Genomic DNA, 52606 nt, shown 5'->3' with positions numbered 1-52606 from the left:
TTATAAGAATACATTGGCACAATTTTTTTTATTAGCATTTGAAGTTCAAATTTCGACAAAAGTTCGTTAAAATTATGAATATTTGCAAATTATTTTGTAGGTATAATTCATAAAAATGTTTGTATAGGTAGCTGAGAGTTGAAAATTTAATACAAGATTTTTCATAAGTTTAGCTTACAATAATTATAAAAGAACTTAAATGTTGGTGTATTCAGGCCATTAAAACATAAACCACCTTTTTCACCAACCACTGGAAATCATATCCTAGGCTGACAAATCATCTTCGTTCAGAATCGTTTTTCGTATACAACGATACCTATCATTGCATTCAAATTTAACCTACCCTAGTCCGAGGTCAACCCCACCCCCTAATGTACAGCAGAACGGTACCCACTAGCCCGCTTTTTTTTTTTGTTTTTTTTTTTTTTTGTGTCTGTGTACAGCATAACTAGTCGAAATAATGCTCCAATTTCAAACTATGGGGGTGGTTTCCGATGTAAAATTGAATATCCTTGGTGCATTATAAAGTTAAAAAATTAACATTTTCCAACAGTTTTCAAAAAAATCGAGAAAAACAAAAAAAAAAATGACGGAAAAACGGCAATTTTTACGCAAAACCAGTTTTCGACCAAATCGATTTTTTTTATGGTTGTAATTCAAAAACTAATCACTAAAAATACTTGAAATTTTGACCAAATGTTAATGTCAGTGGTATCTGTATATAGTTAAATTTTCAAATAATATTGACTTTTTTTGAGTTATTTATAGCCCACTGAAATTTTCAATTTTTATGCGAATTTTTTTTTGAAATGTCGGTAAAAAAATTTTGGATGACCAAAAAAACTTTAAAATTTAATACAAGGTTCCTTATGAGTTGTTTTTATAGTAGCTAAAAAAAATTAAAAATCGTTAGTCATAATTTTTTTATATAAGCGTTTATAGTTCAAATCTTTACGAAATCTGTCGAAAACGCGAAAATTTGCAAGTAATTTTGAAGTTGAAAAATCATAAAATTTTTTATGTTCATAACTAAGGATTAAAATTTTAACACTAACTTTTCCATAAGTTTTCCTTCAAGTAGCTATAGAGAAAACTCATAACATCATTATAGGAAAAATTTTATGTGCGTTTGAATTTTAAATTTTTACGAAATAGCGTAACGATAACGATTTATCCTCGAACGATTTTAAATATTTGTTATTATTCAAAAAGTACAAGTAGTATATACTTGAAAATTTTACCAGTTATTTAGATTGGCATTTTCCTTATATGATTTAATTTTCAAAATATTTTGAGTTTTTTGAGCTATTTATAGACAACTGAAATTTTAAATTTTTCTGAAAAAATTTTTTTGAAGTGTCGATAACATTTTTTTGGCCATATTAAAATACTTGTAAATTTTATACAAAGTTTCTCATATGTTATTCTTATAGTGATTAAAAAATTATAAGAATACATTGGCACAATTTTTTTTTATTAGCATTTGAAGTTCAAATTTTGACAAAAATTCGACAAAATCATGAATATTTGCAAATTATTTTGTAGTTCAAAATTCATAAAATTGTTTGTATTTATATCTAACGTTAAAAAATTCAATACTAAGTTTTCCATAAGTTTTGCTTCAAAAAGCTATAAAGAAAATTTTAAGCGTCTTTATAGGAAAAATGTTTTGGGCGTTTGAGTTTTAAATTTTTATGAAATCGGAATATTTGTTTCAAAATAGAATATGATAATATTTAATTATAATATATTCTAGACTGACAAATCATCTCCGTTCAGAATCGTTTTTCGTATACAATGATACCTATCATTGCATTCAAATTTAATCTACCCTAGTCCGAGGTCCACCCCACCCCCTAATGTACAGCAGAGCGGTACCCACTTGCCGACTTTTTAAATAACATATTTTGTCTGATTTATTGTTTTTTAGGATTCAAGTTATACCATTGTACCTTGTAGTAATCAAAATGAATTACTTTTTAATACAACAAAAACTCAACAAAATTCAACACAAGTACTTACTTCTAACCAAGAAACATTTTATACAAACTTAAAACCATCTACATCTGTAACTTCTACTCATGGTAATAGTTTTCCATCAGTTGAATTAAATCTACCTAGTTCCATTATAAGCCAAGAAGATAGTACAAATTACACAAATGTACTACCAAGTTCTTCTTTTCAATCAGTACCAGTATTTGCTGATAACCAAGAAAAATCGTATACAAATCTGAATGTTCAATCTTTAACTACACCAAACTCAATACAAATTCAAGACTCAAGTATGATGCAACCATTAGCATATTATGAATCATCATACACAGAATCACAGGTATAGTTTAAAAAAATGTAAACTTAGTTCAAACAATTTACCTCTTAGATACATTCAATATTTCATAAAAACGTATAGAACTGACTAGGAACCTAAATTAACTGTTTAATATTCATTATTTTGTTTGACAGGTTAATCTTTTCGATATTCAAAATCGAAATGTAGTTGGGATGAATGTAGATGGTTGTCGATTTCACTTGACTCAAGCATAGCATCGACAAATTCAATATCTAGGGCTAATTGCCGAGTATAAAAATAAGTGTAATATTGATATGTGGTTAAGCCATACCTTTGGTTTATTATTTTTGAATCCCAGTGAAGTAATCAGTTGTTTTATGGAAGATTTCATGTCATAGTGTCCATCTGATAATCGCGTTCTAGCGTATTCACAATATTTATTGAACAATTACATTTTAAACACAAGTACGTTCCCCCCTAAGTTATGGGCAGAAGCAATTTCTGCATTAACAAGAACCACAAATGCTTGTGAATCGTTTCATTCTGACTTCAATCAATCGTTTTATAAAAATTCACCTTCAATATTTACGTGGGTGCAGAACTTGATTAATGAAGTACAAACCAGTGTATATTGTAAAATGATAAGTGTGAATCAACCAAAAACTCCACGAAATATAATTCATTTAAGACAAATACAAAATGAAGAATACATTAAAAAATACATTCATGGGCACTTAACTAGGTTCGAGTTTATCAAAAAATCTCTTTTTCGTATACTAAATAATTAAATGTGTACATTTTATATTATTTTAATTTTTATAATAATTGTGTATTATTTTATTATTTGGACGACAAGCATGTGATATTATTAAAAATTCTCTTTTTTGTATAGTAAATATTAAATATGTATTTTATTTTATAATAATAATGTATTATTTGGACAAAAAACTAGTGATGTTTAACATGTGATATTTATACTTATACTGTTTTTACGTACAGCTCGTATATAATAGCGTATACTTGGGAAAATACAGTGTGTATACTTAAACAGGTGAATAATAATAATAAGATAAGATATAGATAATAGTTGATGATCAATATATGTTTGAGGTGACGCGCGTGTGTGATTCAAGGAGGCGCGTACATCGAATCATTACTAATTGATGGATTCAGTTCAGGGGTTCTCAAAAAAATATATTAATTTTTTTGGCGAAGATCGAAATACAACCTTTGGCGAAAAACGACCATGGTGATAACGGGCTAGGATCAATTTGGCGAAAAACGGTTACGCCCATCTACTTTGTATAGAGGCGAGACCGTTTTCGACCAAAACCGTACCTTTCCCTTTTCGGCCGGTTCAATTTTCGACCAATTTAAAAAAAAAACCGATTCCCTTTTTGACTAGAAACAAATTTTTTTGGAAAATTATTAAAAGTATAAGTCGCATAAAATATTAAAGATTATTTAAAATTGAAGACTATATCAACATTATTTTTATATTTATATGTCACAATACCTATGTATAATATATTTTTTTTATCATAAAAAATAATAATAATAATAAAGGTAATTTGAATTCGATTTGCAAAACCTTCAAAATTTTAGTGAGTGTGTATATTAATATCGTTTTGTAAATAATTTCACCGCGTATTATATTTTTACAAATAATAATTCTCCAAAAGCAATTGCAAGATAAAATTGAAAAACCTAAAATTAAATTAAAGTGACCGTATTAAACCAATCTACAGATAAGTCACATAGATGAGCACCAAACTGAAGTTGCTATGCAGATGGTACTTTCAAAATGGCGCCATCACTTTTTTCTCAAATTTATGGAATATTGGCAAAATATATGAACGGTGTACATCCTTTGCTTTATGTGCTTTTACTAGACAAAAAAAAACAAACATATGAACAGCTATTACAATTAATAATTATAAACTTAATACCGATTTCAATAGCATGCGACTTCGAACCAGCGGCTATTAAAGCTTTTCAAAATATATTTTCCGGGGTTAATATATAATATTTTATCAAGATTATTACAATCGCAACACGCTTATTTTTTTAAGGGAAATATCTCAAATTCTAAGTTGTTACTAAATTCTTTAATTTTTTTTTTTTTTATATATATGAACTAAACTATCAGTCAATTTATTTTTTATTTATATACATTTATATTTGTGCGCTTTCGGCTGCACAAGTATAGCCGGCATGACGGCGTACGTGGTACGTGCGTGTGTGCGCGCGCGCGAACGGCGTTCGACACGCAACTCGTCGTATGTTTGACTGTTTTTTATGTTGTTCCTGTAAACCTTTAGGAAAGAGTGGACTGTATAAAGAAGGGTAACGATGATGAGTGTGAGATTACCCTAACAAGCTGTAAAAACAACCTGACTTAATAAAATACACCGAAAAAATGACGAATGGTGATCAAAACAATTATACAAGGTGTACGTAGGAAATTATGACAAATAATTATACAAAATAACACGTCGAATAAATGACGATCAGTTAGGGGTCAGTGTATCAGCTGAGGCCACATTAAGAAAAATTATAATGTTTTATTTTTGTTTTTTGTACTCGGCTGGACTAATTGGAATAAAATTATACAGTCTGATATAGAATTTAACCGTTTTTAAATCCATGCACTAGTTTATTGTAATGGGCTTTAAATTTTTTTTATTTAATTTTTTTTTTTTTTGTGAAAAACAATCATATCAAACATCATTTCTGGCCACCGAAACACCACTTCTCGCCACAATTTTGTACCAGTTGTGGACATAATAATAAAAACTGTGTTCATTTAGTTTTTATGATTTAATTCTTAGGTTTTTAAAGTTAGACCAGTTCTATATACTTATACTTTATTGACTGTTAGTATTGCATAGATTATATTAGTTAGTACCTAATAAAGTAAATTATAATTTAATATTTCAACACTCCCTCTTAAATTCTAATTCAGTTATACAATTAAGAATTATTATTCTGTATCCCTAACTTTTTTCTGAGGTATTCAAATTGTCTCCTTGGAATTGGTTTCGTCATGATGTCTGCTAGTTGATTTTCACTTCTCACGTACTCCAACATGAACTTTCCTTTTGCATACTGTTCCCTAACATAATGATATCTTACATCGATATGTTTTGATCTTTTATGAAATTCAGGATTTTTTACAAGACGTATAGCACTCTGATTATCTGCATATATAATAGGTTTTACTTCCTGTGTTTCCAGAAGATCACCCATTAATAGCATTAACCAGGTAAGCTCCTGTACTGCTTGGCTTAGTGCAATATACTCTGACTCTGTAGTAGAAAGTGACACTGATTTCTGTCTCTGTGAACTCCATGCAACTAATCCCTTGCCAACTTCAAAATAATTTAATATTTCAACACTAATTAAATAAATAAAAAAAGAACTGTAAATACTACAACGTGCTCTGATACTTATATTAAATATAATATATAAATAACTACATACTGTAGAAAACAATAACCACAACACTAGGGGCATAACAAACAACATCCTTATAATTATGCTAAGGGTGAGCAGCCAAGCAAGTAATGATCGAGTATAATAAACTAGGACCTAAAAACAAAAGGTAAAAACCAATCAAAAGTATCATCACCCGTATGCTTTCTACCCGCTAGAAAATAATGACAAATAATCATAATGACTATAGGATTGCTATCCGGTGACATATTGTGGATACGTAATTACCACCCGGTAGAATATACTAGGTGCGTAATCACTCACCCGGTAGAATATTATAGACACATTATTGACGCACGGCGTCACGCGGATAACGCAAGGCGTGGGTAGAAGCGGATGCACGTGCAGATGACCATCAGGGACCTGAAGGTACCGCGGGAGTCCCTGGATGATATACAAGGGGGCCCAGATTAGGCACATTTTATACATGATCCACCAGAGTTAAATCGAGCACCTTCACGTCACTCAGTTCAATTTTTATGTCTCCTGGACTTAGAATATTTTTCTAATAAAAAACACTTAGAAAATATTTCACCAGTCTTCATTTTTTACAATTATTCCATTCGATACTACATCGTCCAATTGCTGGTACGTGGCACGTTACAATACATGACTTTTAATTTTAATTTCTTTAGGAATGTTCACTTTACAATTCCTTTAGGTAACACTATCACAGACTTCTAAAGCAGACTTTTTATTTCAATCTTAAGATAACTATTAAATGTATTAAAAAATTAAATAAAAACAACAACAAGTACTTAAAACATAATTAAACATAAAACAGATTAACTAAATTAATTAAAATTAATCAGACTTTTGAATTTAATTGACTAGGTTTACTTTACCTAAAATTTTAATAAAAATAATGTATAATATATTTAAATGAATAACAATATTAAAAGCTAATAAAAATATTATAAAAGTTATACTATCATTTCCTGTATTTTGATATTTCAGGCACTAAGCAAATACCTTTTGAATTATATACCTCTGGAGGTTTAATGGGTTGCATTACATCATTAAATTTATACCAAATCTCATCATCTTCATTTGGCCATTTCCATCCACTTCCACTCATAGTCATGACACTTACTAAGGCTGATGTTAAATTGGTGTCATTGACGACACCAGGGAAATATTCTCCTTCATATTGTACAATTACAAAGTATTCTATTCTTTATAGTTCTTCCAAGTCGTAATCATCATAAATATTGTTATTTTTAAGTTCATTTGTAATGTCATCTTCATCAAGATCAGTATCTGAACCTGAAGAACTAAAAATTATTTTCTTTCGACATTTCTTTGTGGGCAATTTTTTTTAATTTTCCTTTGATTTTTCCAGAACTTTTTTTACTCTTTTAACATATTTCTTATTTTTTTCTTCATCTTGAGCTCTTATATCTAACTACTTTTGTGATCTTACAGCTGTTGGCAACTTCACTCTACAATATTTCCTGGTATTATTTAGTACTGGTTCTAGCCACTTAATAACATCAGCCATAACATCCTCAAATGACTTATTTGATGAACTAGGTGTGGAGATATTGGAACTTACATTTGTGTTTATGTAATTAGATTGGGGGCTCATATTGTTTGATGCTATTATTTGTAGTTGGATTGTAGAACCATTTGGAGTGTTAATATTTTGTAGTTGGCTTGCAGAATCATTTGGGATGTTAATTGTTCGCAATTCATTTGCCTCACAATCAATAGAAGATTGCAATATATTTTGATTCTGATCAAACAACATTTTATTCCATACATCACATAAATCTGAGACAGTCATAGAACCTTCCCAATCAGTGTTCCTATCTTTATTCAAATAAAACTCTTTGTAGTGAGCCGGTCTTGGTGAAGATGGCTCAGCACGATTTAACGACGAAGTCCACTTTGTCGTATGTCTTCTTCAGAGAGTGTAGGAAGTTTGAAGTTAATAAACAACTCGTTTGAATTAAAAGTTATTTATTCACTGAGACAATGTATATAATAAAAGCTAGCCGATGTGTTGTTAAGTATAGAACTCGTATAGTCGTATGGTATATTTAAAATGACTTCATTTAATAAACTTTTATTTAACAAATAACAATTTATTTATTTATACAAATAGTTATAAATAGTTTAATAACTTGATACACATCAAATATGTCAGTGAGTTTTATATATTATCTGTGGTTATATGATAATAACAATAGTATGAACTATATGTATTATTCTTGTCTTTGGTATTCCCCCAAGAAAGAATAAAATAACATAATAAAAGTATTAATAGGTATAATATTGAATATTTGAATTTTCACAAAAAGACAAGAACCAATGAAAATTATGAAATTATCGTATTTTCGTGTACGATAGTAATTATAAATCGTACATCGTACAATTTATCAAAATTATCGTACCATTGGCAACGCTGGTCTACTTATATAATAAAACGTGAAGCGGTTCTTCTTTCCGCCAGCGATGCGCCACCCGTATTATAGACAATTACCAATCAGAAAATTCCGTTCCGCCGCGCTCTTTTCGAAAACGTCGTCCGCCGCCGCCGCTCCGTTTCGATACGTATTTTTCCAAAGTTTTTCCGTTTCTCGACCTTTTCCCGCGTATAATACGTATATTATTATTATAGCTCGACAGTGAGCGTCTTTAAAACGTTCTCGAGAGCGATAATAATATTATCTTAATGCTATTGTCTTGTTGCGTGTCAGTATCAGATTTAAATCCAGATGGTTATTTTGAACGAAAGTTAAACTCAATAGCGAAATATGTCTTTATTGCGTATAAATGAAATACATGTAATACATATTTATTTATTTCATTTCTTTCTTTCTTTCTGACCTATTATTTTTTCATATTATGTATTCTCATCAATTTCTCATTGAATAAAAACTGTACACTTTTATATTTTATGCATTTGCCATGTGACAACTATATTATGTATTTTTGTAATGCTGTATGTATTATATCTGTATTGCCATTTAGCCATTTAACTATTGCTCCATTTTTAATTATTTTTTTATTGTTAATATTATTTATTCTCATATTGAGTATCTCGTGTACAATATATATTTATATCTATTACCCTAACTTTCTATTATTATTTCATAAGGTTCCTCTATGCTTAATGTTATTATTATTGTATTTTTTATTCAGACTCTACCGATGTGTCCACAAGACACCACGCGGTTCGGTCTATGGGTCATCACCTAAGTGTTCCCCTTATGTGATGGGTGGTAAGTAAGCCCCTAAAAAGGCTGAACGCTCACAAGCTTTACAAAATCTCTACTGAGTTACCATTTATTTTTTATAGAATTACATATCCGTCTAGCATATAAGTTTATACACACACACATATACACTATTGCGTGCCAGTATCAGATTTAAATCCAGATGGTTATTTTGAACGAAAGTTAAACTCAATAACGAAATATGTCTTTATTGCATATAAATTAAATACATGTAACAAACAAAATAAGTGGATGAGTGGCGTGAAAGTGATCAGTTGTTGATAGCTTTGGTACATCTGTCGTTGCTGGTCTTAGGGCTCCCTTATATATTGTGGTGCGTCTCTTGTTTACGTCGAGTTGTCGCCTTCTAGGTGAAACCAGGTGTCCTTGTAGTTGTTGCAAATTCGGACACGAATTTGAGAATGTGCAATAACATCTCAAATGCACCATTAGTGCACTATAATTATTGGTGCGCTTACTATCCCGACACGTGTCATGGTCATAGTAGCATCCGCATTACCCTCGACACGAGGCATGGTCATACTAACTTAGCCTTGATATCTCGTAGATATCTTATAGATATCTCATAGCCCATAACACCTCCCTACAAAAAAAGGTTTATGTCTGCAACACAGAAATCTTTACAATTTTTTCTTAAATGCACTATGTTACACTTACAATTTCAGTTTTACATTGGTAACTTAATAATAATGTTAGTTATATCAAATTTAAATCAATTAAGAATACAATATAAAGTATATTAGTATAGTATATATTATTTATATATATATATATTTTAAATCTCCTTCACCTTGATTAATAAAATTAAAATAATCAAATAAATTCGTGAATAATTAAGTAATATTACACACGAATGTTACGTTCTACCACATTACCAAATTAAATAACTGAATAACTAAACTTACTCATAGGATAAAATAATATTTATACTTTAAAATGCTTTATTAATTTTTCATATCGTTGTTTTTTTTTTTATCATAATATGATTAAATATATTATGTTTAGTAAATTCTACATCCATTCTTAGATCATGAAATTGTTTTAGTGTAGTACTTTCTTTTCTTCCGTATACTCTACGTTTTTGCAGTTTAAATTTATGCAAACTATAATTTTGATTTTAGTCTCACGAAATATGTTACGTAACATTGACCTTATTTTTTTACATTCTAACTCGTCATTCATACCTAATATATTCATAACTATTTATTTAATTCTTTTTTTATTCATAAACCTTTCTTAAATTTATTCATTAATACTATAATCTTATATTTAATTAATCGTTTGCTTTATCATTATAGTACCGTTTTACATTATTTTTATGTACGGAAATGCATCGTCGGACACGTTGTATAACTTTGTTTTCATCTCCTATTACTTCAATTACTTCATATGGTCTTAACCATAGTGAATTAAGTTTGTTTTTATGTGCGTTATCTTTTAAAAATGCTAAATCTTTCACGTGTATATGTACAGGATTCTCATTTTTGTCATACCGCTCCTTACTCTTTACTTTGTGTTCAATTAACTTCTCTCTCGCTAATTTATGCGATACTTGCATACTCTGTTTCAAATCATATAAATAATCATCATAATTATATTGCGGCTCTGGTTCGGATTTTAATTTAATCGGTATTTCTAACGTACGCCCGTACACTAACGCGTATGGTTGAAAATTAGTTGATGTATGTACCGTTGAATTATATACAAAAAATGCATATGGTAACAAATGATCCCAATTATTTAAATTCTTATCCACATAATGTCTTAAGTACTCTGCCAAAGTTCTATGTGATCTTTCGAGACCTCCATTTGTCTGTGGTCTAAAAGGACTAGTATTAACTTTATTTATTTTTAACAGTTTGCAAACTTCCGTAAATGTTTTGCTAAGGAAATCCGTTCCCTGATCTGTCAATATCGTTCCCGGTATTCCATGTACACACACGAAATGTATAACAAAAGCTTCCGCGACCGTGTTTGCCTGATGATTAGGTATTGGTACTCCTAGAGTGTATTTAGATAAGTCATCTTGCATTGTTAAAATATAATTATTACTAGACAAGGTTGTTGGTAATGGACCTACAATATCTAAAAATATTTTTTCAGATGGTTTTGTACTTGTTGATGTAATAGCCATTGGTTGCTTTCTTAGATCATATACAATGGATGGAGTCATAGCATACTACTCGTATAAAATGAGTTGATGCCAACATTACTATAGGACCTGTGACATCTGCGCATGCGCGACTGCTTATCATAATATATCAATCTGTTTTCCCGCTTAAAATTGAATTTAGGTAATCTGAATTTTCAAAACATTGTTATTAAAAATGTTTATTAATTTATATTTGTTAATATCTTTATATTTATAAACGTATAAATAATAAACCATTTGAATAAACAAATATTTAATTAATAATATTATAATAATGCCGACTAAAAATGCGTGTGTGTTATGTCTACGGTCTGTTCATAAAAATCCAGGATTATCTTTATTTGGGTAAGTCTAGTGTTTTTAGTTTTAAACAATGTACAAAAACTATCATGATGTAATTAAATACATTTTAATTAGATTTCCTAAAGACCCAAAACGTCTTAAGATATGGCTTATGAAATGCGGATTGATCGAAGACGATGTTCAGGCAAACTGAAAGTTATGTTCATTTCACTTTGCAGAAACTGATTTTCGTAAATGTGTTAAGAAGAGGTTTTTAAAATATGATGCAATACCAACAATTTTTGATGAGGATCACCTATGTCATGAGACTCCATCTACATCTTTTGAAGAAAATGTATCTAAAGGTTTAAATTGTATTTCATATAATTGTTTATCAAATATTACAAATGTAATTAATATAACAAGTATGTACTATGTATACTTTACAAATAGACTTACAACAGATTGACTTGCCTGAAATTTGTTTAACAGAAGATAAAGAAATATCTATTATGTCAAAAGGTTAGTGGTTACTAACCATATTTTATAGTAACTTAACATAATATATGTTTTAAAAAAAAAAAATATTGTAACCCAGAAATTTAATAATTATTATTTAAATTAAATAGGTTTAACCAGTTTTTGATTTTGTCAAAACATATTGTAAAATATTTTTATATTTTTAATTTATTTATAGTTTTTCAATAATAATTTATGTATTTATTTATTATAGAACCTTGTGAAGTAAATAATATTAATCAAGCTAATACACCAACAAAACTTGGATATAGTGATGTTATGTCAGTATTAGGTAACATTCAATTTCTATATGACTAATTTATTTTTATTCAGAAGATACTACACTACCTATGTTATTTAATATTATTTTAGAAACTCCAAAAAGTTTGAAAAGAAAATTTTATGTTGGAAATATTAAGTCACCTGATTTAGCAACTCCCAAGAGAGCAAAAAGATCTTTTAATAAAGCCAGATTATAAATTATTTCCCAAAGGAAAAAAATTATTAAACTTCATCAAACTGTTAGGAGATTAAGAAAAAAATTGACATCATTGGAAAAATTAATTGAACACCTTAAGAGTATTAAGCTGATTAGCGAACAGGCTCATGAAGATATTTTGGTAGGTATTTATATGTGAAATATGACCATTGTTGTGCACGTATATATATTTATTTGTTAATTATAAACCAAAAGTTTTGAACATATTTTTGTAGAAAGTGGTTTAGTAATTGTATAATTATTTTTATAATATGTAATAGATTTTGTATAAGTATATTTTTGTAACCCATAACAACAATAAATATTATAACTAACAATTATTTAAGAAAGGTTACTCATTATTGATTAATATCATAGGCAGGAATAAATGGATTTAGTTGGACAGCTATATTTTTTATATAACAGTAAATGTATTAAAATAAATTGTAAATATAAATATGATATAACATGAAAATTATTGGGATATTTGTATATTTTGTGAAACTAATGATTTCCGCCTATGATTTGTATGTTTGTAAAATGTTTATACATTTTGTATGTATTTTTGTTAGGTTATGCTTAATTAGTTAGTAGGCCATGGTGACATTCTAGTATGTTATATATGTGATAAAATATGACTATTGTTATACATGCATAGTTTCATTTTTGTCTGGTAATAATTTTTTTTTTTTAAATCATTCCTAGTATTATATTTGATTGAAAATTTTATATTTTAGAACAATACCTCTGAGTCAATTAAAGAAGTGCTTAATAGAAGTTTTAAATCGAACAATGCAAAATATTCACTCGCGATTAGATCATTTGCATTAACTCTCCAATTTTATTCAGCTAAGGCCTATAATTATGTAAGAAAAACGTTTAAGAGAACCAGGATTCACATTTGAAGCGTTTGAAGCAATTAGGAAAAAAGTCAATGAAACACAGGGTTCAGTAATTTGTAATATTACAATTGATAAAATGGCTATAAGAAAGCAGACTATTTTTCTTAATGGTAAATTTTATGGAGGTATAGATTTGGGAACAGGCCAAGATCAAAATGACTCAGATAATTCTCAACAAGCAACAAATGCATTAGTGTTTCTTGCAGTTTGCATAAATGGGCATTGGAAGGTTCCATTACGATATTTTTTAGTACACAGTTTTACAGGCAATGAAAAAGCAAATTTATTGACAAAGTGTCTTGGATTGTTTGCTGATACAGGAGCCAAATGCTTTTCAATAACATTTGATGGGGCTCCAACAAACATGGCAATGTGTAAATCACTGTTAGCTAATTTTGATTACTCCTCTGAACATTTTCAACCTTGGTTTTATAACCCAGCATATCAAATTTCAGAGAAAAAGAAAATATTTATATTTTGGGATGCTTGCCACATGTTGAAGCTGGTTAGAAATACAATAGGTGATAAGAAAGAGTTACTAAATAAAAATGGAGGGACTATTAAATGGGATCATTTAAAGAGCTTACAAAATATTCAAGAAACAAAAGGACTTCATGCAGCCAATAAATTAAAAAAAATTCATATCAATTATTTTGAAAACAAAATGAATGTTAGATTGGCTGCACAGACTCTTAGTTCAAGTGTAAGCTCTGCTCTTGTGTTTTGTGAAGAATTAAGATTGATATCAGGATGTAAAGCTACAGCTGAGTTCTGTAAAATTTTCAATGATGCCTTTGATATCTTGAACTGCGGAAACAAATTGGCTAAAGGCGATTATAGTATACCTATAAATAACAATAATATTAATAAAATAAAAACATTTTTGGATGCATTCAAATTATACGTTGATAACCTTAGATTTCAACCAACACAACAATATCCAGAAGGAGAACAAATATTAAAGAGTCAGAGAAAAACAGGTTTTCTTGGATTCATTATTTTTCTTACAAATTTGCTTGAGTTGTATGAACAAATACAAATAGATATGAATTATTTGCTTTCTTATAAATTGAGTCAAGATCATGTAGAGGTTTTCTTTAGTGCAATGAGGAGCAGGGGAGGTTTTAACAATAATCCTAATGCCATACAATTTCGTTCTGCATACAAACGTCTTTTGGTAAGGCATCAAGTAGATGGCTCAATGTATGGAAATTGTTCACCTCTTGACAGTGCAAGTATCCTTTTTGTTAGCTCTAATAAACGTCAAGACGCTGATGCAATTTGTAATTATGAAAATATTGATGAGGAAAAAAATGTATTATTTAACGAGTTTGAACATGATTATGACGAAACAACCCGTATGCCAGAATTAGAGGAGTTTGTTATAGATATTGTTAAATACACTGGAGGATTTATTATAAGAAAAATAAAAAAAAAGCAACGTGTGGAATTTGTGATTCATTTTTAACTGAAAAAGATGATGTCAATGAATCATTGCTGTTAAAATTAAAAACAAAAGGAAAATTAATTAATATATCATCTGATGTTCACAAAATATGTTAGGCATCAGAGTATATCATAAGATTTTACTCCGATGAGCTACTTAAAATGAAGAACGTAAAGATGCATTTAACAATTAAGACACTGAACGAAATAAGCACAGATAATACAATATTCAACAGTTACGAAATGAAACAACACATATTAAATCAAGATCCTTTTAATAACCATCGAAGACAATTAATACAATTTATCGTTGAGCCATATATAACATTAAGATTAAATCATATAGCCCAGTGGTGCGCAACCTTTTTTGGTCTACGACCCCCAAAATTATTTATTTTGATAATACGACCCCCACCCCTACCTACCAACATTATGTAAAATTATAATATATATTTACTCAATAGTATTAATGTATACATTTAATACAAACATATTATTCATATAAATTAAATCGTTAATTTTAATATTTCTAAATTAAAATATAGAAATAAAATATATGTATAAAATAATATACATACTATATAATACGAGTACCTATATAACTTTTCCATTTGGTGTAAAATTTTTGACGACCCTTTAGGGGTCGCGACCCCCACGTTGCGCACCACTGATATAGCCAAAATGCATTCGCTTTCAATGACAGGCAAGAATGTACGACATAAATGCACCAAAATAATTTTATTTAAAAATCAGTAGGTAATAGATATTTAGAACCTATTGTCACATTCTATCATTCCGTATATTACCTTTTGAGTTATATTACACTAGTTTCTAGTACACTTGTTATTATTATTTTATATTTATGACTATGCATAAGTACATAATGTTAGTTGTTAATAGTTAATCTTAATACATTAAAGTAATACATTTTATATAATACATAATAGTATTATGTAGGTATTATAACAAAAAAGAAATAAGAATTAAAGAAACTTAAGAAACATATTTTATTATTTTATAGTTATTACTTGTTAATCTAACCTTGCGCCAAACGTTAATGATAAGAGACCACGCGCATGCACATATGACCGAAGTCCTACAGTGATGTTAGCTTCACAAATAGTTCGTATGGCTCTATCCATTGTATATGATCTAAGGTTGCTTTACATGCCGATTTAAACTTTTATTTACTTGACACGATGTACAATTTCTTACGTAGGTACTTTTTAACATCATCTTTCATACCTTTCCATCTAAATTGCTTCTGTATGCGTTTAATAGTTTTATTAACACCTAAATGACCTCCTAGTTTAAAATCGTGAAACTGTTTTACGTTCAATATCGCCTTATAATATATTTTCGTATGTTGACTTCTGACAATTACTATTTTTTTTTATGTTACTAGAAATATTATATATAGATTGCTCTGTATTACATACGGCGTATTACCTTTTACTTTACTAATCGGTAAAAACAAATTAATTCCTAACTAACGTTTTATTTCGTATTTTATTCCTTATGTTAAATTATATTGTTTTGTAATTTTTGTCACTATATAATACTCTTTTAATGCTTCTAAAAGTGTGCCTATAGTTTCTTTTACATTACCCTCGAATAAAACCATATTCCCAAAATTTTTATTAACCTAATTCATAATTATATTCTACTCTATTATTTATTATTTATATTTATTATTAACTTATCGTAAAGTCCTGTACTATTGTTTCTACTTTATTACAGGTGTTCTATATTTGATCAACCTCCTTGGTATATATTATCTGATTGAAAATTACTGATATGATAATTCGTGTTATAATTTCTTGTGTTATTTGTACGTTGAAAATTATTATTGTTTAGTCGTGAAAAATTATAATTATCTCCATTATTAGAAAAATCGTTCCTGTACCTATAATTTTCTCTTTCTGAATTATATTTTACTTTTTCTGCTTTTGCCAAATGCTTACTACCTCTAATGTTTTAGGGTTTCGTGCCTTTACAATTGTTCTTATAGGACTTATTAATCCTTTTATAAAAATATTCAGTGTTTGTTCTTTTAAAGTTTCGTGAATTACTTTTGCTTCTGATTCCTCTTTATTAAGTGTACACGCAGTACATAATTTATAATACAATTTTCTACTCTATGGCAATAATCATTGACGTCCTCATCATGACGCATTTTAATGGAATTTAATTGTATCTGCAAACTTGAAGCGGTTGTCGTATCTTCAAAAGCATCCGATAAATAACTCTTAATGTATACCCATTTAGCAACATTTTTATATTTTATCATTTCTAATGCTCTACCGGATAACCTAGTTGTTATATATTTAACTAAAGTCGGTGCGAATTTTTCTTCAACCAAATTCACTGCCATATCACATGCATTTATGAACGGATAGATATCGTCTTCTCCCGTACACATAGGTATAAGCTTAAATGCTTCCTCTAATTTTATGGTAACCATTTTCTTTACACGCGGTTTTCTCCCGAACGTTAACTCAGTATGTTCAAAATCGTCCGTAACCTTGCTACGTGTAACATTTTTATTGTCTAAACTTAAACTTCTCTCTAAGCTGTGTTTTATTTTCGCGCTCTGGCGTTCACTTGGGTTTCTAAATAGACTAGGGCGTTCTTTCGGGCTTCCAATAGGGCTAGGGCTTTTACTAGGGCTAGGGCTCCTACTAGGGCTTCCCAAATTAATCAACTGTTGGGTTTTATTTAATACTTCTAAACTCAAATCTGGAGTTTCTAAAGACGTCTTATTCGATGGATTAGCTACTTCCAAAGGAGATGTACCTGTGTTCTCCATAAATTGCTTTCACACTCATTTGATACGTTTTATAATCAATTATAATAATATAACTCAATAATATATGCCCTTTAATAATTCTCAATAATAATCTCAATAATTCAACAATATGCCCTCAATAATAATTCTCAATAACAATCTCAATAATTCACAATATACACTCAATCATAATATAATAATTCAATAATAACTCAAATAACTCAATATAACCTCAATAATAATATAATAACTCAATATTTCTCAATAATAATTCAAATAAATCAATTGCCCTTTAATAATCAAAAATAAAAATTCCTAAATAGTTTTTTTTACGACCTACTTAAATATATTCAGTTACTTAAATGATACTTCTTAGGTTTTATACCTTTGTAACAGATATCTGTGTAATAATTGAATTGACTATTAACTCACAATAATGCGATGTTCGTTGATGTTGTCATCCTGACTGATACTTTCTGCAACGTTGAATTGATTGGTCTTCTATTCTGGAGTTATCAGCGAGGAAGAGTGCAAAATCTTCCTTGTTGATGGTAGCCTTTGACGGTTTGCCTCCTTGAAAAGTGAATCCTACCGACTGCGCCAAATTGTTGCGTGGCAGTATCAGATTTAAATCCAGATGGTTATTTTGAACGAAAGTTAAACTCAATAACGAAATATGTCTTTATTGCATATAAATTAAATACATGTAACAAACAAAATAAGTGGATGAGTGTCGTGAAAGTGCTCAGTTGTTGATAGCTTTGGTACATCTGTCGTTGCTGGTCTTAGGGCTCCCTTATATATTGTGGTGCGTCTCTTGTTTACGTCGAGTTGTCGCCTTCTAGGTGAAACCAGGTGTCCTTGTAGTTGTTGCAAATTCGGACACGAATTTGATAATGAGTAATAACATCTCAAATGCATCATTAGTGCACTATAATTATTGGTGTGCTTACTATCCCGACACGTATCATGGTCATAGTAGCATCTGCATCACCCTCGACACGAGGCATGGTCATAGTAGCATCTGCATCACTCTCGACACGAGGCATGGTCATACTAACTTAGCCTAGATATTTCGTAGCCCATAGCATTCTTATGTATTGGTCTATAACGACGCGCTCGTAATATAATACGGAGCTCAACGGACTTGATGTAATACGGAGACTTCTCATGTACGCGCCCATATATCATAACGCGTTTCGGTTTCCGCGACGTAAACGTTATTGGTCTTTACGACGGGCGTTTGTGTTTGATTTTCGAACCAAGAGAGGTCGACGTACCCGTCTATTAAATCGTCGTCGTACGCACGATAACGACGGCGATTCTTCTTTTATAATCGTTACGGACGGATACTAGATGACGTGAGAACGTTTTTATATTATCCGACGAGTTTTCTTTACGCGAGAATCATAAGTATTTGACATTTTAACCGGTAAATCGAAGCGATTAATGCGGTGTTCTCAGCGGTCCGGAAACGGCTTAAGAGCTCGACGTTCGACACGGTTTTCCATCTCAAACTGTAGTCGATAGGTTTAGGCGTTAGGTCCTCTTGCTAGGGTAGTCAGTTTCGAATACCGCTCCGGCGACGCTTTGAAACGCACGGCCACCCAGGCGCTCTCGATTTTTTGCATTTTTTTCCGTTTTTTTCATTTGATTGTCGAGAGTTAAAGCTCTAATATAATTAACTATTACTACCGTTTAAAAATATACCTATTATACATACTAACGTATACTACTGGAATATTATATATTTTATAGTTTCTCATATATTTACTATACTGCAACGTGCTCTGATACTTATATATAAATTACTATATACCATGGTTGGTGGTAACCCCTAACGTTGTCGGTATAACAAACATTTCTATAAATGAGCCTAGTAATACATCAACGGCGGAGAGACGTGAGAACATAATTATAACACTATAATTTAATAAATCAAAAGCAGATCATCGCATGTACGCCTGTCACAATTACCACCCGGTAGAATATGATAGTCATATTAATCACGCACGGTATCGCGCGGATGACGCAATGCGTGGGCAGAAGCGGATGCACGTGCAGGAGATCATCAGGGATCTGAAGGTACCGCGGGAGTCCCTGGATGATATATAAGGGGGCCCAGATTAGGCACATTTCAGACGTGATCCACCAGAGTTAGAGCAAGCACCTTCACGTCACACAGATCAATAGTTTTGTCATTTGGACATAGAATATTTTTCACAAGTTCAATTAATTGGACTTAGAATAATTTTAAATAAAAAACACTTAGAATAATTTCAAGAGTCTTCATTTATTTTACAACAACCTTTCCGATACGACATCATTCAACTGATTGTACGTGGCACGTTACAAATTTGGCGCAGTCGGTAGGATTCTTTCAAATAAGAATTCTTTGGTCGAACAATTTTATTTTTCGAACTTTGAGAATTTTCGGGAAAAATATTTTTTCTTTCCATTTCGAAAATTTTTCAAAAAAATTAAAATATATCAACTTCAAAGAGTTCACGGAGGCACATTCGACAACGAATCACTGTTGAAGAAGACAACTGCAGAACGTCAACTTCAGCGACTCCGAAAGAAGAAAGAGTCAACAAGTAACACCACTGCTCAGCAATCAAGAAGAATGGAAGCATCGACTCAAACCATCGTTGTGTAAGCATAATTTTTTTTTCTTAATGTAAAATAATTTTGAGCGTCTAACTCTGTTTGCGTCTCCTTTGGAATTAAAAACTCCATCGTATAAGTTACTTTTAATTGTGAAGGTGTATATATATATATATTTCCCGTAAAACATTGAATAAAATAATTTAAATTAAATTAAATAAATAATTTAAGTAAAAAATTAAATAAGCAAGATTTAAATAAAAATAAAAATAAAAAAAACAAAAAAATGCAACGAATAAATAATTTTAATATTTTAATATTACACTTAGAATATTTTTACGCATAAAAAAAAAAAATTATTAATAATAATATAATGCAACTTTTATTTTAGTTATAAAATATATAAATATTTTAAATATAATTAATTTTTCGAGAAACAATTAAATAAATAAGAATTTTTTTTTATTTATTTTAAAATAAAATAAAATAAAAAGACATAAGTAATTTTTCAGGAAAAATTAATAAATTAAAAATCTTAAGAAACAAAAATATTTCATTCTTTTAAAAAATAAAACATAGTAGTAGTAACATAGTATAAGTATAGTATAGTATAAGTAACATAAAGAATTTTTCAGGAAAAAAATAATAATAAAAATATTTTATTTTTTTAAATTAATAAAATATTTTGACATAAATAATTTTTCACGAAAAAATAATAATTTAGAAGTTTTAAAATAAAATTTTATTTTATTATTTTATTTATAAAATATAATAGCAGAAAAATAAAATTTTTATAAAAAAAATATAAATTATATTTTTAATATAAAAGAGAAGAAAAATTATTTTAATTACTTTAAATTTTTTTTTAAAATACAGAAATTAAATTATTTTATTAAAATTAAATATTTTTACAAGAAAATTATTTTTTTTTTATGCGGAAAAATTATTTAAGATAAATATAGTAAGAATAGTATAAAAAAATTTTATTTTAAAAATAATACAAAAAAAAAAAGAGAATATATTATTAAATAAAAAAAAAAGAATTATAATTAAGGGGAAATATTTTATTTAGAGAGAATTATACGTGAGGAATACGGAAATATATATTTATAAAAAAAAAATTATTAGTGAGTTATACGTCAAGGAACACGGGAGAAAAAATTATTTTGTGAATTAAAGAGAATATTAATTGAGAATTTTATTGAAGGCAGTTAAGACCTTATTTATTGAGTTATTGGGAAGGCAAGTAATAAGTCCTTATATATTGAATTATTTTAGGCTGAAAAAATGCCATATTTTAATAGTTGATGAAAGGAATTATTTCGGGGCGGATTTGAGCCATATATATTGTGAATTAAATAAGTATTGAATTTTATTGGGCCGAAAAGAGCCGTATATTGAAAAGAAAATAATTGTGAACTTATTTAGGCTGAGAAGAGCCGTGTTTAGCGATTTTTATAATCGGGGATTTTATTAGGCAGAAATAAGCCGTGTTATAATTGAGAAATAATTGTGAGTTTTATAGGCGAGGAAGTCCTATCGTATTCAAAAATTACTTGACGTATATTGTGAATTTTAGAGAGGATAAAAAAAAAAATCCTAAGTAAAAAAAAAAAAATATAATAGTAGAAATAATTGGGGGAATAAAATAAAATTATGGACAATTTTATAATAAAATAATATTGATAAATATAATTTAGAGAAATTAATGTTAAACTAATAATTGAGAAAAATAATAAGTTGTGTAAAACAAAATAATAATTGAAAAAAAATAATAAATAATTTATTTTAATAAATAAAACATATTTAATTTAAGTTATAATAAATGAATATAAAAATAAACGTATGAATAAGGAAAAAGAAGGTTACTAGTAGTAGTAGTATGTTACTAGTAACATTTATTAACACTAGGATTACTGGTAAAGCGTTAGAAGTATGTAGATATAGGGAAACTAGCGATTGGGAAACTATTAAAAAGATATTACGGGGAGCTTTTGAACAGCAATTGTCACCACAAACACTGCAGATAGGATTAAGTTCTGTTCGTATGAAAAATGACGAAGATGTAATAACTTATACGGGTCGCGTAGTACAATTATATTATAATTTATGTAATGCAACGTTAGCAAATAAAACACCAGAAGAATCGAGAATTTTGAGTCAAATTTTAAAAGATCAGGCTTTAGCAATTTATATAAATGGGTAAAAAATGGATCTACAAACAATATTACGAGCTAGGAACCCAGAAACGTTAGAACTGGCAATGCAAATGGCTAGGCAGTTGGAAATCGAATTTAGCTTTAACAAAGAATTACAAAATAATGAAAATAAAGTAAATCAGAACGGAAATAAAAATAATAACGGAAATCGTTGGTCAAATAATTATCAGGGAAATATCCAAATGGACAAAAATTCGGTTATAAGCAAAATTATAATCGCGGTCAGAATAGACAAGGTCCTAATAATTATAATAATGTTAATCGTAATAATAATTTTAATAAATTTGGTCGCAATAATAATAATAATAGTAATAACTATCCGCGTAATAATAACGGTCAATGTAATAATAATAATCGGAGACAGCAAAACAATCCCGGATGTTATATTTGCGGCAGAACTAATCATGTCGCTCGCGATTGTCGTGGTAATGTTACACAGATTGCGCGTCGAAATAATAATAATAATGCGCAACCGCAAAATAATAACGCACGACAAAATACTAATAATAATTTTAACAATAATTCGGCACCAATAACTTGTTGTTATTGCAACAAGATAGGACACGATAGTGTTAGCTGTTATAGTAAGCAACGGGATGAGCAGGGTTGCCACACTTTAAAATCGAATACTCGTATCAAAAAATTAAAATACTCGTACATGTCATATAAATTCTCGTACATGATAATATCATGTATAATACTATATTGTGATATCATTATCAATAATATCAGTGTCTAATCATCGAGATATAGCATAAAATGAGGAAAAAGTAATAGTCCTTATCTAGATTGTTCTAAAATGCAATAAATGATAAATTTACTTAGGATGGTTTGCAAGTTTTAATAAACTAGTAACTACAGTTTAAGATACATTTTAGTCAATAAAATCGTATATTTAAGGTGATGGATAAAAACACAATAAAATACAGTCAATAACCTATAAGTATTAAATAATAATGTCTTCTGTGAAGTCATTAGTAATATTTGTATCAGAAGATGTGTACAATGTATTGTGTGCCATTTTTTGGTACATACATTTAGTAGGTTCAAAGTTGACACAATTGAAATCAGATTCTCTACCACCTTTAACGCATTGCTTAGTATGTAGTAGACCACTAACGGTTTCAGTAAGCAGTCGGGATCTTAACTTGGTTTTTATGCAGTTGACACTTGAAAAAATACGCTCACAATCTGCATTAGAATGAGGTAAGGTAAGCTAATGTTCAGTGCAAAGTCACAAAGTTCTGTGAAACATTCTGCTTCATTATCTAATCCTTTTTTTTTAATCTTCCACCTGTTATAAAAACATAAAATTTTTAACTTCAAGTACTAAGTAACATGTTTTAAGTACAATATACCAAAAAACATCAATTTCTTTTTCATCCTCAATATTCTCTGGTAGTTGTGCAATACTTAATGGCAATCGCCTCCACTGATCATCAATTAATTGAATTTTTTTAACATCATTTGTTGGTATTATACACGGCAGTAACTTAATTAATGGGACCAGGGAAGTTCCTTTGACATTCTCCCTAAAGCTCATTGATAACGCATTACTTGGTTTGAGAACCTGGAGTTTGGAAAAAATTGGATCTGCCATGTTATATCTTTTCTTCAATTCTATTGTTGATGTTTGTAGAAATTTACAACATCTGAAACAGGTATAAGTTTAAACATTCTTATTATTTTATTTTATTTTTGTAGTACCTATCTAAAGTATTCCTATAAAAATATTAATTTAACCTGTCAAAAAATTCTTTTCTCCTAGCGGATAGTGCAACAATACATGGATCATCAATATGTTCTATAACTTGAGCACCAAGATATAACTGTCTATCAGTTAATAACTTTTCTCCGTTTTTTGGATTAATTTGATCCAATGGTGTTTGCATTACATAGTCTCTTTTTAAAAAGCATAAAAGAATATCTTGGTATAAAATAATTATTTTATCATGCAAATCGGTGATGACTACTAGTTGGGTTTGAAAATATTGATTGAATCTGCAAGTCATAAATAATTAATACATTTGTATCTACCATCAATAATAATATTAATTGATTATTAGTTTCAATATAGTTTACCTTGTAAATTTAGGAAGTGCCCAATCTAAAAAGTAATAATATAATTTTACAAATGGATCGTGAAGGGCAAGATAAATATGTTCTGATGATATTAAGCGATCACTAAGATATGTTTCGTTGAAGTATAATTTTAGAGCATCCCACTGCTCTAGTAATCGTTCAACAACAGAATTTAATGAAAGCCATCTAGTTTGAGATGGATGCAATATCTTATGGGGCTTAAGGTTCAAATATGTTTGAAACATTTGTAGGTTACATTGTCTTTTTGAACTTGATTTTAAAAAGTTATAAATGTTTCTAGCCATGTCTTCACAAGACTTTGGAAGTTCTTTGCATGCTTCACTCGCACATAAATGTGCGGAATGACATACACATGTAATCACGTAAATGCCTTACATAATTAAATAAAATAAAAAAATATAAACAAATAATTTTAAATATGTAATAAATTTAATTTACCTGGGCAGTTGATTTTAAATCGTGAAGCAACAGAATTATTTTCACCCATCATCACATTGCATCCATCAGACCCAAATCCAATTATATTATTTTTTGGTACATCAAATGATATCAAGGAATTCATTAAGCCATTATATAAGTGTTCATCAGTGGCATTTCCTGGATTAGATGAATCATATATTTTGTTTAAACTGCCGCCTTATCCTATCTGGAGTTTACCATCAGTGCGCGCGATAATGCACGATAACACGGCGAGTCTCGAACTTTGGACTCCTTCCCCACCCATGCCCACGACCTGGACTGTTTGGACGTCGTCTCCGTGCCGCCAGTCTGTCTGCGTTCCAACGGTGCTGATACACAGCGGCCCGTGCGTCTAGCTATTGTGATATTCGTGTGTGTGGAGTGTGCCGTGGCATTTTTGTTGCTGTGTTGTACGTTGTTGAACTTGGGACAACACTAGTTGTGCGTGGTAGCTGTCGTCGTGTGTTTGATCGCTGTTCGGAGGATTTGGTACGTTCGTGCAGTGGTACCTAGTGTGAGTTAATCCGACAACCGCGTGGGCGACATAATCATTGCTCACGGAGAGACATAAATTGACGGTGTAAACTCCATCGTTTGTTGTGCATCGTGCCTATTTAATCGGGTCATCGAATGCGCATACCCTGTCGGGCTTGATAATTGTAATTTGAGCGTTGTCGCGTTGTCCGTTAAACTTTGAGCAATTATTCGTCAGTGTCGCCGCCGCCGCCGTGAGGTCATTGACCATTGTGCCGCCGCCGCCGCCGTCAACAGCTGATGTCGCGGCGTTATCACCTACCACCGCCGCCGACGTTGTCATATTTGTAATATCTCGACGAGTATCATCGCCATCACCGCTGTGGTATCGTACTATCGTTATTATTGTTTTATGTTTTTATCCTTGTCCATGGGACATATTGTTTTTTTTTGTAAAATTATAATCATTATTCGCTGACCGACAAAGAGACGTCTTTGACGGCAGCAACTCTGTACAATAGTTATTCACGTGCATTGTTATTATTTCATCTATACTATATATTATATATTATTATTGTAAACCAACTATTGTGTTAGTATTTACTATCAAGAACTCAGCGTCACCTCACCCCCATACCAGCGCGAGTCGTCGTAGCTAACCGCCATATATCGTAGGAGTTACGTCGGCGTAGAACATATTTTATGCAAATCCCAAAAAACACTTTCAACGTGACCAGATTTCTCATCAAAATATCTATAAACACATTAAGTAAATTTGTTACAATATTAAATAAGTGAATAAGCATCATACCTAGTCAAATTGTATATTTATATGACTTATAACTAGAACTTGAGTGAAATAATACACTTGTAAATATTTATTTTCTGAAATATCTGTTATATGAATTAACTATATACTAAATACTTGTAATAAACAATAACCAACCTTATAACAACACATGCAGTTTAAACTGTCCCAATATCTGTTGATTCGTCGGTGAGAACACTAAATTAGTTTTCCTTAGTGTCAAAGCTAATGATTCTTTGTGTGACAATCCTATCACATTTTTAATTATGGCTGTGATTTTGTTCTTTTCATTGCTAAATTTTTTTGCAATATTTGAGTCAGGAAAACATTCTTTGAGCATTTCTGTTAGATGGTCTGTGGCTAAGAACGATATATTATGTTCCGCCACAAATGATGCTATTTTAATTTCTGCTCTTGACACTTGCAGCTTTAAATCGGAACTTATGTTTTTTGTAATGAATGTTGAAATTGATTTTTGGGTCTTGGTACCGGAAGTTAAGGAAGCTAATAAACTTTTGTGTTTCTTACCGTTGCCATGCCCTCTTATGTTTGATAATTACGCCACGAATTGTACATTACAATATTTACATCTAGCTTTATAAACGTCATTCTTATCAGGTAAAATCCAATCTCTTAGTTCGTCATCTTTACACCATTCAAGACGGAATTTTTGACTGCGGTGTTTACGAGAATTTCTTGCCTGGACAATAGTATCCAAATCATCCATGTCTTCATTACCTCGTTTTGATTGATTTGATGATGACGCCATAATTTATAATGATATAATAACTCACAGAAAACACGTACCTCAATTTAATAACAATTAAAATCGTTAATGGAAAATGATACAGAGACACTATCACGGCAGTCACACTGAGGTCAGAGACACACAATAAAATACTAAATTAAATTATTATAACTACAGTAACAGTACTACACAGTGACAGTACACACTAAAAAGTAACAAGTAACTAGACAACTAGTAACAATAACTGAATACCAATAACAACTTATTAATAAAACACGTTCAAAACCATTTTTTTCAATAACTAAAGAAAACCTCATTTAGTTTATTTTTAGATATTATGTATTTTCTACCATGATATAAATGAACCATCAGTTGTCACTTTATCAGTATATTTATTTATCATGAGCACAGATATATCTGTGTTCATGAGGATAAATATATTATTTTTTTTTTTTTTTTTGTAGAATTTGTTTGTTAGTTTTTTTTCGAGAAATATCATTTTACCCGTATATATTTTTGAAATACAGTCATAATTAATTAATTCTCCTACAAAAGTGTACGAGAATAAATTCGTCCTCGTACCTCGTACAAATTCTATGTATTAACGTACGAGTACGAGAATTCTCGTACCAATGGCAACCCTGGGGATGAGCGTAATAATGCAAACCGGACGGGAAACGGTCAAGTATCGAACGGGAACGGCGTCCGTTCGATCAACCAAATAACGGCCGCAACGGAGGAATTATCACTCAACAACGTTTCACCATCGTATCAGTAATTAATGAAAATCATGTTACATTTCAATCACCTAATTTTAAAACAAATACAGCAAACCTTCTTTTAGATACCGGTAGTGAAATCAATTTAATAAAAATGAATAAATTAACAGGCGAAACATTAGTAAACGAAAAAGAAAAAAGAAATTTAAAAGACATTAATGATAAAATAGTAACTACCATAGTGTCAAAATTACAATAATATTAATATTAAATAATAATAAAATAAAAACGGAATTTCCAATACCACGAGATGGAATTCTAGGTCACCACTTCTTGTTACAAACTAACGCGATAATAGATGTTGCGAAAAATATATTAACAATAAATGATAACACTCCGCGCGAATTAAATAAAGATAAAATGTGTTACACATTAAAACCACGAACGGAAACAACAATATCTATACCAATAGCTGATCCGATAATGGAAAATATAAATATATTAATACAGAAACAAGAATTAATACAGGACGTATATTGCGCTAGTATAATAAACACGGTAAAAAACGGAAACACGGTGATAAGCATACTGAATATTTCTGAATTACCACAAAACATTTATGAGGATCAATTTAATAAAATATTATACGACAATGACATGGAATATAAATTACACGAAATAACTGTAGTAAATGACAATAACGATCGCGTAAATAAAATAAAAAGTTTAGTACGCAGTGACCATTTAAATAACGAGGAACGTAAAACAATATTAGAAACATGCGAACATTTTTCTGATGTATTTCATTTGGAAAACGATTATTTAATATTTACTAACGCCGCGGAACACGTAATAAGATTACTCGCCAATCAGCCACCGATATATAGAAGACATATAGATTGCCACAGGCACAACAAAAGGAAATTGAACAATAATTAGTTAAAATGGAACAAAATATATCATAGAACGATTGTTATGGGCTACGAGATATCTATAAGATATCTACGAGACTACAAGGCTAAGTTAGTATGACCATGCCTCGTGTCAAGGGTAATGCGGATGCTACTATGACCATGACACGTGTCGGGATAGTAAGCGCACCAATAATTACAGTGCACTAATGATGCATTTGAGATGTTATTGCACATTTTCAAATTCGTGTCCGAATTTGCAACAAAAACAACAAGGACACCTGGTTTTACCCAGAAGGCGAAAACACGACGTAAACAAGAGACGCACCACAATATATAAGGGAGCCCGAAGACCAGCAACGGCAGATGTACCAAAGCTATCAACAACTGAGCACTTTCACGTCACTCAGCCACTTATTTAATTTGTTAAATGTATTTTGTTTGTATGCAATAAAACATATTACGTTATTAAGTTTAACTTTCATTCAAATTAACCATTTGGATTCAAATCTGATACTGGCACGCAACACGATCTATGTCATCTTTTAATGCACCTTTGTTGTTAGTAAAAAAGAAATCAGATTCATCTGGTAAAGATAAATTTCGAATAGTAATTGATTTTAGGGCACTCAATGAAGTAACTTTAAATGAATTTCATCCGTTACCTAATATTACGGAAATATTAGATCAATTGGGACAATGTCAGCTTTTTTACCATTTAGATTTAGCAAATGGTTTTTATCAAATACCTTTAGCGAAGGAATCTCGCGAAATGACAGCGTTTTCGACCGGTCAAGGTCATTACCATTTTAAACGTATGACTATGGGAATGAAAACAAGTTCCGCTACATTTCAGCGATTAATGAATAACGTATTGTCGGGGATAATAGGAATTAAATGTTTAGTTTATTTAGACGATATTATTATTTATGCGAACAATTTGAGTGATCACAACAATAAGCTGATAGACGTATTCGAACGTCTACGTACCCATCATTTAAAAATACAACCAGATAAATGCGAATTTTTAAAACACGAATGTTTATATTTGGACCACATAATTTCGAAACACGGAATAAAACCAAATCCGAAAAAGATAACATCAGTGTTAGAATTTCCGGTGCCTAAAACTGTAAAGCAAATAAAATCATTTTTAGGTTTATCGGAGTATTATAGGAAACTTATACAGGGATATAGTATGTTAGCAAAACAAATGACCCACCTATTAAAAAAGGATGTTAAATTTAATTGGGACGAAACTTTTCGGGCAGCTTTCGATAAATTAAAAAACGCACTCTGTGCAGAACCAATTTTACAATATCCAGATTTTACGAAACAATATATACTTACAACCGACGCTAGTGGTAAGGCTCTAGGAGCTATACTATCCCAAGGAACGATAGGTAGCGACCTACCAATAGCGTACGCATCTAGAACTTTGAATAAAAGTGAAATGAATTACTCAACTACTGAACTAGAATGTTTAGCGATCGTATACGGGGTTAAACAATTTAGCCCTTATCTCTACGGTGGAAAATTCGTAATACTCACTGACCATAGACCATTGTCTTGGTTATTTAACTTATCAAAGTTTATCAAAGTTAGCTAGATGGCGCATACAGCTTGAGGAATACGATTACGAAATAAAATATAAACCGGGAGTACAAAATTCGAACGTAGATGCTTTAAGTAGAATGTATAGTATAAAAGAAATTAAGGACGAAATTTATACGAGCTTTCTAGAAAAATCGGAACAACAATAATAACGAATAGTAATGTAAAAGAGGTGAACGGTGAATTACTAGAGTCACCCGCAGAATATCATATTGTATCAAAAATAGAAAAATATTATAACTTTAAATCGGGAATAAACTACGAATTAAAACGGAAATTCGGAACGAATGCTAGAATCGAATAAACAAATAGGCGACGTAGTATATTTTAATTACGAAGAAAGATACATAATATTTTTGATAACTAAAAGTAAAGAAAAACAATTAACCACTAGTGAAAATATGCATTTTGCATTAAAAATTCCTTGAAAAAATTAGCTATGAACCAGTTAGGAAAGAAAGACGGGTTGGACTGGACAAAAACAAGATCAATGATTAGGTATATATTTCGAAATACAGATATAGAAATAATAATCTGTACTAGATTAGAATACACTAATGAGGAAAAATTAATTATTTTCAAGCAATTTCATGGCTCATTACTAGGGGGTCATGCTGGATTAAATAGAACGGTTAAGAAAATTAAACGACAATTCAGATGGCCATGGTTAAAACAAGAAGTAAGGGAATATATAAAAAACTGTCCGTCGTGTCAAACGAATAAAACAACAAATTAGACATCACCGTAGTCCGATGATTATAACTACGACAAGTTCTAGACCGTTTGAAAAAATATTTATGGATATAGTAGGACCTCTAATACCTACTGCACTAAGAAATACATATATATTGACTATGCACGACGATCTAACGAAATATTCATTAGGTGTTCCGTTACCAGATCATACGGCAAACACTATCGCCCAGGCGTTTGTAGTGAATTTTGTATGTGTTAATTATATAAGTCCATTATGTAAAGGACCTTTTGAAATTTTAGAAGTTTTGGATACCGAAAATGTAGTAATACAGAGAGGTAGAAGGAAGGTGACTGTACATAAAAATGATGTAAAAAGATACTATGAAAAAGACAAATTAGAAAAGGATGATTAGAATTCTAATGTAACATATAAGTCATAAATACGAAAGTTTAGGTAGAAATTAAATATAATTAAATAGGTATAAATTAAATAAGGTAGATAAGACTTAGAGTGAAGTTTAAGATTAAGTAGTTATTTTTAAGGAGAAGAAAAGTGAATTTATAGGTTATCTATACAACATGATCAAACTAGAAAAACATAACGTTACTTCTTTCTTAAGAAGGGACGAAGCACCTAGTTGCTTAAAGTCGCATATGGAAAATGTTAATAAGAAATTGAGCGAACCATATTCGAAATCGGAGTTTTTTATGAAGTACAGAATAGTCATGTTGAACTTCAACGAACGACTTGGAGAACATCGGAACGTATAACTTTAGCTTTGAATGATGAGAACAACACACGGGTACATATGAACCTAGGGTGTATATTCTCCATAAAACCTACGACTATTGTATTGAACAACACTTTAACAAAAATTACTATTGAAAAAATGTGTGAGATAACATTGAAAACGATAGGATTAGACAATGAAAAATTCATACCATTTCCGAAAAATGTTAGACACCTAAGTGTCATACACTCAGAATTACTACATAAAACCTATCATGACAATTGAGCATGACTATAACTTGACTACACTGAATAATTTCGAGTATAACAATAGTACAAATAATACCAATTACGAAATAATATCGCAAATAATTAATGCAAACTTAACAACGGTAGGGTACAAATGTAACAAATGTAGTAAATGAGTTTGACTATGACGATATCACGTTAGATACCACAGAAGGAATAGAGGACAGAACAAATATAACTAGTAAAAAAATTATTAATAACACTAACACAAAATTCGTAACGAATCTAGAAAATCCTAAATTTAAGACACATTATTATAATTTTATAATATGTGTAGGAGTAAGCATTCTAATAATGACCATTGTACTAATAATTATTAGTATACACCATAATTTTAGATGTGTGAACAGATACAGATGCAGATATGTAGTGAACTTAATACACGAACAAGGAACAGAGTTAAACATGATGAGGGAAACTAGTATATAAAAAAATATATAAAAAATATAAAAAATAATAAAAAAAAAACATAAACAAAATAAAGATAGTAAATCAAATGTATTTTAGTATTAAGATACAAATGTAGTTAGTTTTAAATTGTACACTATTAAACAAAAAGTACTATAAGAGTTAAACTATATTATAGGATCCGACAAATTGAAGTAATTTATCTGACAACGGAGGGGCATAGGCACATAGTGCCATTGGTGGAAAATGCAAGGTTAAACGTAGTTCCTGAATTCGGGTTAGAAACAAAAAAAACAGCAGGAGGACGTCTGGTGACTCTCCGGTTAAATAGGGGAGATGAAATGTTGGGGGAAATGCAGTTGTACAAGTATCTGGGGTGCATGGTGTTTGAAAAAAACTCTATATACTCGCACATATTTGGTGCACATAACGAAATCTGCTGGAATTGGCATGAACCACAGTGAACGCTGACAGAGGAATCGGTACTCTGCAAATGTCTTTTGGACGAATTCCGGAGGGAAGGAAACCGAAGGATACATTTGACAACTATAACGTATGAAAGGCCGCACATGTGGCTACCCACCATGAACTTGTTGGGAAGTGTGAGCTTTTTTGCTGGTAGAGATCACTACACCAGATGGAGTTTAAAAATCAGATTCCTTATAAATGTGGGCAGAAAAATAAAACACCAAAGACACTCATTCGTAGTGGGGGACAGGGGGATCCCCGCCTGCTTTGACCACCATATGCACTCAGCGGCAGCACTTATGCCTTACCCGATGAGTCCTAAGGTAATAGAGCAATCCATTGCAATTGAGATCAGATCTATTGAGAATCATACAAAGCGATGAGCCCTATACAAGCCCTATGTGCTGGATCATGAAAAGAGAAATTCTGAGGACAACGTCGTAAGTTGAGTGGTAAGTTTAATTTTATTTCTACTAGTTGCGCTGCAAGTTCTCGCGGTGTTACTAAGCTTGGGTGTAAAACACCTGTCCTAGCCGCAGTTATTATGGCGCTTAAAGCTTGGGTTTCGTAAGAGTATTGTGTCATTAACGCTGTGAATATACTAAACATTCTATTTGAAAGTAACAAGGTTTCTAAAGTATAAGTATTGTTTATTAGAGCTTTTATGTTTGTTTCTAGACTTAGTTGTTTTTGTTTTAATTTGTCATACAACCGGTTTAGTTCAGTTGAAGCACCGTTTATTCCTACTATTGAAGATTTGACTACAGTGGTCTGGTCTTTTATAACATGTATCATGCGTTCGTTGGTACCTTCGACTTTATCTATGTTTCGTAAAGTTTCCTCCGCACATTCCTCATCACAAACTCCGAATAAATTTTTCATTGCCGAACCTATTATATTTAGGGGTGGGTACAGTTATCCCAAAAGTGATAAGGAAAATATTTTGTTACCAACATTGAATATCAAAAAAAAATCCAGATGGGAATTCAAGTGGGCTCATGGTGAGATACTGTACGAATATTATATTATCCATTGTAAGTTTATAAATAGCCAATACGTACTTATAAATATTATCATGACAAATTAATAATAACATCAGAAATCAGATTATATATTATTATTATTATTATTAATTTAATATTATCCGTGCTCATTATCAAGGTATATCGATACAATATTACAATCATCGTGATCATTATAATTTATAGTTATTTTGTATAAATCTGTTTATCAGAAGACCAAAATAACCAAATATATTTTCCAAGTGGCGATAACGAGTTATTTGAGTAGTTTTAATTTACACAGTACCTACACACTACCCAGCGACCATACCTATGGAGGAAACTTTTCATAATGCACAGTCGTCTGTCGATACAAACCCAGGTAATTTATTTATCATATAATATATTAATACATATTTTTATAATATAATTTTAAAATAAAACCTTTTTAAAGAACTCTTTTAATAAAAGATTTAAAAAATTATTATAATAAACAAAAAACAATCTAAAATCTTTGTTTTTAATGTCGTGATTTCAAGTTAAAGCATAATATTATAATAGCAGCCAGCAGGTATATTATAAAATGTAAATTACGCTTTTATACACATATAGGTATCGTTGTAAAATTAGTACATTCATCGTTCTGCTTAGAATCTAAAATTGTTAATCAATCAACAGGAAATAAATAATAATTATTCAAGCAATACATAAATAAATAATAAAACCACAATTACAAATAATCATATATAAAAAAGGTAGAGATTATCACATCTTGTCACAAAATATAAAGTATATTATAGTCTATAGTAAAATTTTTGTTTGTTCCACAAAAACTGTCTTTTAAGCATCCGATTTATAGTTAAATGTTGTCATCCTGTAAAAATGTTAATAGAAAAAATTTATTGGCTATAAACTATTTTATATCTATTCACTTGTCAAATATTATCTTACAGGAAATGGACCAATCTGTCCTTGGACATATCCATCATTTTGATGGCCTGTCCTTCTGAGGAACATTAATATATCCCCATCAACATTTAACGTTTGTACTTGTTGACGAATACTCTGAGTTTTTATAAACCTTTCCTGTCTTGAAGTATTGTCTCTAATCTGTAAATAAAATTTCAATATAAATCATAAATTAAACTATATCCCATGATTTACCTAGGAATGTTATTACTTATTAGTTTAACTAATAATTACTAGTATTACATTATAATATGTTTATTAAATACTAAATTTAAAATAAGTACCTACCGTATAGTTTTGTCGTGCTTGATGTAGTTCTACGAAACACTGATTTTCAATCAGTATCAATTTCTCTATAATAAGTAAAATATGACAATGATTAAACAAAAACGATAGGTATTGATTATGTAGAGGAAAAATGTATACACCGTTATGGTATATTACATAATATTACAATTATAAAAAATCTCACGTATGAAATCCCATATATTTGGGTGTTTTGACATTTGTGTCAAAAGTGGAGTGAAACGATTCCAAATAGTTATTGGTCCTGTATTCACACCCAAAGATACTCAAAATTCTAGGTCCGACCTGAGTCAACCAGTATCCATCAACATATCCAACGAGAAAAGTTCTCAACTGTTCCTCAATATCTGGAAACTGTTGAACATAATTAATGATAGCCCTGAAACCATCATTAATATCATGCTAAGGACAATCAGGATGGCCTCTGTGTGCAGGTAAATGTGGTAGAGCTAATACATAAAATTGTGAAATAAAATACAACAAAATTACTATAATGCTCTACTACTATAATGCTTATACAACCATTCTCAAAATTCTGGCTGCAATAGGGCTACTTTAATTTCCGCTTACTGTATCTTATGACTGCCTGTGAAATAAAGTTCATATACATTGGAAGATTGTATTGACAATGATATTTAAAGTTTGTACTCTTTTTACTTATATAAGCATACTTGGCAAAAATGAAACCAGCACCCCATCAATTTACTTTCAGGCATTACAGTTTGAACTGCATTCATTAATGGCATTTCAAAATCAGTTATTATGCATAGTTGTTCATATGTAATGGCAGCAAATTACGTACAACATTTAAAAGGAGCTTGGTACTTTCTTGATTCATTAAAATGAGGAATGCATATACCATTGGGAATGACTGCAAAGTACAAGGTATACATTTACATGATAAACTATTTAAACCTTTAGCTGTGTCTACAAAATGTATTATTCAATTGTATGCTAAAATATTATTTTATACATTTTTTAAATAATTAATTTTTATAACAAATATTATTATTATTATTATAATTATAATTATTTATAGTAAATTTACTTACTACAACTCTTGTACACTATCTGGAATTGGACAAAAGCACCCTTTTTAAGTTCTGTGGACTTTTAGGAACTGTTTTGATGTACCATCAATCCCAGCTACAACAACAGTGCCCATTCTGCTCGATACCTCTCTATTGTTTCCATATTGGCAAATACAACACCTACTTGATTCCCATTAACTATCAAAGCCATCACTTCTGAAAAATCTGTGGTTTATAAATGTTTAATATACTTCATCATGTAAGTGATTGATTTGTTGTGAAATACTATGATTAACTATTTGCTTTTATTATTAAACTACTAGCTGACCCGACACGGCGTTGCCCGTGTGTTACTTTCTTTTTTTGCATTTTCGTATGCCGTGTGTTAATTTTTAATTTAATCTTATTGATAGTGCTAATATTACGTCGAATTCACGACGAAAGATTTGTAATGTGGCAGTTTTTGTGCCTACGTATTTTAAAAAATTCTCCTGAACAGAACCGTCACCCTGGTGATAGGGCGTTGTGAATAAAAAATAATTAAATAAAACATATATAATGATTTAAAAGTAAGTAGTTATAGTTTTAACTGTTATAGTTTTATTTAATTATTTTTTATTCACAACGCCCTATCACCAGGGTGACGGTTCTGTCATGATTTAAAAGTAAGTAATCGCTTTATTGTTAATCATGTGAATCATAATTATTATTATTATCATTGTAGTACTTTGTGGTATACGATGTTTCTTGTTTGATTACCTGGCGCATAGATAAACAAATCTGATGGTTTTCCAACACGGGAACAGGCAACATACAATTGACCATGTGAGAAACATGGGTTTTCTAGATTAATACCACAAACACTTAATGATTGCCCCTGTGACTTGTTTATAGTCATAGCAAAAGCAAGACGCACTGGAAACTGTAGTCGTTTAAACTCAAATGGCACATCAGTCGGAATCATTGGGATGCGCGGTATGAGAACATCTTCTCCTTTATACTTCCTTTGAGTATAGTTGCTTCTATCACATTGTTTAGTAATTTTTTTATCGCTAACCGTGTACCGTTGCAAAGACGCGGTTGGTTGATATTTCGCAACATTATAACCACCGATCCAACCTTTAATTGAAGATTGTGAGGTGGCAATCCTGGCAAATCCAGCGAGTTTAAAAATTCCGGTGGATAGTTGACTACATCATCTTGATTAGTAGCCGAATCAACTGATTTATATATCATCAATTCGCCTGTAATTTGTTCTTGAATTTTGAAATTTAATTCATTTACATCTATGTTTTTTGCAGCCAGTATAGCTCGTTCGCTCAACCAATCATGGTTTCTGTAATTTTGAGAAACATCTGGAAACACCTTCTGAATAAGTTCATCTTTTGATCGAGTTAACTGACAAAAATTAGAGGAAAGTTAATGCAGCCAGTCAACATGTCTATAGGAAATTTGCCATTACCAATGTCAATGAGTTGTTTAGAGAATATGTTTCCAGATTGGTCATTTTGCAACTCGACTCGACACGCATATTCTTGCTTAAATGAAGTACTTTGACATGTTTCCACAAACTGGAGGACTTTAGACATGCATTGAGTTCATCAGCTGGCGTTGATCGTGGAATCACCGGCAATGTTTGACGAAAATCTCCTGCTAATAAAATCATTGCACCACCAAATCGGTTATTATTGCTCCGTAGATCTTTTAAGGTTCTGTCCAAAGCCTCCAAAGATTTTTTATGTGCCATCGTGCATTCATCCCAAACAATCAATTTACATTGCTGCAAAACCTTTGCCATTGCAGAGTTCTTCGAAACGTTGCAGGTTGGAGTTTCATTGCTATGCATATTTAATGGCAATTTTAGTGCTGAATGGGCTGTTCGACCACCTTCAAGCAAAGTTGCTGCGATTCCCGACGAAGCGAGTGCAAGTGCAATTTTATTTTGTGAGCGAATTGTTGCTAATATTAATGAAATCAAAAAAGTTTTTCCTGTACCACCAGGTGCATCTAAGAAGTAAATCCCTCCAGTTTCATCATTTGTTACTTTCATAAGAGTTTCAAATACATACTTCTGTTGTTCATTTAACAGTGGAAGATTTGTTTGAATTAATTCTTTCAAATCGTTGAGATCATACAGTCTTTCTCGATGCAACTCTTGGTTAAAAGCGTCATGCATTGGACGATTGGGCGCGGTCAGGCCTAATTGAATTAATAGTTTGTTTGACATTATCAAGCACATGTCCTCAATTGAAATCAATGCTTCATTGTAAATTTCTTCACTGATTTGTATATTTGGATTTCCCATTCTATTCTGTATTTGATACAAAATATCATCACACATATAATCTTTGTACTTGATCCACAAATCAATTGGGTTTGATGGGAAGCATGTAGATATGATTATAGAAAACAATGTTCGTATTTGATGAGCGTGTGATGATATTACAGCATCATTGAGAGTTTGATCCCAATGAGCGTCATTTTCAAGCAATTGCAAACGTTGACAGGCTTCTCTGTAGGATACACACAATTCACCATCAACAGTTCGTAACTGTTGGAATGATGTTGGGCCACGTACATTGACTAATAGCAGTCGTAAGTAAAAACATTCATCATTGCTTGGATGTACTGAATAAATCCGGCCAATCGCATCGGTGGAATATACATCTGTATATCCTGGAACTGGTTTTCCTTGTTTCCGTCGTATAAATCTCCTTGAGGATTGATTCCAGGTATAATATTTTGGCATTTCAGAATATAGCAATGTTTGTGCGAAATCATCGTTTTGGCATGTCTCAAAAAAACTGGTTAATGTAGTAGATGGTGGCTGAGCAGCTCTTTGTACTGCGTTCTGTGCTGTAAAATACACTCTTTGTCCATTTTCTAAATGCACAGCTAAGTGAACAACAGAAGGGTGTCTCTCATGAATAGGAAAAGAAAATATTCGCCAAACTGCTTCATTACTACTGACATAGCGGCCCATTTGGTATTGGGTAACTTCATCATTGGAATTCTCTGCACCAATTCCAATCACACAGCCATATCACTCCCTTTGGCTACATATTTGCAAATGTATTTAATAGATTTCACTGAATGGCAAGATTCAACGTTGATGTGTGCTTTGAATGTCTTTGATAAAATGGGTGAATATGGAACAATCCAACGATTATCTATTTCAATATCTTGTTGATTTAATTTGACAATTGTTGATTTTCCATTGTCTGCTGTCGATCTGCGACGATACAATGGATAACCGTCATTACCAGTAATTGTTTCCGATATTAATGTCCGTGGATATCGTTTTGAACATTTACCATCCATCATACACGGTGAATTTTGATTAAGAGTTCCACAGGGACCATGTATCATGTTTTTGATAACTACCTCATGCAATCCAGGATCTACTTGTACATTAGGGATTTCAGCTGATATCACTGCATCAACTTCATTTGGCCTTATATTTTCAACCAACCAAATCAAAATGTGTGCATGTGGCAATCCTCGTTTCTGCCACTCCACAGAATACATCCAGCAGCGTGTCTCACCAAACACATTATGTTTTACGATGAAATCCATTAAAGATTTCAACTTTTGTCTAAAGACTCTGGCTGTAATATCATGACGATCAATGGGTGATTGCCCAGAGAATAACTCCTGATTGATTTCTATCCATTGCGGATTGCATGTAAATGTGATGAACAAATCTGCTGTACCATAATGACGAACATACGACATGGCATCTTGAGCATATTCGTGCATATGCCGAGGGCTTCCGATGTATGTTGCTGGAAGAATAGTCATCCGACCGACATTCTGTGCATTTCCATCAGTATTAATCGCATCTCGAAGGTGAATATACTCTTCAGATCGGAGTTTGGTTTGATTCAACCTGATGAATGTTAATCTTTCCGTTTCAATTTTAACATACATGTCAACAACATATTTGTGATATAATCGCCGACATTTCAATATGTGATTATCTTCATTTTCCCGAATCATTAGGCGGTATGAATAATAGTTCATTGAACTGACTTTTTTGTTGGTTTCAGAACCTGTAAATAGATTTTGTTTTAATAACATTCAAATATAAAATTAAAATACATAATATAATGACTGAGATATTATCGCCATAGCTAAACTAATATTTTAGTTACCTGCAATGGGATTTATCATTTTTATTGAGAAATCGTAGCCATCTTCACCTTGCCAAAATATAATGGGATATTGCAGTGCATCATATGAGCGGTGTGTTTCCTTTATACGTTGTAATTGATCATTCCGACGACGTAAAACAATATCACGGGATTCCAAGTTTTCTCCAACTACAACGATAGCAACTTCATCAATAGTTGGTGCATTAAAACGTCTTGTATGTTGACCTGCAGGTGTTTTATCAGCTCTGATTACAATTTTGTGATTATCGGATGGCATCAGATCCAGGGCAGTTTTAAACAATATAATCAATTGATTGTGCTGATGAAATAAAGTTTGTAATTGTTCTACAATAGACCTCTTTACTAAATTGTTATGTGCACAACGCAGATCAATTTCTTGTGGTGAATTGCCCATAAAATAAATTTGCAGGAATTTGTTGTCGCTATCTGACACTGGTAACAGTGAACCTGCTCTGTGATATATTTGCCCTTGTATCTGTAAATAAAAAAATATTATGGTGTGGTATAAATTAATGGATTGTCGGTGATCAAACTTAAATAATATTTGATCTTAAAAAGTATATATTTAGTTTTAACTAATATCTATCAAATAAAAATATAATAAAAGTGTCACTGAAACTGAAACACACCATATAATATGATGACTAAGTGATATATTTCGTAATGATTAAGAAATTGAAGATTAGTGACACATCTTAACTTTGGTGACAGAAAATTTTGTTCGCTAAAATAATTATGAGTAACTGCTATAATACATACCTTGAAAGTTGGCATAAAATTTTCCCGAACTACATTTGTTGCCCCAAATGAAGTCATTTGAAAGCAATTGTTATATTGTTGGATATTTGTCAAAAAGTGTATAGAATCTGTTCCTATTCCTGAAACCAATGAGTACAATGGTTCTGGTGGTGGATCCAATGGTATCAATTTCACTTTACCATTTGCGCAACACAATCCATTGGCTTCGTTTTTGTATTTTAATGCCTTACAGTGTGAGCAAACCGAGTTCATAGAACCAATAACAACACATTGGTAGTTACTGTAGTCAATTGACACATCGTAACTAAAAGCAGCTCGATTCAAACTTGCTCGCGCTTCACGCGTTTGTGAATTAGATCGGTAATTAGCTTGGTTTGTAGCATTTCTGGTTCTTCTACCTAAATTGCTTCGTCTTATAGGAGGCATATCAAATATAAATTATTTTTTCACTAATCACGAACTAAACAAACACTAACTAACTAAACACTCTGCACAAAACACGATTGTTGGTTGCCATGGATACGATCAGTATTATATTATAAATATTTAGGAAGGGCTATTTTAAAAAGAAAAGGGCTATTTTTAGGGTTTTTCCAGCAATAATTCTAATTTTTCTAGCCGTAAAAACCATCCTTGGACTTCAACGAACATTTGCGAACATTTGCGTGTTTGTATGTCTATTTGCATGCATTTTTAAAAACATTTTAAATAAATGATTTATTTTATTTAAATGGTTGCCATTGACTACCAAAAATAATTTAGTTGACTATTTGCTGGATAGATGGCGCCTCTGTAATTTCATCACCACCTCGTCATATTTCTCTAATCCGATAACTTTCTCAAATTTTTCGTCCGTAAGAACCTTCTCCTGACAATTACGACCCAAACAAAAAAAGAATGAGCGAAATCGGTCCAGGCGTTGTTGAGTTATGCGCTTACCAAATTTTGCGATTCATTTTTATATATAAGATTATTATTTTTATTTTTTTACCTGTTGGAGGTCTGCGAATTGTGTGACTGTACTTTCCATGGATGGGATCAATTTAATTTTGTACTAAATGATCCATTGGAGTTAGGAGAGGAGGTCGCCTACAACGTCGCTGTCTTTTGACTCTATGTTCCATCTGAAGACAGGTATAGTTTTCTGCTGCTTCGGGGTGACTACAATTTCAATTTTTAAGAACAATGAAATGTATTATAGTTTCATGGTTATACTTACTTGACAATTTCCTGATTATACACAAGTCTAACAGAAGAGGATAAATTTCCAGGTGAAAGAATTTTATTAGAAACTGCTTCTCTAAAAAATGCTAATGGCTTATTAATTATTTCAGGCCTATGGTTATGCAACCGTTTTAATGACAGGTAACCTGGATTATTTAAGTTAATACTAGCTGTTGCCGGGCAAAATGGCCAATCATTATGATTTTTTCTGTGGCAAACTAAATATCTTTAAGAACATAAAAGATAAAGGTGGTTGGTTATTTTATTTGTAGTATTAGTAATAATTAATCTTAATATTCTAATCGTAACTTTCATCATGTATATAGACTTACTAACTCTTTTATAGTATTTAAAATTTTAGTTGTCCACATAAACTTGAGACCCAACCTGAACTCCTGGAATTATGGTGTATGTCTCGGGGTTTTGGTCTACTGGAACTGTAACATATTATGTATTACCTATGTAAGTATTAATTATTATTACACAATTTAAAAAAATAAAGCTTTAATAGAGCTTACAGATAATAACAGAATATTAATAACATGAATATTTATAAATAAAACTTATTTTTTTTTAGACAATGTTAGAGATGTTCAAAATAATTTAAACTAATTCACCTTCATTTTCCCTGTCGGACAAGATCTCATCATCAGAACCACTACTTACTGATGCTGCGTCACCATCAATGTTTGGATAAATAACTAAAAAAAAATGAAATTCGTTAAATTAATTTATAACACTAATATGTTGTATATATAATGCAGTGTAAAGTACCTGGTAAACAATAATCATGGTCTTGTAAATGTGAAGGTCTGTCAACTTGTTCAACATTCATTTTTATAACTATTAACTTAAGCACTTAGGTACACGTTTTAAATTATTTTCTTTTTAATAAACACTTGTTGAATGTAAAGCAAATTATAAAATAGAAAAAGAAATAACCCAAAAACGATATTCTCTGATTGTACAAATTGTTGAAATAAAAACAAAATATAAACTAAAAATAGAACCAAGTCTGTATTATGATCATATAGATTTTCACTATCACCTATTATCAATATTCTTTTAAACACAAAAATACAGCATTTCATTAAACTGTTTATGTTTTTTTCTTGAAATTAAAAATCATTTTTGTTTTAATAAAAAGGAATTAAAATGCATATTTTATGCATTCTATTTTATGGTAGTTAATACAATTAAATAATTAGAAAACAAATATCTAACATAACTCATATATTGATATAAATAAATATATATTTGTTTAGTATTGTGTACTTAAATAATATAATATAAATCGAAGCTTCATTATAAATTATAATATAATTTTTTTAACTGGCAGCACATTCCTATTGTCCTAAAAGTATTTTTGTGGTACCTTGAGTCCTTTTTTAGAAAAGTTTTTATTACTTTATATGTTATGTAACCTATTATAGTTGTTTGATACATACCTCCTTTCATATAGAAATAATTAATTACCTGTATATTCTATTAATGCTTGATACACTGTAATACTACATTCTTAAGTTATATTTTAACATCTGACATAACTGTCCATTTTAAAATGATAATAATTTACTTATAAATTATAATATCAATAGCCTTTCGTGGTGCCCTAGATAATCTTACCTTTAAATTTTATAAGAGATCAATTAATAACCTCTATTCAAACTCTTAATTCTATACAAAACTCATTTTTACGATTGAGAGTAGATAGACCACTTTAATCTGACAATAGTAGGACTAGTAGACTAGTTACCTCTTCTGTTAACTTAAGTTAGTTACTTATTTTATTTCTATACTATGGATAAGTCTGTTATATAAAAAACCTAACGTCTTAACCTAACTTAGTACAATATAGTTTGTACATATTTTTCAAATTATACTTTTTTACTATAGCTGGTAAAGTTTTTCTGGTTACATTATTGCCTGTAGAATTGCTAAGAAATTTACAAAAAAAAAAAATATTACAACCTAACCTAAACTACTGTAATAGTATAATATAAGAGTTTAATTAACTAACTATCCCAATATTGTTTCTAAACATAGTAAAATTTGTTATTTATTTTAAATAAATATAAGGCGGCAAATTTAGCTTGACGCGGCACTGTTCATAAGTATGGGTAGGGATTTTTATTTTTAAGGTTGGTACTAGGTAATGTTATAGTTGTTATCATAATTGGGATAACTGTATCGCGCCGTTATATTTACTAACCCTCTTTTCACTCTAGCACTACGTAGGGTTGTGTGTTCCCCTGGTGACAAATATCTACCAATAGATTCGTACATTTGTTTTCGTTGGACGGATATTTCATTAAAAGTTGTTTTTAATACATTGTCGTATTTGGAGCATATCTCTCGATCGGTCATATTTCCCTTACAATGCTCGTCCATATTTCTAATTTCTAATTCTAATTGATAATGTCTTAAATCATAGTCGCTTAACGGTATATAAGTTACGAGCTCCCAATGAGCTCCTATTATTCTGATTTCACCTTGGTTTTCATAAAATATACTTGTTTCATTTTTAAATTCTTCTATGGTGTATGGCGGCTGTCCTTGCACCATCATTATACACAAAAACCTATCCCGGCTACTATTATTAGAATGAGATAGAATAGGTATGAGTGAAGGTCTGTAGTATCTTTATTGTTTTGTTTGTCTTTCTCTTCTTGTATAAGTTGTTCGATTTCCTCTATGGATTTCGAGTATTGTCCTAAGTCAGTTAATTTTATTACGGAGTTGGTGTGTGTGTTGCTATTACTGATTTTTCTTTTTAAAGTCGTGGGAATTGTTAAGTTTTGTGATACCTACATCGGAGATTAAATCTTTGTAGTGTGTTGAATTTAAATGTCTACTTGGTGTTAACACCATTTGTGGCGTATAACCCCTGCAGTCTTCGTTTAATAGCACAGCACCCATTTCAGTTAGTTGTATATTTATGGCCTGGTCCCTATTTTCACACGAGACAGCTACATTGTCAGTTGTTTTTATTGTATAAATCCATGCGTTTTGATATTTTAATCGGGGATAAATACTACGGGTGATGTCAAGATAGTGTATGGGACAAGATGTTGGTATACTTGACGGTTTTACGAACAATTCAACTTCACATGGTAATTCACTTGCTCCTAGTCTAACTGGTTGTGTCTCGGGACATAAAGTACCTATGTTTATTACGCTATAGACGTATTATGCTATAAGACCGTATAGACTACAATAATATACTCTTATATTTAATACAAAAGACTTATACTATATACTAATGGCTAATGCGTACATAACAAATGTCTGAAATGCACATATGCTTTGCTCTACAAGAGCAGACTACCATTCAGTCTGTCCTCTAGCCTTATACTGTTTCACACTTCTCAACCGTTCTCTCGCAGTCTTTATAATTTTCAGTGTTTAATATTTTTATAAGTGATTTAATATGGCTGGTTAAATTTCTGATAACGCTGTCTTGTACAAAAAGAAGACCTTTACTTATGTTCCACCGACACCACCAGCTGAACTCATTGAATCTACTAGCTACACACTAGACTTTACAGCCCGTAAGTTTATACATATTGGTTTTGATCCGAGTGAAAAATTACAAGTCGTTGTTCATTTATTAACTTCATCGCGGTACGTGCATATTACGACAGATTTTATGAAAAAAATATTCGGGTTCATGAGACATATCTTATCGTTCATATCAGACACACCACAAAAATATAAGCGAGTTATATTTTATGAAGACGAAAAAAAGGAAACTATCAAGTATGATGTACAGCGAAGAAAATGTATTGGTGATCAAAACAAAAAATCGTGATGGATGTAGAGTACTGTTGAATCGGGGCGACCTCTTGGACTTCAATATCTCGAATGTTCTATTTTCGAGAGCATCGTGCAAAAAGAAGTATTCACCGCTCTGTTGATTATAAAACAGTATGAAGAAATGTAGGCAACATAGTTCACCGCAGAAAACTGTTGACGAGATGGTAGTTTTCATTAAGAACAAACAAGACGATCGAGTCGTTAAATCTATACCAAATTTGTTCAATCAAATACAGATGTGTGCAGCTGAACAGTTAACTGAATCATTGTTACACCAGAGGGCGAACAACTCACATGAAGTAATTCAAAAATATATTATTATTCCTTAAACAACAATTATTAAATATTTTTTTTTAATTTTAGCATTCCAATGAAACGACGGTCATTTCACCAATGTCGCCATTTACACCGATGTCAACATCACCACCACCGAGTTTCACAATACCATCGCCGAGCAGATCAGTTGATAAAAACGACGGGCCGTTACATTTCAACAGGCGATCATTATCGAAAACGTGCAACTTCGATTCAGCCGTATCGGAAATGTATTTTGTACCAAAACGTAAACTATTTTAATTTCAGATATGTATTGTGTAAAATAAAAAGACATAAATATAAAAAAATTATTTTCATTTATTAATATTAAGTTTTACAATATTTACAAGTTTCTTAACTCTCCGTTAAACGGATTTTACGTTATAATTTGGTCGTGTAGTATTAAACAATATGCTGAAGTGGAAGGTGGAAACGCTTCGTCTGCTTCTAGTTCAATCCTAAGGTCGACAGTTGACATTTTTACATTATCGTTCTGCTTGCTCATATCAACAACTATAATCGGACACATGATCGGTTTAGTAGAGGTGTCACTTCGTCATGGCCGTAGTAAGATTTTTGAAACTCTACATACGCGCGGTATAATGTAACCAACTTATTCTTGGTAAAGTCGCTTTAGAAATCTTCATAGGGAAGCACTTCTGCGTTTAAATAGACCTTCAAGTTTTTAATTTTACTATGGTCAAAATGTGACATTGTTTTATTCGAGATATTTTTCCTACCAGTTTGAAATCCGATTATGACATATCTAGGTTTTTCTAATTTGTTGGATGTCTTCACTTTCCAGGAATGCGAAGTGTTTTGAGGTAGAAAATGATATTCACATAACTCCCAAGATCTAAACGCGCGTGTCAACGGTTTCTGATTGTTTACTACTTTCAACAATCTAATTTTTTCTTTATCACTGAACTTGACTATGGGCATTCTCCATTTTTGTTATGTTTATTTTCACGTCTTTTAGTTTAGGAGCGTCTGCCACAACTTCATAATTCTTATATTGCTTAATGGCATTTATATCCAGTGATGCTCTATTTAATATAAGTTGTTGGTTACAATTTATTAAAACACGTTTGTAATCTTCACAAAAACCGAACAAATCTTTAAGATTAATACAACCATTAAAATTGCCGCTTTCAATAAAATTTTTATTAGCATTTTTAATATCGTAATCCTAGCCAGAGTTGTGATGTGATGTAATATTCGTTTTATTATACGAAAAATATCCCTTTAATGTAGTCGTTATACCTGGATTAGCGAGTTTTTGAAATTGAATGCCATTTATCTCATATTTCATTTCGGAAAAAAGAAACGCCAGCCCGTTGCTTATAAATCGAATCTCGTCATTAATATCTGCAGGTTTGATTATTGTTCCTTCGATGTAAATATCACTCTCACATGCTTAAGTATAAGATTCTGTGTTATGTAGTGCGATACGCACTTCATCGTTATTGGAGAGAGCTGACGTAGAATAAGGTAAAAAAGAATGATATTCAATTGAGTTATTCCGCAATCGTCGGTGTATCCGGCCGTAACATCTAAATACATGTCGAACATATTAAATAGCGTTTAACAAACGTAAAAAAGCTAAATTGGCTACTGTTAGACTGTGTACAACTTGTCTTCGTGTCGAAATTTTCTTCAGAGTTGTTGTCCGGTTTGTGTTATTAACGCGACTAACGGACTTTACACGTGCAGTCCTATATATATTAAAAAATTGCAAACCCATAACACGAGTCTTGAATTAATAAGCGTACCGATATCGGCTCACCTCGTAGATCAATCTACTCGTTGTTCTGATTTTTTTAAAATTATACTAGCTTTGATTTGATATATGTACAGTTTGTTTTTGTAATATTAACCACCGTATCAGATTCATGTTTTACATTAGCAGCATATTTTCGATTTTTGAAACCCAGCAACTGACCAATGTTATTAAGCATGGTAAAATCTACAGCTTCGTTACACCACATTGTACTTTTTAGTGTATTATTATCAGCTTTCAATTCGAATATTATATCTAGTATCATGTAACATGTGATGTATTGCTGACTCGATTTTGTAATTCGTAAGAACCAGTAGGTATTGTAAAAACGCTACTGATCGCATAAACTTTCTTCTCGTTGTATGCGAATCCTATTTTATTACACTTGTCGTTTATATTTGGAATAGTTATTTTTTTGAAACCCCAACAGACAAATCTTAGCATTTTTACTGACTTCTATCGGCGGGAAAAAGTCGCAAGACAATTCACTGTAACGTGCCACGTACAATCAGTTGAATGTTGTCGATTTAGAAAGGTTGTTTTGAAATAAATGTAACTCTTGAAATTATTCTAAGTGTTTTTTATTTAAAATTATTCTAAGTCCAATTAATTGAACTTCTGAAAAATATTCTATGTCCAAATGACAAAACTATTGATCTGGGTGACGTGAAGGTGCTCGTTCTAACTCTGGTGGATCACGTCTGAATTGTGTCTAATCTGGACCCCCTTTTATATCATCTAGGGACTCCCGCGGTACCCTCAGACTCCTGTTGGTCTTCTGCACCTGCATCCGCTTCTGCCCACGCTTTGCGTCATCCGGGCGATAGCGTGCGTCAATTATATGACTATAATGTTCTATCGGGTGAGTGATTCCGCAACTAATTTATTTATATTTATTTATTTATATTTTTTATAAACGGACGTGAGTCCTTAACAATTTTTGTGTGTATACATGGTAATAATAATACATTAAATAGTTATAATTTACAAATATAGGCAAGAGTATTAAAAGAATAAATAACAACAAAGAAATAAATAGGGCGAGACATGCTAAACAAAATTAAAGGTAATGGAATTACCCGCAGCCATTAGGATATTAGAAGGACAGTTCATCATATAATTTGTTTTATATGAGACGGGATGGAATAAATCGTTGCATCTTGTGTTACGGTGATTTACTTTAAAACGGATAAGGGAAAGGAGCTCATCAAAATCGATATTCCCTAAGAGTAAATTGTGTAAAAATTTTGATAGTAGTAAAGTGCGTCTAGTTTTGAGCGGGAGGAGATTGATAAATGATAAAACTGAATCATAGGAACCATGAGGTGGTCTATAGATACTAAACTTGAAGGAGATGAAACGGAGGAAGTTATTTTGAACTAATTCGATCGCATCAATCTGTTTAGAAGTGTTATTAGTCCAATTAATGGACAGTATTCTAGGTTTGAGCGAACAAGGGCGCAGAATAAGACTTTTAGAGTAGTGGATCACTGAATGATCCACAAGTTCTTTTGATGAAACCCAGGTTGCGCATTGCCTTATTTTTTATCATTTCAATATGGGCCGAAAAATTTAGCTTAGAATCGAAAATGACACCTAGGTCTTTAAGTTTGTTATAATTCTATATGAGTGCCGGAAATTTTATAATTGTAGTTGATGACATTTTTAAAGAGTCTAAATCGCATAAATTTGCATTTGTCAATGTTTAATAACAGGCGATTAGTTGAGCACCAGGATTGAATGTTATCAATATCATTTTGTAAGTCAAGTGCATCACCTTGATTGTTAATTACTTTTACCAATTTAAGGTCATCAGCAAAAAGAAAAACACGAGAATTTTTTATAACATCCGGAATGTCGTTTATAAAAATATTAAAAAGTAGAGTAGAGAGATGATCTCCTTGCGGGACCCCGATGGTACATTAAATTGATCTGATTCAAAGTTCAAATGTTTAACAACGATATTACGGTTGAGAGAAAAGAGCGAAACCATGAAAGCAGAGGGTCAGAGAACCCAAACAATTTTAATTTCATAAATAATATTTCATGGTTTATGCTATCAAATGCTTTAGACATATCGGTGTAAATGATATCGGTTTGCGTATGGGCTTCGAAAGAGTCAAGTATTATTTGTTTAGTAATAGCTAGATTACAATTTGTTGATCGCTTTGGTCTAAAACCATATTGATGACGAGTGAGAAATGAGGAGCAATAATTATTAATTTTAGTAGAAATTAGTTTTGAGAAAAGTTTGGGAATTACTGATATTTTTGATATTGGCCGATAGTTAGAAACATTTGTGGGATCGCCTTTTTTAAAAACAGGATAAATAAAAGAGTTTTTCCATAGGTCGGGGAATATACCGTTTTGGAGTGATAAGTTAAAAATATAGGTTAAAGTTGGTGTTAGTATAAATCTACAATTATAGAGGAAAAAGGCTGGAATGTTATCGGGACCGACGTTAAAATTGATAGGGAGAGCAGTAAGCTCTTTTAAAACATCGACCTCCGTAAGCGATAAAGACGAAAAGGAAAATGAATGATTACTGTTTAAAGAATTATTAATACAAGGAATTAAAGTGGTTAGTTTGTCTGGCTGAGGGTAATTTTTAAAGAAATACTTAGCAAATAAGTTAACAATATCATATCCATTATCAGCTGACATTGTGTCGAGCGTAAGGAGGTTTGGTATTGAATTATTATTTCGACGATTATTAACATATTTCCAGAGAGCCTTAGGGTTTAATTTGACAGATAGTTGAACTTTATTAATATAGTTTTTATAATCGTGTTTAGCAGTTCTCTTACAATTAGCTCTCAAACGGGAAAAGTTATTATAATCAGATGGGTCATTAAATTTTTTATACAATGAGTGAGTAACTTTTTTTTGTGTTAACAATATTTTTAGCTCGGTAGAATACCAAGAGGGAAATCTGTTTGACGAAACATGCTTTTTCGGTACAAAGGTACAAATTGCTTTGTTTAAACAATTATAGAGGTGGTCGATTAATTCATTAAGGCTGAAGTTAGTAAAAGTATTATAAGATAAATTATCGGCTAAAAATTTAACAATATCAATATAATTACAATGTTTAAAATCATAATAACAATCTGTTGGCTTAAGTACATTAAACTGATTATAATCAATAGTAACATTAAGAGCTGGATGGTGCTTATCTAATGGTAATAGTGGGTCAGGATCATTAAAGACATTAAGGTGAGCGTTTGATAGGACTAGATCTAAAGTTACATCATTTTCGTTACGAACATGGTTAAGCTGGTTGAAGTTGAAATAAGATAGCATATTTACAAAATAAGAATCAACTTGAGAAGTGAAATTAATTGGAAGCGATAAATTAGTCCAATGAATTGATGGTAAATTAAAATCCCCTAATATTATAAATTTTGCTGATGGATAGGCTAAGTATAGGTCATTTAAAGCGGAAAAAACATTTTCATACGTAATAAGTGGGGAACAGGGAGGTATATAAATGCAGCCAATGATAAAAATTGTGTCACCTATCTGTAAATGTACAAAAACAGCTTCAATATTGTTGATAGAAGTACTTAACATTTTACACTTAATTGTATTTTTTACCGCAATTAAGACGCCCCCACCATGAGAGCGGTTACTGTTTAGCGGCGACCTATCACAACGAAAAATTATAAAATTAACAAAGTGCAATTCAGAGTTACATATAGCAGGTGAAAGCCATGTTTCAGTAAATGAAATTAAATCAAAAAGAGAGGTATTAAGTGAAGGGATTAAAGTGCTAATTTTAGAGACCATAGACCTAACATTTTGATAGTAGAGTAGCAGGCTTGAGTTGGTGATTAGTTTTTTTGAACCGCAGAGGAGACGATAGTTGGTTGACCCTTATAGTATTTTATTGTCAGATTTGGCTCACCTTTTGATAGTCGAACACTTAACTGGTTGCGTAGATCACGCAGAAATTCTCGCTGATAAGGTGACTTATCACTCGTGAGTCTAATATCTTTAAAATTCTGATCAGATTTCAGGTTACGTGATAACCCGAGAATTTTGAATACTTCTGAGGCCGCTTGCAGTTCTATTTTCAGAGGACGAGACTTGTTATTATTTTTGCCTAAACGACTAATTTTTACTGGTTTAATGTCCGTTCCGAGTTTATTAAAAATGCGTATTATTGAATCAGTATCAGTGGTATTATTGTGACTAGATTGTTCATGCACATTAAAAACGATAATGTTTTTAGAGCGATTTTGTCGGTCGACAAATTCGGAAAACATATCACGATTATCATTGGACTTTGGAGCAGCTGATTCCAACAGGTCAACACGGTTTTTGATAGCAGCCAAATCATTACGAAGCATACTATTTTCAT

The 52606-nt window shown here is 31.1% G+C and overlaps 2 protein-coding genes, 1 long non-coding RNA gene and 2 pseudogenes across 3 annotated transcripts; 1 reads left to right on the top strand and 4 right to left on the bottom strand.

The window, feature by feature from the left end:
* Window positions 1-23323: 23323 nt before the first annotated feature.
* On the bottom strand, window positions 23324-25146 carry LOC126550677 (uncharacterized; annotated as a pseudogene).
* A 9581-nt stretch (window positions 25147-34727) lies between these two features.
* On the bottom strand, window positions 34728-36067 carry LOC126551116 (uncharacterized; annotated as a pseudogene).
* A 222-nt stretch (window positions 36068-36289) lies between these two features.
* LOC126551115 (ATP-dependent DNA helicase PIF1-like) lies at window positions 36290-39157 on the bottom strand. Its single transcript, XM_050203888.1, has 4 exons — window positions 37637-39157; window positions 37232-37572; window positions 36934-37178; window positions 36290-36399 (listed from the first exon to the last, which is right to left on the bottom strand). The coding sequence occupies exons 1-4, from the start codon at window positions 39155-39157 to the stop codon at window positions 36290-36292; spliced, it is 2217 nt and encodes a 738-aa protein (XP_050059845.1).
* Window positions 39158-39229: 72 nt separating this feature from the next.
* LOC126550675 (uncharacterized) lies at window positions 39230-41649 on the bottom strand. Its single transcript, XM_050202647.1, is given in 4 exon segments — window positions 39230-39428; window positions 39430-40226; window positions 40329-40824; window positions 41109-41649. Coding segments are annotated over 4 exon segments (1782 nt in total). The 5' UTR covers window positions 41535-41649; the 3' UTR covers window positions 39230-39365.
* A 1026-nt stretch (window positions 41650-42675) lies between these two features.
* Window positions 42676-43428, top strand: LOC126550683 (uncharacterized). The gene is made up of 2 exons (XR_007604749.1): window positions 42676-42794; window positions 42910-43428. It is a non-coding gene; the product is annotated as an uncharacterized LOC126550683 (long non-coding RNA).
* The last annotated feature ends 9178 nt before the right edge of the window (window positions 43429-52606 follow it).

Source organism: Aphis gossypii, chromosome 3, assembly GCF_020184175.1.
Source record: "Aphis gossypii isolate Hap1 chromosome 3, ASM2018417v2, whole genome shotgun sequence".
NCBI lineage: Eukaryota > Metazoa > Arthropoda > Insecta > Hemiptera > Aphididae > Aphis > Aphis gossypii.
This window is presented reverse-complemented; position numbering and strand designations above follow the sequence as displayed.

Bases quoted from the DNA above. Each gene is read 5' to 3' on its own strand.
- LOC126551115 (XM_050203888.1), bottom strand. From the start codon at position 39,157: ATGGGCCGCTATGTCAGTAGTAATGAAGCAGTTTGGCGAATATTTTCT. The intron at 37,573-37,636 runs GTAATGGCAAAT...AATTTTTGTCAG, and splicing joins TAAACAACTCATTGACATTG to TTAACTCGATCAAAAGATGA. The intron at 37,179-37,231 runs GTTAGCGATAAA...CTATACTCAAAG, and splicing joins CGTCTTTGCAACGGTACACG to GAAGTATAAAGGAGAAGATG.